This window comes from Phacochoerus africanus, chromosome 2 (genome assembly GCF_016906955.1).
Source record: "Phacochoerus africanus isolate WHEZ1 chromosome 2, ROS_Pafr_v1, whole genome shotgun sequence".
NCBI lineage: Eukaryota > Metazoa > Chordata > Mammalia > Artiodactyla > Suidae > Phacochoerus > Phacochoerus africanus.
In genome coordinates, this window is record NC_062545.1 from 160,425,123 (window position 1) to 160,478,251 (window position 53,129).

The following is a 53,129-nucleotide window of genomic DNA, read 5'->3' on the forward strand; positions in this document are numbered from 1 at the left end:
AAAGCAGATGCTCAACCAAGGAGTTCCCACTGTGGGCTCAGTGGTAATGAACCTGAATAGTATCCATGAGGACACAGGTTCGATCCCTTGCCTCTCTCAGTGGGTTAAGGATCCAGCACTGCCATGAGCTGCAGTATAGCTCACAGACATGACTCAGATCTGGTGTTGCTGTGGCTGTGGTGCAGGCCTGCAGCTGTGGCTCTGATTCAATCTCTAGCCTGAGAATTTCCATAAGATGTGGGTGCAGCTCTAAAAAAAAAAAAAAATGAAAGAAGAAGAAGTTCAATCAAGAATTGCCAAGTGAGACATCATTGGTGGTATAGTGGTAAGCATAGCTGCCTTCCAAGTGAAATGAGTTATGACCCGAGCTGGGAAGGAGACCATGATGAGAAGCCCTTCATCCCTAATGACATCAGGAAACTTCTGGAAAGAATTGTATAGAGCACTGATTCTCCAACTTGGACACACATTAAAGTCTCCTGGAAACTTGAAAAGAAAAACCTATGCCTATGCCCTACTGTAGACAACTGAGTCAATATTTCTGGGTTGGGAACAGGGCATCAGGAATTTTATCACCTCAGGTGACTGTGACGTGCAGCCAAAGTCAGGAACCAGTGGTTTATAGCCTGGGTGAAGATCTGGATTAATGCATACTTTACTCACCACAGATGTGCAGAACCGTGTCCTGACATGTCTAGCCTCCACCATAAAGTTAAACTTGCAGTTGCATTATTCGAGGATGTCAAATGCAAAGGAAAAAAAGTAAGCAAGTTATCTTTCCAAAGAAGGATATGAGAAAGTAGTGAGAAAAGTTTGGGCAGGCAGCTAAATAGACACACACCACTCTTATGCTCAAGAATTCTGTCCATTTATTGTGAAATTTCTCAATTTTAACTCATTTACATTTGTTGGGAGTGTACTGTGTACCAGACACTGGGCTAAGTGCCAATAACTCATAAACATCCAACAAGCTTACTAGTTTCAGGAAAACATGCTATTAAAAAAAACAAACAAGCAAACAAACAAAAAACACCTCATTAGGGAAATTACATCTCCAAATTTCAGTTTTTCCTGCCTACCCTGGGACATTCCTACTGGCGAGTAGGAATTAAAAGTCCCTTAAAGAACTTTAAATTAAAAGAAACAGAGTTCATTAAAAGAAACAGAGCTTAGATTAGTCTCAGTTTTGGTCTTTGGTAAAGGGTGTGAAAATTTGTCACTGTTGCTAGGCAGCAAATCCTAGAAGGTCATTTTAGCTCTTCCCTCATACCTGACTGTCTAAAGAAGCAGCTTAATGAAGCAACTGCTAAGGGTATGGGTAATATATGTACCAATCTCAATATTCGCCATTTCCTTTTTGTTGCTGTTTTTTGTTTTTTTAATATTTTGAATACAGCTCTTTAAGCAAACTCAAAGCAGGATTTGATTAATTTGCTTTCAATTGTCGCTGAGAAATGTGCAAATCGAGTTTGGTTTGGAAAGAATCAGCACTTAGTTATGGAGTTAACCCAGGATGCCAATGAAACAAAAATGTAATTTTTTTAAAGTATGAAATCTTTGAGTTGGCAATAATGCTCTATGTTGTATCTCCATCAGTTTATGTCTTCCAATTCCTTTCTTGTGACCTTAGACTCTGTATTCTATTGCCCAGCTAATTCATAAGCCCTCTGCTTTTTCTTAAAGCATTTTCTCTACCACCCCGCTTTCACAGGGAAACCTGGCTTTTTCCTGAAGACCACCACACCCCACAAAGTCTTCACCTGGGGACCTCTCCCATCCTGGGATCAGGAAGCAAGGTCCCCATTCCTTTTCTCCCTCCTCTTGCTTCTCTCAGGCTTTCATCCTTGAATCATCTTCAATGTTTCCTTTGGAGATGACCCCATCTTGCTGTGTCACCCTTTTCCCAACCAGAGGCCCCCCTGGTATTGTCACATGGTCTTCCTGATGACCCTAACTGCCACCGCCCCTCTCTGTGTCTTCACAACCATGTCAGTGGCATCTCTCACTCCCTGACCCTCACTTTTCCTCTCCACTCAGAGCCCAAGCACAGGGGTCATGCTTTGGGTGTTAATCATCACCAGAAACTGCTCCTGCAGTAAACGACTGAACTCTGTAATCCTGCCCTTTGGGTACAGATCTCATTCCTCTTCCCTCTAAACCTAATTTTCAATGTCATCACAACCTCCAATCATTAGACGTTTCTATTGGTCTCTTCACTTCCAGTATCAAAACTATCCTAAAGGTAGAAAATAGGATGATAGTTTCCATGCTTATGAGTGAGAAGAGGAAAGCTGCAGGCCTAGACCATAGCCATGGCAACACCAGATCTGAGCCACATCTGCAGCCTGAGCCACAGCTGTGACAACACTCGGTCCTTAACCCACTGAGCCTCCAGGGAGCTCCTTTTTTACTTTTGATAAATGGAATATTTTATCAAAGTGAAACATTTACCTTTGTTCCCATTACTGTTTTAGAATTTGATTATGTTTTTATTTAATATTGTTATTCTCACTTCCTTCCTGCTAATATTTATCTGGTATATCTTTTACTCTAATATTTTAATATTTCTATTCTTATTATTGTCTCCTATAATAGTCTATAAATAATCTTTGTATTTTTAATTCAGTCTGTCTTTGTTCAATTTACTCACACGTTTTGGGACTAGTCATATTTGGACTTATTTAATTTACCATGTTGTTTTATGTTTTGCCATCCATTCTTATTTTTTCCTCTTTTTCACATTTCTTGGAATTAATTAGTTTTCATTCTTTTTCCCCCTTCATTCTTTTGGTAGTTATGTAGCCTATCTCAGTTCTTCAACTGGTGATCTCAGCTTACCACTAATATTGAACATAATTTTCTATTATTGCATAGAGACGATATATTCTTCCCCACCATTCCCTGAAGTTTAACAAAAAGTTGTATTTCTATCCCTCTAGTTCCCTTCCCACCCCTCATCCCACAATTGCCCATCTCTTATGTTGAGATCATCCAAATCTTAACTTTTTAATTCTAATTCAGGCTTAAATTATGTTTTACTCCTTTTTTCCCCCTCTCTCTCTTTTTTTTTTTTTTTTTTACATCATGCCTCATAATCCCCACTTTCTTCTCTAATTCATCTTTCAATTTTTGGGAGGAGTAGAACAGATATTCTTTCAGTTTAAGATTTGCAGGTAGTAAACTTAAGATCCTTAGTCATGATTTGCCATCATATTTGAAAAACAGTTTGTCTGGGTGTATGTTTCAGATTACCAAATGTTTGAAGGAAATACCTGACTGAAAGAAAGAAATCAACCTCAACAGAGTTAATAGGTCAGACAAGAGACATGAAAAATATAAAATAAGAACAGGGAATTATTAAAATATTCATTTAGAGTTCCTGGGAATAAACATAGTTATTACAAAAGGTCAGTAAATTAAATGAGTAGTAGGAAGAACACAGCTGAAAAGTCAGCCAGACGATCTGAACCATGGAATTCTACAAAACTATACAGTAAAAAAACAAAGAGAGAGAAATACTTAAAAATGTTAAGAGCGGTGCAGAGTAGTTTATGTTCCATTCATCAACGAGCCTTTTAGGAACAGAAAGCTGAGGGGAGAATGTCCTTGGGATAATCAGAAAAGAAAATGTGCAGAATTTTTAGAAAGTCTTGCACATGGGAAAGGCCCATTGTGAATGTACACTTCCACACTGCAGCAGAATTGCAGAGGATCAAGGGGGAAACTACGTGTTCTAGAAGCATTGTGATTTAGAAGAAATATAATTTTATTTCTTTTTTCTTTTTTTTTTTTTTTTTTTTTTGTCTTTTTAGGGCATATGGACGTTCCCAGGCTAGGGTTTAAATTGGAGCTGTAGCCGCCAGCCTATGCCACAGCCACAGCAATGCGGGATCCGAGCTGCATCTGAGAACTACACAATAGCGCACCGCAGCACAGGATCCTTAACCCACTGAGCGAGGCCAGGGATCAAACACACATCCTCCTGGATACTAGTTGGGCTCATTACTGCTGAGCCACAACACAACTCCTAGAAATATAATTCATAAAATGGAATAAGAACCAGATTAGTTTAGCTTTCTCTTTGACTCTGCAAGAAGACAGACCAATATTCTGAAGTTCTGGGAGAAAAAAAAATATATGAAGCTAAAATGTATGCCCGTCGTAAGTTTTCATTTTGTGTATGCCTCCACAGGTAATAGTTGATGTAATTTTCTCTCAGATCCACGTTGTCTCCTTTGTTCTACCTGCCAGCATTGCTGGGTGGAGGAAACCTTGAACTAGAAGCGGAGGCGCTCACCCCCCTGATTTGCATGCTCTGGCTGGTTTTCTAGCCTCTTAGCAGCCCACTGATTGACAGGCTCTCTCTGCCTCTGGCTGTGTATTGAAGGGTCAGTCTCACTGGTGTGAGAAGCATCAAGAATCACAGGCTCCTAATTTTGAGCCTAATTCTCGATGTCTCAAAGGCTTCCATCCAGCGTAGTCCTGTTGAACCGAGTCAGAATCCTCTTCTGTATGGATGGCCTGACTTTCTGACACTCTAAGCAGAGAGAGCAGATGGAATATACAAATCCAAGAACACTGTCACCAGGGCGCTTTCTGCCCTTGTCCCACCAAAAAGGACTTTGCTTGTAGTGACTAAACTGCCTGGTGTGGAAAGTGCCAATGCCTGTCTTCTCCTTCCTGAGTCCTACTGGGGGGAGGGGGGATCATTCAGCCTTTCAGTAGCAGCAGAAATAAAACAGATTGCTAAGAAAGACAGCAGCAAGTACCCAGTACAGAGATGGGTGTCCAAGTATTTAGATGGACAGAGATCTTGTGTTTCTGGACTCAAGGGAAGACAGTGGTGAGTGGAAAACAAGGGAGCATGAGAAGGTCACCCCTCAGCCATGCTTCTCCATCCAGCCCCATCAACTTGCAGTCAGCAGAAATGTTTTATTTATTCTGTTGGCTATCATGCTTAGATTTCAGAACTGTTGTGAGTTTTCACTTTTTTGTATGCCTTCATAGGGTAGAAAGTTGGGAAAAATTATTACCGGCCCAAGATATATTATTCCCACATAATTGAGAATTGTTAGCTTTATAGGGAGTATGTATTTCTACCTTTTTGGATGAAAAACTTTATTTTGTTTTTTGGTTTTGGGGTTTTTTGGTGTCTTTTTGTCTTTTCCAGGGCCACACCCACGGCACATGGAGGTTCCCAGGCTAGGGGTCTAATAGAAACTACAGCTGCCAGCCTACACCACAGCCACAGCAATGCCAGATCCAAGCTGTGTCTATGACCTACATCACAGCTCATGGCAACACCAGATCCTTAACCCACTGAGCAAGGCCAGGGACCGAACCTGAAACCCCATGGTTCCTAGTTGGATTCATTAACCACTGGGACACTACAGGAACTCCTGTGGATAAAAAACTTTAAAATTAGATTTATGTCACTAAAAAAATCTGTTGGTAACACGGCATAGATATTTTAACTAATGACAAAAATGCTTTATTCACTAGGAAACATTTTAATCAATCAAAGATCAGTAAAGAATGTAAGACTTACAAAAAGATTAAAGAATCACAGTGCTTCTCATTATTGCAAATAGATATATTTTCCCCTTATGATTAAAATACTGAAAAATCCCAATACAAATAAGAAAAGGTGCTTATCAAGGGGAAAGAATAGGAAGAAGAGCAATGCCAGACAATGAAGACCATGGTTACTCTCTCAGCATTCAGCTGTGATGCCAAGGTCAGCATGGAATCAGCCCTGAAAATGTTAACCCCAGAAGGGACTGAAGGAGAGACTAGGCATTTAATTATCTGAGATAAATTTGACTGGTGGGACTTGCATTCTAGGTGAAGGACTTGGAAGAACAGCCACGTTCCCAATGAGAATTTTTTTTTAAACCAAGAACAAGTTTCGACAGTGAGAAGCCTGTATGCAGACATGGCCCTTGACTCTCACAGAACAAGATCACAGAAGGAGGAAAGTGGGGGGGAAGCACATGAAGTTAACCTACCTTCTCCCCCTAAACTGCCACAGCCACACTTAACCAATACAGTGGCAACTGGGAGGAGGACAGTCATAGGGCAGGGAAACGAAGCCACAACCCAGACCAGAAATTCATCTTTATGGAAGAGAGGCTGACCCTTTCTTTGAGTTAGACGTGTCAGCAGTGGTTCCAGAGCATGCAGCTAAGGCAGAGCTCAAGAACTCAGACCAAAAATTTCCCCTTGTGGCTTAGCTGGTTAAGTAAGAACCCTACATTGTTTCCATAAGGGTGAGGGTTCGATCCCTCGCCTCACTCGGTGGGATAAGGATGTTGCTGTGGCTGTGGTGAAGGCTCTCAGCTGCAGTTACAAAATGACCCCTAGCCTGGAAACTTACATATGCCACAGATGTGGCCAAAAAAAAAAAAAAAGAAAGAAAGGAAGAAAGAATGAGAAAAAGAAAGAAAGAAAGAAAAGAAAGAAAGAAAGAAAGAAAGAAAAGAAAGAAAAGAAAGAAAGAAGAAGAAAGAAACTAAAAGAAAGAAAGAAAGAAAGAAAGAAAGAAAGAAGAAAGAAAAAGAAAGAACGAAGAAAGAAAGAAGAAAGAGAAGCAAGAGAAAAAGAAAGGAAGTAATGAAGAAGGAGAAGGGAGAAAGAATGAAAGGGGGAAAGAGAGAAAAAGAGAGCAAAGGAAAAGAAAAAGAAAAAAGACATAAAAAAAGAATTCAGAACAACACATCAGAAAACAAATGTATTGGAGTGTCGAACCCTCTGGTGCCAGGCTTTCAGTGGACCCCAGCTTGAGAGGACACCAACAGCCTCCCTGACAAGGGTTTCCACCTGATTCTGCCCAGGCCCGGGCCTACTCTCACCAGGCCTCTGGGAGAACAAGTCAGTCCACGTGACCAGAGCGCAGACAGAGGGGAATGTAGAGCCCAGCAGCTCACAGTGAGGGCAGCCCTCCTCACCAGCCCTCCATATGCAGAGAATTCTCTGAGGACTGGGGTGAGGAAGAGATGAGGCGGGGGGAGCACTTCCTGATGGCAGTCTTGGAGACTCAGTAAGGAACACAACTGAGACTCATCCCCTTTAAATCTACCTGCCTCTCTGCTGAGTCGATGTCACATTCACAAGGCAAATACCATTCCCCTGCTCTGTGCAAAGTGCACCTTGGGAGGTAGAGCAGGGGTCATACATCCTGGAGCTCTCACTGAAACCCCCCCAGCCCTACTTTCTCCCAAGTGACACATATCTCACAGGGCACCTTCCATGCAGCAGAAAATGGAAGAGGAGGGGTGGGGCATCTTGCCCAGCGAAGCAGCATGATTTTAACTGTCTGGTGAATGGAGCTGAGTTTCCAAAACACTTTCCATTTAAACGTTTTCTCTTACCACTCATGGTAAAGTGTTTCTGAGCTTCCTAGAAGTGGTCTAATGATTTGAACTCTCAGGATTCCTTCACAAGGAGGCAGGTGACTTAGAATCAATAGCATCCTCAATTATGTTAAACTTCAGGTCACAGAGGGTAAATTTATTTGCTCGAATTTATATCCTTAGTTTAGGATATAGAGAGCAGGGGCCCTTCGATACTAGTGGACTTGGATGAAAATCTGCTACAGGATGAGAGAAAGGTCAGAAAAGCCTGGGCCAACAGCTGGAGGAAGGGAGCATGGAGTTGTGATGGAATTCGGTCTCAGCTTTAGAGTTTAGCAAAAATGCAAATGACCGTGTTATACTGGGGGAAGACTGTGTGCCCATTTTCCTCCAGCTCCCATGTACTAGACAGTAAGCTCCTTTCAAGGAGAGCAGACCCTGCCATAGAAGAGCATGGTTTGGGTTTTGTTATGTCTGATGAAAAAGAGAAAAGGGTGATTAGCATTAAAGGTCTCCCAGGAGGGTGAGGACATTTCCAGGCCGACAGCCCCACTGGCGGCGACTGCCTGGGTGCCATTTTCATCCACTTCCACAAAGGTTTTGTGGACCACTTTAGACAGGTACAAATTGGGACTTGGAGAGATTCCTGTAAGGTCAGCCTTTGTTTCATCAAAGACATCCGTGATGCCCATGTCCTGTAAGATAGGATTGAGGTCGTAGCTGTCTTCCAGGGTAAACTGGGGGAAGGAGACAGCTACTCTTTTTTCTGACATATTTTCTGAACTGCTCCAGGCCATGATTTTTTCATAGGTGATATTCCTTTCAAGCTGCAAGAGGAAGAAAATAATGTTCAGGATCAGATAATGAGCCTGCAAAGGATGCCCCCAGTACTTCCAAGGGCCTGGGTTTATTTCCATAGTTAGTAACAAGCCTCAAGATCTTTCCCTGAGCCTCAAAATTCTCTGGTTTCCTTTAAAACTCCTCCAAGCTTGATAGGACACTGTAAACCAGCTATAATGGAAAAAAATAAAAATCATTTTTAAAAATGCATCAACTTAAAAAAAAGGTTATACACTAAAAAAATAAATAAATGAATAAATAAAATAAAACTCCTCCAAGAAAATCTCTCTTTCCCCTTTAAAAATCACAGGATAATTTGGGTTCTAGTTTTCTTTAGTGTCTGACAGGCTAGTGTTCAAAGCCCAGCAAAGCTCGTTTGATTAAGCTGGGTGAGCACGACCAAGCCTTCATAATCCGAAGTTAAACCCCCTGTTCTATAAATGAGAGATAATACCATCAGGGTTTTTCAAAGATTAAACAAAATAATAAATGTAAATAAATTATCACAGCCTTGGGTATATTAACTATACTTCAGGAGTTCCTGTCATGGCTCAGTGGTAGGTAACAAACCCAATTAGTATCCATGAGGACATGGGTTCGATCCCTGGCCTCATTCAGTGGGTTAGGGATTCAGCATTGCCATGAGTTATGGTGTAGGTCACAGACACTGCTCAGATCCCACCATGATGTGGCTGTGGTGTAGCCCAGCAGCTACAGCTCAAATCGACCCCTAGCCTGGGAACTTCCATATGCCACAAGTATGGTCCTTAAAAAAAAAAAAAAAAAAAAAAGATTAAAAAAACTACACTGCAATAAAACTTAAAATAAAACAAAGGTATCACAAAAAAATAACGTATGCAAAGTACTTAACACAGTGCTGGCACTTTGAATAATGGTTATGATTCTAATTGTTATACCTGTTCTTGCATCTCCCTGTATTTCTCTCGTTTCCTCCCCAGGACAAAAGGCAGCTAAGCATCCCCCGCCTTTATTAATTCCTATCTCACAAACAACCTGCTTCAGTATCAGCATCTCCACTTCTGTCAAGGCACATGCATCAAAAAAGAAGATTCTGCTAAAGGCCCTTTAACTGAGTCACAGCAAAATAGTGTAAGAGGCCAGAGGTCAGGGAGTTCCCGTCATGACTCAGTGTTTAATGAATCTGATTAGGAACCATGAGGTTGCAGCTTCGATCCCTGGCCTTGCTCAATTGGTTAAGGATCTAGCATTGGCATGAGCTGTGGTGTAGGTCACAGATGCACTCGGATCTGACGTTGCTGTGGCTGAGGCATATGCCGGCAGCTGCAACTCCCATTGGACCCCTAGCCTGGGAACCTCCATGTGCCGCAGGTGTGGCCCTAAAAAAATCAATAAATTTAAAAATTAAAAAAAAAAAAAGAGGCCAGAGGCTGGGATATTCAGGAAAAGGGAAAATTCTTTTCATTTGTAGCAATTCTCAAGTTACTCAGCATCCAGCTTCCCTGGTCTAGAAAAACAACTGCAAAGAACTATGACATGAGAGAAGAAAGTCCCCTGCAGTATTTTTGGCATTTGTTCATTAGTTAACAAAGGAGAAATAAACATCTCATCCAATTCATTTTGGGGTTTTTTTGTTTTCTTTTTATTGTTTTTGTTTTGTTTTGTTTTGTTTTTTGTTTTTTAGGTCTGCACCTAGCCAGATTCGTTTCTGCTGAGGCACGACGGGAACTCCCCTGGTTCATATATATTCTTTGCCTCTCTGATTGCTCAGGTGCCATCCTTCCTCAAGATGGTAGATGGTTGATAGTGCTACTCTCACCAAATCTACAATAAAATGTTTTGTAGAGACAGGGAAATGGAGACTTACCTCTTCTAGGCCCTTCAAGTTATCTGTAGAGCAAGATGGCAGCAGCACAAACATGCTGAGTGTTCCCTTGGTGTACCTCAGCTCAAGGATCTGTGCCCTCAGCTCCTCTATGAAGCCGATTCTAAATAGACCCTTTCGATTCATCATCTTCACATTCTTCTGTTCATTCTGTAGTGGACAAGATAGAAAGTCACAGGACTGCCTTGAAAAGCTCACAAACTCACATGGTCCCCAATTTCCCTGAAAACAGGGGTCCATTAAGATGAGAAGGAGCTTCACCAGAAATTCTGAGCTACATCAGTGATCCACCCTAAAAAGTCCTCTGTCCACTGGTCCGGTGGCCCTTACTTTGCCAATTCTCAATCTTCCCAAGATTTTAATAGGTTCTTCAGCTCCCAAGGCCACTTATTGTAAGCTGTCCATCCAGATGTCTACCCACAGCCTGGCCAGTGGAAACAAGCCCTGCCAGCTCTATCTTCCAGTCTCTTAGCCTCATATGACCCCCTACCCCTACTGGCCTGGACGACCCCACTGTAACATCAATGGGAGCCTTGGTTAAATGATAAGCTTCTACATACAACTCCTGTTCCATGGGCTTCTGTCAGAGGAAAGGGCACCTCCCCAGGCATCTTAAACCTCATAGGATGTGGGGGGTTATCAAACTGCAGATGAGCATGCAGCACTTGAGAGAATAATAGAGTGAAAGTGATGGGCTGAGGTCTGACCCCAACCCCCTTTCTACAGCCCACTGGCTTAGAACATGGGTTGTTGTTTTTTTCCCACAAGCAATATTTATCACTGTGGAAGCAGTACATGTGCACGGTGGAAAGTTAGGAAACAAAAAAATGAGAAAATGTCAACAATGGAGTTCCCGTAGTGGTGAGGCAGAAATGAATCTGACTAGTATCCATCAGGATGCGGGTTTGATCCTTGGTCTCACTAAGTGGGTCAGGGATCCAGTGTTGCCGTGAGCTGTGATGTAGGTCGCAGATGCGGCTCTGCTGTTGCTGTGGCTGTGGTGTAGGCCAGCAGCTACAGCTCTGATTCCACCCCTAGCCTGGGAACCTCCATATGCTGTGGGCGCAGCCCTAAAAAAGCAAAAAAAAAAAAAAAAAAGATAAAGAAAGAAAAGAAAATGTCAACACCATATCTCTCTCCTTATTACCTATGTTAATAGATAATGTATATTCCCTGTTGGCTCTCTTTCTATACATGTGTAATATACATACATAGTTATAAATCACATACAAGACACAGAATATAATATGTATAATCCATATTTGCCTTTTTGTAAGAAAAAATGTGGATTTCTAAGGAAAAAATTCACCGATGTGAATCCTGATGAATTTGGCTAAATAACTTACCCTTTGTGTTTGTTTTTTTCCCCCCTTCTCAACTTCTAGATGGTACTGATAATAACACCAATTTTCATGTTATTTGGGGGAAGAAAGGAAATGTGAAGAGAAAATGCTCCGTGCAGTGCCTGGCATGAAAAGCTTCACAAACTTTAGATACTGGTTTTTATTAGTAACAAAATGCTCTTATTTTAAATGTCACCCAGAGAGCAAAATCTTAGATTTGATATACATACTGCCAATCACACTTAGTGGAAATTGTGGGTGGATTATCTAGAAAACTGTGTGCTCTGATATAGTACCTCACTTAGAGAGAAAGGTGCATCAACTGTGTTTTCATTGTCAAAATATTCTTCCCACTTGGCCTTGAAGTAAACGGCATTGACCAGCACCAGCACAGTGGCATTGTTGATAGTGTCCTTGCTGAAGAGTTCCTTGATTTTACCTTTGAAAAAAAGAGGTTCGTGGGGTTAATAGATGTAAACTATTGCATTTGGAGTGGATAAGCAATGAGATCCTGCTGTATAGCACAGGGAACTATATCCAGTTACTTGCGATGGAACCTGATGGAGGATAATGTGAGAAAAAGAAGGTGTGTGTGTGTGTGTGTGTGTGTGTATGAATGGGTCACTTTTGACAGAACACTGTAAATCAACTATAATGGAAAAAATTAAAATTATAAAGTAAAAAAAATAAAAATAATTTTAAAAAATTAAAAAAGAGGTTCCAGAGAATATCCTGAATATGAATTGTAGCAAAATCACTCACGAAGACAGAGTTTTTTAAATTCAGTTTAAAATCCCCAAGGCTAGAGCATGTCTGGTTCAGGAACTAATCCAAGAAAATTCAACCACTAATAATCCTGAGGGGGTGGAAGTGGCGGTAAGGGGAGGGATGACGGGGGAGGGGAATCCAATTCGGAGCTTTGTAACTGAGAGAACCTCCCAAGTATCTATATCACTGTGATTGGAACTTGCCATCTGTCACTTTATCCCATGGTTGAGTCTTTCAAAGTATAGATGCTGCCACCTAATTATGCTATAACCTCCTTAGAAAAAGAAGTTCTGTGTACATTTCCTATCTCAAGCACTCATCGCAGCAGAATACATACGCTTAATATAAATAAAAATGCATATGCTAGGCCTGTGCCCTCTCTCATTCCATCCTAATCCATCATGAGAAGTGGATTACTATTATCTCTCCTTCATAGAAAAATAAACTACGGCCCATGAAATGTGAGTACCCACAGCCAAAAAGCAGCAAGTGGCTGAGATCCATCCAGCATCCTTTCCATTCTTGGTCCAGCTCTGGACTCCCATCACAAACACACAGCCCTACAGCAGACTGGAAAAGCCTATGCTATCAGGCAATGCTCCATTTTCTGTATGCATCCTTTTCCACTTTAAAATTCTAAATTATCAGTTACTTGAATGCATGCCTAGGCCTTAAGATGAGAAGCCTCCCCACCTCAAGAAGGTTTCTATTAAATCCCATAGTAATAGATGACATTACTGCACTTGTTAACTAACTGGGTTAAGTAAGGAGTAAGTAGATATTCATGCCTTGGTACGATTTTTTTTTTTTTTTTTTTTTTTAGTGAAGCAGTTTTCCTCTTGGCAACTGAATGGAACCTTGAAGGAATAGGAATATTTGTGGATTGTGGAGGAAGGAAGGAGAAATAATTTTGCAGTTTGGATGCTTCCTCCAAGAAAAGATCAGTCAGGGCAGTTTCATATGAAAAATTATTCCTGGGAGTTCCCATAGTGGCGCAACAGAAACAAATCCTACTAGGGACAATGAGGTTTCAGGTTCGATCCCTGGCCTCGCTCAGTGGGTTAAGGATCCGGCATTGCTGTGAGCTGTGGTGTAGGTTGCAGACGTGGCTCAGATCCCACGTTGCTGTGGCTGTGGCATAGGCCAGCGGCTATAGCTCTGATTCCTCCCCTAGCCTGGGAACCTCCACATGCCACAGGAGCGGCCCTTAAAAAAATAAATTAAAAATAAAAATTATTCCATTTATAACAATGGAATTCTCATTAACTGACGGAGAGTATAAATTGGTACCACCAGTCAGGAGATGTAATTACCCTCCTAGTTACTTACACGGTAGGATACACGTATTCATCCACATATGCATTGTGCATACTGACGAAAAGATACATACCAAAAAAATTTCGTTCTTATCAAAATCTAAATGTTCATCTACAGTAAAATGGATACATAAGTTTAGTATACTTTTATAATGAAATACTACACATTAATGAGAATGCACAAAAGACAGCCATATGCAATAATATGACTCAAAAACTCTGCTGAATAAAATGTCAGACAGTAAAGAATACATGTGGTATGGTTCCACTTACACAAAGTTCCAAAACAGGCAAAACTAATGTTTAATGTTAGAAGTGAGGAAAATGGCTATCCTTGGGAGAGGAATGACAAAGAAAGCAGGAGTGGGTTTCTGGTAGTGTTCTTTTTCTTTCCTCCATTCTTTAAAAAAAAAAAAAAAAAAAAACTTGGTGGTGGTTATAAAGATGTGTTCCCTTGGTGAAAATTCACTGAGCCACACTCAAGGTCTCCTGTTATAGTGTTATATTGTTATAATATAACTGATATATTGTTATATTCAGAAAGGGGTAAATAAGGATGAATAAAGTCCTGCTTGGTTACAAAAAAATTATTCCATTTATGTTGAACTCAAATTGTCACCACTTAACACCATTACCCCTTCACTCAGAAAACACCTTTAAATCTACCAAGAAATTGATAAGAATTAGGATTTTATTGTTTCCATTTCTCTCTGAATAACCTTATCCTCTTCACAATCTTTTTACTGATCCTTTAAGATATGGAAATAATTGATATCCTAGTGACATTTTACTTGGTTGAAGTATTTCATCTTCATGATGAAGCAAAGAACCAACGATAAATGCATCTAAGCATTTTAATGGTTTTTCACCTTCAAAACAAGCTCTGGACCCAATCCATACATGTAAGACTCTGGTCCTGACAGACTAGCAATGAAAAAGCTGGGCTGACTTTTTTCTTTTGAATAGAAAAGAAAACCACCTCTAATATGTTGGGTCTTTCTTACCTTGGGATTGAGAGTCAACCCAGAAGTTAATCTCTTGTCTGGATTTTTCAGCGTCATTCCGAAAATCAACACTTTCAATCGTCGTGTGGTAAAACTGAATCACACCTTCTAAGTATTCCTAATAAATTGGAATGAATGGAAATAATACAATAAACTATATAATTATGCTAATAGGAGTGAAGCAGTCATGAGGAGCCTAATGAGAAACTGTGCCTAGTTATTTAAATCAGATGCCTGTGGTCTCTACCTATGCCAGGTCTTAATTAGCAAGAAACATCTGTGGCTACAGTGACAACTTAGGGTATAGAATGCTTATTCATGGAGCTGTCCATAGTTACGAGGACACAAGTTTTCCTACCAGATTTAGACATTTGATTTGTGGAGACATCACAAGACAAATAGCAAGTAACTTTAGAAACCTTGCTGTGAAATGCTTCTATTTTTTAAGAATAAGAAACCTGATGAATGATTCCAAAGTTTCTATTTAGGGTGATGAAAAAGTTCTAGAAACAGGGTGATCATTACACAACATTGTGAATGTAATTAATACTACTGAATTGTATACTTAGAAATGACTACAATGGAAGTTTTTGTGTTTTAGAAATTTTACTACAATTTTGAAAAATATTTAATGTAATATACAAAATCATTGCAGTGTACATTTTTAATAAATGAATTGTATATTATATAAATTTATATTTCAATAGTCTTAGTTTATAAAAAAAGCATACAAAATTTCACTTACAGGAGTTTGATGGTGTCTTGTCTTATATTCACGTCTTTCAACCATTTGATTTATTTTCGTGCATGGTATGAGGGTATGTTCTAGTTTCATCGATATGCATGCAGCTGTCCAGCTTTTCCCAGCAATACTTATTGAAAGATGTCTTTTTCCCATTTTATGTTCTTGCCTCCTTTGTCAAAGATTAATTGACCAAAAGTGTCTGGGTTTATTCCTAGTTTCTCTATTCTGTTCCATTGGTCTGTCTGTCTGTCTGTTTTGGTACCACATTGACTTGATTACTGTTACTTTGTAATATTGCCTGACGTCTGGGAGAGTTATGCCTCTTGCTTGGGGTTTTTGTTCCTCAGAATTGCTTTGGCAATTCTGGGTCCTGTGTGGTTCCATATAAATTTTTGGATTGTTTGTTCTAGTTCTGTGAAAAATGTCATGGGTAATTGGATAGGGATTGCATTGAATCTGTAGATTGCTTTGGGTAGTATGGCCATTGTTACACCATCAATTTTTCCAACCCAGGAGCATGGAATATCTTTCCACTTCTTTACATCTTCTTTAATTTCCTTGATTAATACCATTGACAGATGATTGGATTAGGAAGATCCAATATATATATTGGATACACACACACACACACACACACACACACTCACAATGGAATACTACTCAGCCATTAAAAATAATAATAATGCCATTTGCAGCAACATGGATGGAACTAGAGACTCTCATACTGAGTGAAGTAAGTCAGAGAGAGAAAGACAAATACCATATGATATCACTTATATCTGGAACCTAATATATGGCACAGCTGAACCTTTCCACAGAAAAGAAAATCATGGACTTGGAGAACAGACTTGTGGTTGCCAAGGGGTGGGGGAGTGGGATGGATTGGGTGCTTGCGGTAAACAGATGCAGACTATTGCCTTTGGAATGGATAAGCAATGAGATCTTGCTGTGTAGCACTGGGAACTATGTCTAGTCACTTATGGTGGAGCATGGTAATGTGACAAAAAAGAATGTGTACATGTTTGTATAACTGGGCCACCATGCTGTACAGCAGAAAAAAAAATAATGTATTGGGGAAATAAAACAAAAGAAAATAGCAAAAAATAAAAAATAAATAAAACATTTTAAAAGAAAGAAAAAAATAAAATTTCATTTTCATTGTAAGAGAACGTACTAATTTTGGTCAAAGTAGGATACCGCCTCCTACTGGGCCAGCCCTAACCCTTTGTACACCACCTTTACAATAGGTCTCACCCCTTGTGTTTTTTGCTAAGTATGTGGCTCCTTCTAGAGGCAAGAGAGAAAACAGAAGCCCAGATTCACAGGCATCCTGGTCTAAGTACAAAGCTGTTTAGCCACAGAGACAAGCCTTGAACTTTTTGGCTCCAAGTCCTTTGGCTACACCTCACTGTTTCTTAAGTGAGTACCATTTCATAGGGAGGTGATCATGGCATAAAAGGTGATTTTAGAGAAGTGCCTTTTTGGGGGAGGAGGGACCAATAGGAACAGTGGCTACCAAGTGCATCTACCAGACACCTTGATTGGGAAAGAGGGTCATGGGAGAGAACATTACCAAATCCACACATGCTCCGTAGGCTGGTGGTCACATGACCCTCTTTCCACCTCTAAATTGCTCATTTTTTAAAACTGGGAGGAAGGCAACAGGTGTGGGGGAGAAAGGGGTGGGTCCTGGACATCCCTGTCAGGTGTTTGTGTCCTAGACAGCAGGTGAGTAATCCAGCCACTTGCTGATTTTTAACTAGTCAGTGATACAGTAGCTTTAATCACCAGTCATCCCTGACTCACCGGACAGACTGGGAATTCCTGCTCCCCGTAAAGCCTGTTGGCAATACTCAGGGTGTAATCAACTTTAATCCTGTCTAATCTGCAGAGAAGCTGCCCGAAGTAGCAGCTGAGCAGTTCACTCGCATCGCTTGAAGACTTGGCCTAACAAAAGAAAAGACAAAATGTGATCTTATGGGAAGTGTTAAAACATCACTAATGCAAGTTGTCATTTCACTTTGTTTACATGTAAGCGAGCAGAGAAGAATGGAATGGAGGGTGAGAAGTGGCCCCAGTCTTGGCTCCCAGGCTGGTGTCAAGATCACCCAGGAAACATATATCTGGGGACTCCGCAGTGCACACCGTATCTCAGACCAGCGTGCCTTGTTTTACTCCGTATTCAAAAAGATTCAAGAAAGAGGTCATCTTCTCTTTGCCCTCCTCTTAAACTATTTAACACAGGGGGATACAGAACCAGGAGAATATCTTTACTCCTCCTATTATAAGACAACAAATAAAAGTCTTGTGTGTCAGTACAGACTTCAGCAGGAAATAGAACAGGCAAAAGTGGAAAGAGAAAGGGAGGAGTAGCTGCTTCCTCCCCCTGCTGTCTACTGACTTCATCCTCAACCACACTCCATCCTGGAGATCTGGCGCCAGTAAACATAGATCTGAACTGGGGCTATGATCTAAGGTCCTTTATCTCGAGCAGAAGATGCTAGATCCTACTCTTTAGGAAGCTAGCTTACTGCCAAGGACCTATAAGATGTATAAGAAAGAAGTTGTGAGTCATCTGGGGTTGTTGCTATGGACACTACTGTTGATGACAGTCAGGACCTAGGCCTTGGGGATAAGCAACCACGGCCAAATATAGGACATTCAGAATGAACAGTTTGTGAGGAAAAGGGGCAGGAGTGGATGGCAGCTCACCTGCAGAGTCAGGGACCCTGTCGTATCCTTCTGCCCTTCCACAGAGCTGTCAGCATGCACTTTGTGTTTTTCTCTTTTCAGACAGGGATCAGGTTCTTTGCTTTCATTCTGGGAAAATTCGTCGAAGTGTAGCACCTGTGTGATGATGGAATGGGGTCTTTCAGACAGTACAGACAGCAGGAAATGTGAATCGCTTCAGAAACATTTTTATAATGTGGCAGTGACAGTGATCACATTGTCCAACCAAACAATCAACAATGGTTTAAGGAAAGTGGATTTTTTCGGACTAGGACTGTGAGGTGGAATGGAGGGGAAGTAAACTACATGCTACTCCCTGGGACTTCATTTAAGAATGAATGTAACTAAACTAAAAGAACATCAAGGCATCCACAAGCCACTTGTGTCTATTGAGTCGGCCTGAACTGAGAGTGAGTGTAAAATACACACCATATTTTGAAGACTTAGTATGAAAAAGAAAAGAGTGTAAAATATTTCATTTAAATGTTTTAACTAATTGCATGTTGATATGATAATATGGTGGATGTACTGGGTTAAATAATATATATTGTTAAAATTAGTCTCACCTATCTCTTACTATTTTAGTATGGCTCCTAAAAACTTTTAAATACATATGTTGCTTAAATGATATTTATATTAAACTGCACTGATCTAGAGCTTCATGTCAATCAAGCAAAAGATAGGTTATCCAGAGCTTTGCATAAAGATGAGAAACAAAGGGGCTTCTGGCACCACTCAGATCAGTTCTGCTGGCAGGTGACGCCCAGTGCCTGGAGAAGGAACATGTGAAACCCAGCTTGGAGGACACCAAACACACTTGACATAAGTTTGGCTAGTGGAATAATACTCCAAATAAGAATAAATGAATAAAGTAGTGTGATGCTAAAAACATTCTCCTTCAATCTAATAAGTCACTCCTCCATGTCAGGAACAGTGGCTGTGTTCATACTTAACCCCTGTGCTCTGGGCCAAGTCCTGGGAAGTATAAGACCTGGTCTCAGGAGTCTGTAGTTTACTGGGGGAGTTGTTCCTATCACTTCCATTTATTCACCCTACAAATTTGCATTGGGTGCCTACTACAAGCCAAGCTCTGTTCTAGGACAAAGATTCCTGCCCTCTGGGAGATTACATTCTAAAGGGAGAGGCATAGAAAAAAATAATACCCATCATAATTAATTACTGTAGACAGTATATTAGAAAACAGAAAATGCCACATGAGGGGAGGGAGCTGGAATAAGAAGGAAGCTTAGGGTGCTGGGGTCCAGAATGCAGTGTTAGATTGCAGATCAAGATAAACCTCATTGAGAAGGTAAACTCTCATCAAAGTCCTGGAGAAGAAAGTAAGCTACAGATGAGTTTCCTGGGAAGAATCATCATCAGGCAAAGGGTATGGAGCAAGGGACCTAAGGCAGCAGTGGGTATGGAATTCCCAAGGACAGGGTGCAGTGTGGCTGGTGTGAGGGGTGCTGGTAGAAGGGGGGATGGAGTCACCAGGTTATCTGGACTCAGATCCCCAGACCCTCATGGGTCTGAAAGGGCTCGGGCTTCTATCATTAGTGAAATGCGAAGTCTGGGTTTTGAGCCAATGAGAAACAGGATCTGACTCTGGCTTTAAAAGGATCTTTGAGACACCTGGGTTGAGAACACTGTCTGTGGAAGCAGAGCTGTACCCAGGAAGAAAGGGCAGAGCTCAGGAAGGGCAGAAAGCACCTGGGTCCTAGATCTCTTTCACAGGAAAAGCCAGCAGGCATTTCTGACAAAGTTGATGTGAAGTGAGAGAGAAAGAAAGAAGTCAAAGAGGACACCAGGATCTATAGCCACTAGATACATAACTGGTGCTTGATAGATGTTTATTCAGTGGAATGAGTGAGAGAGAAAAACCTGTGCACACACTAAAAATTCCTGGCAATATTGGTATCGATAATTACAGAGAGAAAGAGCGTGGGACATGCAGACAGCGACAGAGAAGGTGATGAGAACAGCTATCAGACAGGTGAGATTGGGGAGGCATAGTAAGCAGTTGGAGGCTTAACTGAGCCTTGTTGGATGGACAAGAAAGCAAGGAACAAGGCGGGGACACTGAGGGAGGTCCTGGCTCCTGTGATCCCAGGGCAGTGTGGACAGCTAGGCTTTTGCCAAACGGGGATTAGGGACTGACTCTGAGCCCTGGATCTGCACCTTGTCGATCTGATGTGCACTGTCATTTCTGGCCCCCAGGCGGACCATGCCAAGGGCAGCTGAGATGCTCAGAGGACAGAAGAAGATGTTCTTTTGATAATCATCTTTGCTTATCTTTTGGAAAAGATCAAAGCAAAATTTGCTGTTTGCTGTAATCAGTGAGTCCATCGTGAATCTGATGACAGCCTAAAATCAAACCAAACCAAACAAAACAAGAGGAAATGATGATTAATTAGAGCACAGTTCTCATTTTTCAATACCTGAGATAAAATCATATGCATTTAGTCAATACATCATTAAAAACTGGGAAACTAAGGTCACCAGCCTCCTGGTATGTAGATGCTAATGTTGATACAGACAGAGATCTATTTTCACTCAGTGGTGTGCATTAGTTTCCAAGGGTTGCCACGACAGATTACACCAACTGGTGACTTAAACAGCAAAAATGGATTTTCTCACAGTTCTGGCCAGAAATCCAAAATCAAGGTGTTGGCAGAATTTGTTCTTTCTGGAAGCTCTCAGGGAAATCTCTTTCATGCATTTCTCCTAGCAGTTTTTGGCAGCAATTCTTGGCTGGTAGAGGCCTCTCTCTAATATCTGCCTCCACCTTCACATGGTCTTCTTCCCTGTGTCATTGCGGTTGTGTGTGTGTGTGTCCATCCAAATTTCTTTTTCCTTATAAGGACACTAGCCAGCCCCAACATGGTATGACCTCCCTACATCGGCCAAAACCCTACTTCCAAATCAGCTCATGTTCACAGGTACTAGGGATTAGGATTTAAACATATCTTTTGGGAAGCGTGATTCTACGCACTTTGTTGTAGAACTTCATTATTCAGGTAAGCAAAGCCATGGTCAAGTTATCCATCAAGGAAATATCATTCCACCTCCTCGTTCACCGGCACTACCAGGTTCTGCCTAAGTCTTTTGCCTGTAATCTCGCTCCCCTCCATGTCCTATGACTTCAGATATGCCCAGCCAGTTGTCCTGGGCTGTGCCCTTTGCAACATTCTCACCTCCTTTTGGCTCATTCCATATACAACCTGCAGGATGTGAGGCACTGCCGTCAGTCATTAATATTAATCAAGAGATAACAGACCTTGAAAGATGTGGGGGGGTTAGAAGTCCTTTGGTTTAACACCTAGTCTTAACAGTGTAGAACCACAGGTAGCAGTGAACCAAAGCAAGAAAGTGACTCATTTGGGACAGAGTCCTTGCCCCCCACCAATAATCTATTCCAGAAGTATCAAGGGAATCCTATGTAGATCTCACCTGGGACTTATCCCTCTCAAATGCAATGTCTTTTCTTGCATCTTTTGTCCTAAGGATATTGTGACTTTCCAAGATGGAAACGAAAGCCCCTTTATTTTGTGTTTTTATCACCAGACACAAGGTACATAGTAAGCATTAAGAAATAGTTACTGCATTGAATTAAATGGTGTACGCTGGTTTTAGCATCTTCCCATTTAAATATAGACCTTTTTAGTTTATAAAACTAATTCAAGGAGTTCCCATTGTGGCACAGCAGAAACGAATCCGACTAGGAACCATGAGGTTGCAGGTTTGATCCCTGGCCTTGCTCAACAGGTTAGGGATCCAGTGTTGCCATGAGCTGTGATGTAGGTCACAGATGCAGCTTCTATCTGGCGTTGCTGTGGCTGTGGTGTAGGCCAGCAGCTACAGCTCCAATTAGACCCCTCTCCTGGGAACCTCCATATGCTGCCAGTGCGGCCCTAAACAGACAAAAGACCAAAAAAAGAAACCTAATGCAAAAATATGACAACTTCTTTAAAGCATACCAGACGTGTGTTTTATATATATTAGCTTTAATCCTCCTTTGCAAGGGAGATATTATCACCCCCTTGTTATGGATGAGAAAACTGAGGAATCAAATCCCACCTGTACTTTGCTCAAATTAAGTGCTCTTTCTACCACATCTACTATTTCTACTAAGTTGCCCTTCAGTGTAGAATAGGCTGGGCAGTCACATGCCTGCTTCATGTTGATACTTTCCTCCCTTTTTCAGCTTGTGGCTTTTTTTTTTTTTTTCAACTTTTTAGGATGTATGGAAGTTCCCAGGTGAGGGGTCAAATCAGAGCTGTAGCTGCCAGCCTGCAACACGGGATCTGAGCCATGTCTGCAACTTACACCACAGCTCACAGCAATGCCAGATCCCCCACCCACTGAATGAGGCCAGGGATCGAAGCCATGTCCTTGTGGACCAGTCGGGTTTGTTACCGCTGAGCCACAGTGGGAACTCCAAATGGTTTATTTTTAATCTCACACTTTTTTCTGCCAAATTTGTACATAAGCATATTCCTCATTCTGTGCTATTAGAGCAAAGTTCAAATAGGTGTTTTCCAAGAAACATATGTCCTGGGTGTGTCTGGAAATTCAATAATGCCTCACACCTCAGAAAGTTACACTTGCATGTGTTGAAAAATAACTTCATCTCTAACACAATGTTTCTGTAATAACAGCTCATTTTAAACATGTAGTAAACAAGTCTACTAAGGAAGTAGAGAAATCAAATAAATTAAAAAATATCTGAACAGAGGGGATTTCACAGGCTTTTGTTAAGTCATAAAATTTTGGGTGACAGGTAGTCTAATATTTTTTTAAGGCCTTGGCTATACAACAAAGGTTGATATTTGATCATAGTCTTTGGCATCAAAGGAAGAGAAGGCAATGTTCATTCTGGCTATTTGTTCACTGCTGTTTAAAAAAAGACTAGGTGGAGGCTCAGTGGATTAAGGACACGATGAAGTCTGCATGAAGATGTGGGTTTGATACCTGACCTCACTCAGTGGGTTAAGGATCCAGTGTTGCCACAAGCTGCAGTGTAGGTCACAGAAGTGGCTCAGATCCAGTGTCGCCATGGCTGTGGCATGGCTGTTGCCTCAGCTGCAGCTCCAATTAGATCCCTGGCCCAGGAACTTCATATGCTACAGGTTTGGCCATAAAAAGAAAAGAAGACTAGAGACAAACAATATTGAAGAAGAAAAAGGGTTTGGATTAAAAGACTGAATGATCCCACCCTGGACCTTTGTACCCAGCTATTTGCTCAGAGTCACCCCTTGTACCCCAGTGCAGATGTGCCCCTGGCTTCAGAGTGGAAGGGTGTTTCTTCTTGGCAGGACAATGCACAGACTTGAACAATAAGCATCTTACCTGCTTTAAAGGAATAAATATTGCTCACTGCAGCCAACTCCCTTCCTCCCAAGGTTAAAAAAAAAAAAAAAAAAAACTGAGGCCAGCAGAAGTGAGGTGACTTGTACACAATCACATGCTGGCAAAGAGAAAAGCAGGGCTAAGATCTTCCCATGCCCGTGCCTGGTCTCTGATGGAAGATGCTTCTTTTTAACACTCCTTTCTAATTCGGGGACTACCCTTACTCACTCGGTGAGCTGCAAAGCACCTTCCCCTCCAGACTCTCTCTCTCTGTGCCCATTTATGCATAAAGAACACAGAATCTGCACTAAAGTTGGTAAACTTTTCACAAGTTCCTTAACCTGGCTTCAACTCCTATTATGTTCTCATCTAGAAACAGTTCCCTTTCCTGAGTGTGCACCTGATTATATCCCATAGGCTGGCTTCCATGACAGACTAGGTAACTTCACATTGCCTGCCTTTCCAAGGGAGAGGTGAGAATGGCAGGAACAGAAAAATGGCCCAAGAGCTGCAGTGAATATTATAGGACTCAGTGTAAGCTTCTGTAATAGGGAAATCCTTCCTGGCTTTTTATAAAACTCTAAAATATGGACAACAGGAATGGCTTAATTAAATGTCATCTGGCAATCATCTTCTGAGGGTTTTGGGGGTTTGTTTGTTTGTTTGTTTGTTTTTTGAGTTTTGAAATTAGAAACTGGCCAAATCTGACAACAACCTACTTCATCAATAAACCAACATTTATGAAGTATTCCCACTGGGTTAGTCACTGCATATGAGAAAAACTGAACAAGACATAGTCTCTGCCTTTGGGAAATCCATGCTCTATTAGCACAACAGATATTACAATATAAGCAGCTATAGCAGAGAGTCTAAGGAACACAGAGGAACAAGATATTAATTCATAAAATGAAGTAGAAAAGGCAAAGGAGTGTTACACAGGAAGATTTTTTTAAAACAGCTTTCATTAAAAGGTAAGCCTTCTAATATTGCAGATTTAAGTTGGCAATTAAAAACATAACACTTTTTAACATTTAATGCTTCTTAACTGTTTTCATTTGTTAAAGATAGGCTTTGATGGTCAATAAAAGTCATGTGATGATGTGTTGTTACAAAAAATCAAATCAAATCAAGAAATTTGAGCTCACTTTTCTTGTCTTTATCAAAAATCCCTTTACATCTCTACTAATTTGAATACTGTAATATCTAAACCACTGTTTCCAAATCCATTAGACTTACAAATAGGACCAATTTAGCAATCAATGGAAAAGGTGGAGATCTAACCCTCAGAATACTAAAATGTAACTGTAAGAGCTATTTTTCAGAGGTATAGAGCAAAATAACCTTCAGATTTTAAAACCTTTTGTGTACAAATATATTTATAGCATTGCTTTCATAATAGCCAAAATTTAGAAATAACATAGAGGCCCATCAGTGGAATAAATAAATAACTTGTTGTTCAGCCATGTGATGGGATATATAACCAAAGAGGCTGACTAACTGGGATCTCTCAGGAATCATGTTTAGTGAAAACGGGTGACGCTAACCTGCAGTTTTAGAAGTCAGGAGAGTGGTCACCGTGTGGGTGGATGGGGAGGAACCATGGTTAGCAACAGGTGGGGACAGTGGTGGGTTAGACTGATTCTCTAAAAAGCAAAAAAAAAAAAAAAAAATCCATTATCTGAAATATTTGCCAATTTCCATGGTATAAATAGCCCCACCGTGGTCAATTTCAAACTACCAACAAGCCTCCTGAGAGCGGGAAGAGGAAAAGCAGAATTTGCTCTTCTTAACTGATGGCAGCAGCTTTAGGACTCATGGGGCCAGGCATGAGAGGCTTCTGGGGAGCTGGAAATGTTAAATTTCTTGATCTGGGCGTTGGTTGAACATTAAACTTACACCTTTTTTTTTTAGTTTTTTTTCAATGAATTTTATATTTATAGTTATATAACCATCATCACAACTAATGCACTTATGCACTTTTATATATGTTTTATAATATTTTGTTTTATAACTATATATACATACATATATGTATATTTTAAAATTATATATAACTTTTTATATATAACTTTTTAAAGTTATATATTATTTTATTTTTTGTTTATTTCACCACCTCTATTTTTTATTCTTTTCTTTCTTTTTTAAAAAAAATTTTTTTATCTTTTTAGGGCTGCACTCATGGCATATGGAAGTTCCCAGGGTAGGGATCTAATCAGAGCTGTAGCTGCCACCCTACACCAGAGCCACAGCAATACCAGATCCAAACCATGTCTGCAACCCACACCACAGCCTAAGGCAACACCAGATCCTTAATCCACTGATGGGGGCCAGAACCCGTGTCCTCAAGGATTCTAGTCAGGTTCATTACCACTGAGCCACGGTGGGAACTCTTTTTTTTTTAACTCAATGAGTTTTATTATATTTAGAGTTGTACAACTATCATCACAACTTAATACACTTGTTTCTTATGTACTTTTATATGCTTTATAGCTATATATATACATACACATATATTTTAAAGTTATATAACTTTTTAAAGTTATATATATAATTTTAAAATGTACTGTAGATGTATTACTAAACATGGCAGATAGTTTTAAGCCATTGGAATTTTATTTGCGTTTTAACACAAAAACTAGGAGTATATTGAAAATTCAAGAGTAAATTCTCACAATGAAATTTGGCTCCAGCTACAATTAGGACATGTTCCCCAAGCATTAACAGAAGTTACTTTATGTCTACTCTGGAAAGGATCCACCACACAAAGAAATTACTGTTTGGCTAAGTCTAAACCTGAAGGCTGATTGCTGGTGTAGGCTGCCTCCTAATAAGCTACAACTTGAAAAACTTGTACATAATTAACTTCGGTCCTGATTATTTTAAGATTTGAAATAACTTTCTAAGAGAGAAAGGTCCCTCAAAACTCTATTCATCTCAAAGAATTAGTAATACCCTCGCCCACAATGACTCTGTAGTAACAGCTAGCACTTCATTTGAGCCTGCAATGTACCTGGCATTTCACAAATATTGTCTCTAGTTCTCAAAAAATCTCATAAGTTATAAATTATCTTCATTTTACATCTCATCATTAAATGATGCAGCTGATGTGCAAACAGGTCAATTTAGCCCAATCTCAAAGCCACTCTCCTCCCTCCTGCACCTGCTGCCATCCAGAGCAGATAACACTACTACTACACAATGCTATTCCCTGAGTGACCCACCACACAATTTTATGGCAGAAGGATGCTTCCAGCAGGTATGTGTCTTATCTATGTCTCTGGGCTGTAGAAAGGATCCTGGGCTGTAGAAAGGATCTCCCAGGGTGGCATGTCCATCAGGGCTTTCCTGAATTTCCTCTGCCCATGGGCAACTCGGGCACCAGTTTGCCTGCCCTTCCAAGACGCCTGAGATCTATCAGGATCCTCTATATCGAATATTTACTAGAAAATCATTTTCACATTGCATTGAAATCTACACAAATGCATTATAAATATAGATTGAGGAGTTCCCATCATGGTGCAGTGGAAACAAATTCAACTAGGAACCATAAGGTTGCAGGTTCGATCTCTAGCCTCACTCAGTGGGTTAAGGATCCAGCATTGCCATAAACTGTGGTGTAGGTCACAGGCGCAGCTCGGATCTGGCATTGCTGTGACTGTGGCTGTGGCCAGCAACTGCAGCTCCAATTAGACCGCTAGCCTGGGAACCTCCATACGCCGTGAGTGCAGCCCTGAAAAAGCAAAACATATGGATAGAGAGAGAGATTGAAATTGCAAGACTCCAAATGCCTTATCCCAAAGCAGGACTGGCTTGCATTATTTCATCCTTACCTCCTGCCAGCCATAGCTATATAGGGAGGAGCTGATGGGCAATTTTCATTCAGAAAAAAAAAGAAAAAAGTCACTTTCATATTCATATCAGTAAAAATATTATATTTCGCCTGTAATACTTCACAAGTAAGCAATTTGTTATTTACCCTCTAATGAAGTAAAAGAAGAAATTTGTTTCCAAATTCAAATTTATTGTACAGATGACAGAATATTAGTTATGAGGTTCTGCCATCTATACAATAAATTTGGGGTTTCATTGTTTATTTCTGTCCTTTGTTATTTACAATGATGTGTTAGTTTCAGGTGTATAGCAAAGTGATTCAGTTATACATACATACATACATCTGTTCTTCTATAGATTCTTTTCCATTATAGGTTATTACAAGATATTGAATGTACTTGCCTGTGTTATACAAGTACGACAAATTTATTTACTTATTTATTTATTGTTATCTTTATGGCCAGATCCTTTAATCCATTGTGCAGGACTGGGGATCAAAGCCGCGCCTCCACAGCCACCGGAACTGCCGCAGTCAGATTCATAACCAACTGCACCAGGGTTGGAAGGCCTACAAGTACAATAAATTTGAATTTTCTCTCATAATACCGACAAATCAATTGCCTTTATTTTTCCATGTCCTTTCTAATCTTGTAATCGTATGTTTATATGAAACATATAACATTTATATATGTTTATATATATAAAGAACACATGTTTGTATATCTATTTCCCTTATAACTTTATCTGCTTTTGATATTTCTATCTTTATTTTCAGAGAATAGTTCTCTTGAGAGTAGGTTCCATGTTTTTTATCCATCTTCGTATCCCATCAATAGAGAAAACAAATGATGCTATCTACAGGCAATTGATAAGTACTTATGGATTTGCTATCATTTGTTTTTTTTATTGTAAGTAATTCTACTGTTTGAAATATTAGATAATTCAGTATTTCATATTAACTCTATACATTCTGCAGGCAGCTGGAATCAATAGAGGTATTATATAGTAGAATCAATTTTGATTAATTTTCTACTTTATTATAAATTGTTCAACATTAAAATATGGTTTATTTTAAAGAAAAAAAAAATGTGCAAGTTTAGACTAGATAGATTTTCTAACAACCCAAGATATTCTGAGTGAAATTATGCTGTATACTTACCTACATAGTATAGAAAGAAAAAAGTACATCCCAAAAGTATTTCATGTCTTACAATTTCCATAATTTTCACAAAGCTATTAAAACCCAAGAATGAAATTCCAGGTTCACAAAGGTATATGGAATAAATATAAAACCTGGTTATAATGAACTAAATGATAAACAATATCTATAAACAAAGAAATACCAGTAAAAGATGCAATCAAAAGCATTTCCAATGTATATTGAAAAAGAGAAATCTAAACTCATATTTACAGGTATTCTAAGTATTTTACCATTTTGTATTTCAGAGATAATAAAAAGATGAAATACATTCTGTCAAGTATGTAAAGACACAAAAATTATTGACATCCACATTTTTAAAAAATCCATCAGATACATTAAACATCTACCCAGGTGTTTTGGGACTGAGGGCAGTGACAAGTGTTGCTAGTATCTCCTAGCAGGTACTGCCACATTTAACAAAAATTCAAACATCATAAAACAAATTGCTCTTTTTTTAAAGACATTTGCCTTAATAAAAATGAATAAAAATAGCATCCATCATGTAAAATAAAATCCCAGGGCAATGTTCATTGCTAAAAATGATATTAGATAATGCTAGCATTTACCTTCTTGCCTTCAGAGTTGATGCTAACAGCTGGCCAGGTAAGTTTCAATCCACACCCTGTCAGGAATGGAAATATATGAACTCTGCCCCTCCCACAAGTACATTTTTTCATGTGCTATTTTGGAATCCAAGGTAAAATTGTCATTGATTGATTTAAGGAACAAATAGAAAAGGAATGCATGTCATACATTTTTAAACAAATTCTCATGCTCTGTGCCTTCAACTGAACTACATATTTAACTTACTGTTTATGTTTTCTTTGCTATTTCCAATTGGGTCTCTTTATAGAGGCCTTGGAGTAATATTTGACACATACCCCTTCATACACACATCCTTATAATAGCTAGTGATGCAAAGAACCATTTTACTTCATATACCCATTGTTATGGACATTCTCTTATACTTGAATTTCTATAGTTTAAACTTCTTTTGATTTATTACATAGGACTTGCAAAATGTATTTTAAGCTATTTTCAATTTTTTTTTCCTATAGCAGCCTTGGGTTGGGGGTGGGATTGCTATTTAATCCATGTACTAGAATAGCCAGATAACAACAAGAGGATAGAAATTATCAAGACCTACTGACAGAAAGACTGGGGAGGCGGGGGTACTTTCTAGAAAGCAACTAATTTGCTAAGAACCAAAGGGCTGATTGATTTTGTACCAACATCTCCAGAAAAAATCTGTCCAATTTCCCTTTGTGCACTCTGTGACCTGCTCATCTATTCATTTTATTTATTTCCCCAAAGGATTTTAGAGCCCCAGACACTCCCACTTTCTTCCTTTTCTTCTTTCTTTCCTCCCTTCCTTCTTTCCTTCCTTTCTTTCTTTATTATCAGCCTCCTGATAAAGCTTTCATGAGACAAATGTATGTCACGACTGAAAAAATAGGTTTTAAAACTGAGCCAAATAACTTCTGATGTTGTTCTAGTTCTAACATTCTATGATCCGATTTGTTTATGACGATGCACATTATGAACATAAGGCTCAGCGAATAGAGCAAAAGTTGTAACTGGAAGAGTTAGGAAGAGTAAGAATTTTGCAATCAACATGGTTTAGGGACAAAATAAAGACTCCTCTATGGCTCGGTTCCTTGTTTATCAGCTTCGCTGAAATGAAAATACTGGCTTTAAGGAGAATGAAAGCTGTTATACATACTGTGTATGTAAACTTATATGGACGATAGAAGCTACTTAAGCAAGTGGTCTATAAAGGAAACAAGTGAAAAACCTTTTTAGAAGGTAAGATATCAACCAATGTAAATTAGTAGCTCAACATCCTAGAGAGACTCTCAAATCTCAATAGTAGATATAGAAAACAAATGCGCTGTTAATTTTCTTTGATTCATCCTTCGTAATAAGGATTGGTGAGAGAGAGGGAGATAAAAAGTTCAGTAAGCAATTCCATAAATCAAATAAGGTGAACCTACCTAGGTAATTTTCAGCACTTTAAGAATACTTTTTAATGTGAGGTGATGGTTATGTTAAGTAGCTTAATCAAGGTGATTGTTTCACAATGTGAGCAAATAACAAAATAATTGTATGCCTTAAATATATACAATTTTTATTTTTCAATTATACGTCAGCAAAGTCGGAGAGGAAAAGAATGCCTTTTAGATGAAAATATTGTACGACTTGTAGGTCAGATCTACCTAAATTCCCTTGGCTTTCCTTGGTTACTTGGGCTGTTAAATATCCTCATGTCACTTTTCCATTAGAAAAAGGCTTATAGTTCTTTTTCTGTAAATATTTCCACCAACTTCTAAAAACCATCATTTCTTCATTGAGTTTGGTGATTGGTTATGATTTATGAGGGGTTAGAAAATTCTAACCTGTGAGTTAATTAATGCTTCATGCCAGTTGACCAATAACTACTTCCTGAGATTGCCATCTAGCATGGCTGTGGGTACCATTGACACTGAGAACAGGATGGCTTTTTTTAACTGGGGCTCCTTGGATTTCTGGTCATCATGTTATTGTTGGCTGGTGACATTCACATGTGTCAGGCACTGAGGTGCCTGGGCAGATCCAGGGCTTGTTTGAATACCTTTAATCTAGGATTGCATCTGTTCATCCTTTCAAGTAATTCAACAAAGCTCTGATTACAGATGACTGTGCCCTACAAGCCTAAAATTTTGGCGTGGTGTGATTGTTCAATCAGGAATGATGCAATTCTCCACTGAATGTAGCTAAATATTAAGGGATTGTGATAAATCACTAGAGAGGGCATGTGAATTCACTGAGCACTCACCATGTGCCCCACACCCTTTAGAACTTTGCATGCACAATTTCACTTCTGTGACTGAAGAAGGTCAGTCTCTCTAATATCAGTGATTTAACACATTAGAGAAGTACACTACCATTTGAAGGAATTTTGGAGGTCAGTGTTATCCCGGGCAAGCTAAAGCTTTTCTGTGTCAAGAAGGCTGTAAAAATAGGGCTTCATCAAGTGTCAAGCTGAGTTTCATGACTCCACCCAGACATGTTAGGATTCATCATGAGTTATGAGCCAATCATTTAACTGTTTAGTACCTCCTCTTTTTCTGCCTGGAATTTCAAATTCAGGGCTGCCAGAATGATTCACTCATCAAAGCCTTTGCCAACTTGTGCCAGCAAAATAGTATGTTTAAAATTCCCTTGTGTGGCAAAGGCAGTATTTTTGAAATACTGTAAAGAGATGCTTTTTCATCTGATTTTACATCACAATGATGAGGGAACAAAAATGCATTTATGGGGAGTTCCCGTCGCGGCGCAGTGGTTAACAAATCCGACTAGGAACCATGAGGTTATGGGTTCCATCCCTGGCCTTGCTCAGTGGGTTAAGGATCCAGCGTTGCTGTGAGATGTGGTGTAGGTTGCAGATGCGGCTCAGATCCCGCGTTGCTGTGGCTCTGGTGTAGGCTGGAGACTACAGCTCTGATTCGACCCCTAGCCTGGAAACCTCCATATGCCGCGGGAAGCAGCCAAAAGACAAAAAAAAAAATGCATTTATGGGGGAAATATCATTATAGAGACCGTCGATCTAATGAAAATGTATCTTTTATCTAAAGTAAATGGTTGACCCCAAGGTCATCATTTTATCCTCCAAACCTAAAAGCCTAGGTAACTATGTATACAATCCAAAAAAGAAAAAAATTCCATTAAAATGACCAAAAGCAATAATAACAAAGGCAAAACACAATAGACATTTTAAAACTTGCAATCACCCTTAAGATATAATTACCCTTTTCATAAAAGATTTCAGTTCTCTCTGATCAAGAACTGAAGCCTCCAAGCTTGAAAGCAATGCCAAATGCCCAATGGGACAGAAACACTGGGACCAAAGACAGTCACAGCCATGAGATGGCACAGAACACATAACGGAGAGAGAGTACATTTGCAGAGGATCCAGAACCTGGTCTGAATCTTACTAGCCCGAGGCCTGGAACAAATACCTCCTGACATTCAATTTTCTCACCTATAAAAATAAAACCTGGGAATAATAATATGGATTTCCTTGCTCTACTGTGTTATACAAATGTTGTTATTGTTATTATTGCTATTCTTATTTTAATAGATTTAGTACTACATAAACTTTTGAACTTTCTTATCCAAATCTATAATACACGTATCTATTACTTCTATAATAATAAATCAAGGCTTTCACCCTTTGAATCGGGACTCCCAAATTACAGCCTGAAGGTCAAATCTGGCCCATTGTCTGTTTTTATAAACAAAGTTTTATTGATACACAGCTATGCCCATTCATTTACTGCTGTCTATGGCTGCTTTCAAGCTACCACGGCAGATTTGCGTAGTTGTGAAGTAACCACATGGTCTGCAAAACCAAAAATACATACTATCTGGTCCTTTACTGCAAATTTGCTAATCCTTGCTTTAAATGATAGCACATTATAAGTTTTGAAGTCTATGAAAATTTATAATCTTTAGATACATTACCTCTCCTTACATAGAACAAATGTAATAAAAATATGCATCTTAGTTTGACCTTAACCCCAGGCAAAACTCTAAGCCCCTTGAGTATGGTGATAAAATAATAACGCAGAGATTTATTTCATGAATAACTATGTATTGAGTGCCTACTACATGTCACACTGTGTGTACAATGAACATGAGTGTGCTTGTCCATGCACTCCTGAGGCCTAGTGCAGCAGGAGCTTACAACCCAGACTGTAATACCCGCATCCAGGTACAGTAAACACTCGCGGAGGGCCTAAGATGTAGCTGGCCCTTCCATGCCTGTTATCTCATTCAGTCCTTCCAATAAGTCAGGGAGGGAGTCATTGCTATCCCAGTATGGCAAATGAGGAAACTAGGACTCAGACAAGTTGTCACAGTCATGATGCTGGAAGGTAGCAGGATGGTAACCTCCCTGTCTCTCTGATTCCAGGAATAAAGATCGGCAACACATAGAGCAACTAGCCCCCGAAAGGCACCTCCACTAGCAGCAGCTGGTCCGTCTTCTAGCACATACTTGGAAGACAGTGAGGACTGTCCAGCTAAAGCCTGTGCTCTGATGAAGTCAATTCAAGATCACGCAGAGGACAGAACAGCAAATCCCACAGCCGGTGGAAATTGGTAAGGATAGGTGTTGAGCAAGTAATTCTATGTCTTTTAAATAGTGATCATGAATCAGAATAAGCTGGGGGTGTGGGGGGAGACAACTGCTGAGGTCATTAGCTCAATGAATTCATTTATTTATTTATTTATTTATTTATTTATTGTCTTTTTGCCTTTTCTAGGGCCACACCTGCGGCATATGGAGGTTCCCAGGCTAGGGATCTAATTGGAGCTGTAGCCACTGGCCTACCAGAGCCACAGCAACCCGGGATCCGAGCCTCATCTGCAACCTACACCACAGCTCACGGCAACGCCGGATTCTTAACCCTCTGAGCAAGGCCAGGCATGGAACCCGCAACCTCATGGTTCCTAGTCGGATTCGTGAACCACTGCGCCACGACGGGAACTCCAATGAATTTTAAATTAATGACCTCAAAGTCTGTACTATTACTCCTGTAGAATAGAGCATCCCCCTAACCCAGCCTCTCTTTACCAGCTTTCCCACAGCCTGCCATTTCCTGGAAACCACACGTTACAGAGGAAGCCTTTATAGAGGACTTTCTCTGCTCCTTACTCTCCCTAAATATAACATACCTTCCAGAGCCCCTGAAGCTCTGTGAAACATGTGAGTTCATAGTTTGTGAATGGAATATACAAAACCCAGGAGGAACAGTTTTCATAGCTTGTCCAAATCCACACTCCGCAAACAGATTGAGCAGTGACGGAACTCTACGTCTCAACTAAGTGTGAAGCAAAGTGAAGCTGAGAGAGAAGTCAGGTGTTGCCTATTATTTTCCCTTGTGCCTCTACGGACCTACTCAGTTATGGCTGCACCTCCCCAGCTGCCTCAGCACCCTCACCGGTGCTTATTTTTTCCTTCTGGCATCCAAGACAAAGCCTAACAAGTGAACAAATTCTCTCTCCTCTTCCTTTATCCCCCTGGATCCCTCCCTTTTCTCTGTTTTCCTCATCTATTCTTTCCCTATCCCTGAGTCCCACCCAAACCGTCTCTCTATTGGCCACCCCACCCCTACCCCCACCCCCTTTCTCTGAGTTAGGCTGTTTCAGAGGAATGAATTCATGTGCACCACCCACCAGATTGTACCTATCATCATGTGGCAACATTGGCCCTTTTTCAAAATATGGTTCATATTTTAAGGAAAATAACACATCCTTGGAGGATTTCTGAGCTATTTAGAGGTCATATATTGTATTTTGCAGTGTTACAGCAAAGCTATGTCACTAAATTTCCATAGAAAAGTTCTTCCTTTTTATGGAATTTCAGAACACTACACTCGGTGCTCTATAAAAACCCATCCCTAGGCCGTGACTGTGTGGGAATCATAATTTGAGGAGGAAGTACTGTCAGTATTATATCAAAAGTGAAGGCCTTATCCTACTACGGAAGAAAACAGTCCTGTGGAAAATTCAAGCAGTGAACTCTTACCTATAAACCAGAGAATCAGAGACTCCAAAGGAACTTACATTAGCTTATAACCTGCAAATATGAAACTGGGTTCCCGTAAGTCAGACTTAACCCACAGAATGAATAATAATATAATTAAGAATATAACTAAAAGCATTAAAAGATTTGAATTAAGGAGATGGTCAGAAATTTGGGGTAGTAGACAATAAATTTTTTTGTTGTTGTTGTTGTTTTGGTTTTTTATGACTTTTCTAGGAAAACTTTTTCTTTTTTTTTCAACTTTCATTTGCAACTAATTTCAAGTTTGCAGAAAGTTGTAAGAATGTTACAAATAATAACTACATACCCTTATTCAGATTTACTAATCACTAATATTTTGTTTCATTTGCTTTTTATTTTTTTGTCTTTTTTTAGGGCCACACCCACGGCATATGTGGTTCCCAGGCTAGGAGTTCAACTGGAGCTGTAGCCACTGGCCTACCCCACAACCACAATAACACCACATCCAAGCCCTGTCTGCGACTTATACCATGGCTCATGGCAACACCAGATCCTTAACCCACTGAGTAAGGCCAGGGATTGAACCTGCAACCTCATGGAATCAGATGGGAACTCCTGTTTCATTCACTTTATAATTCCATCTCTACCACACCCTCTCTATCCTATACACACACACACAAACACACGCACACACGCATATATACACACCATATATTCAGAAGTCTGATAAATAAGCTGTGTGCATCATGCTCCTTTATCTCTACATATTTTATCATGCTTCCTAAGAAAAATGGCACTCTCTAACATAACTATGGTACAGTCAATGAACTCTGCAAATATAGCATTGATATTGACACAAAAGTTAATATAAAGTTTGTATTCCATTCTCCCTAATTGTCCCACAAATGTCTTTTATAGCAATTATTCCCAGTTCAGGATCCAATCCAGTGTTACATGGTTACACTTGGCAGTCATACATTTTTTGTCTTCTAATCTGAAACAGTTCCTCAGCCTTTCTTTGATCTCCTTGGAATTGATATTTTGTAGAACACAGACCAATTATTTGGTAAAATATCCCTCAGTTTGTTATTATTAAAATTTCCTCATGATTAGGAAGTTGTGGATTGGGGCAGGAATAAGCAATATTATGTCCTTCTTATGGCATCATGTTGAAGCACATTATGTGCATTTGTCCATTACTAGTGATTTTAACTTTGATCATTTGGTTGCGTGGTGTTCTCTGGGTTTCTTCATTATAAAGTCGCCATTGTCCTTTTTATGTTATAAAATAAGGAGATATTTTGAGATATACATATCCTTGTCTTCATCAAACATTTTCAGATTTCAGCACCCATTAATGATCCTTGCTTGAATCAATTACTACTATAATTGTTTCAACACAGTGGTTTTCTAATCAGTGTTCCTTCTGTATTTATATTACTATTTTCGGAAGCCATTCTTAAAACCAGTAAACCATTACCCAAAAAAACCCAATCAGTCCTAGCTTGTCTATATCTTGCTTTAAACCTTCCATTCAAATTTTTTTAAGAAAAAGATTGTCATTTTTTGAGACATTGGTTAAGCATATAGAAACTAAGCTTGTCCCACATGATTATATGACTCTGGTCTGTGCTAGTTTGGTGGTCATGATGTAATTTGAACGAATCCATGTTTTGTGGTTTCAATTTCTAAATAAGTTTCATTATAGGCACCTTATTCAACAAACCAGTCATTATGCCAGGAGAAGACAATAGTCCAAATTGCTCTTGCAACACCTCGCTCCTGGAAAAGCAACTCAAAAGACAAGCACTAATGACTAACGTACAGAGACACCATATTAGAATATGAATGGGTACAAATTACTGGGGATTTTGCTTGGCTAGGTTTCTCTTAAACATCTATTCTTTCCACTGGAAAAAAAAAAGGAGAAAAAAACAACTTGTGAATTCCAAGTTCTTTCCTATTCCTGTAGGTTTAATCCTTAGAACTTGAGTGTACAATCAAAATCAGCAAAGTCTAGTGCTTCTGCACTGACCAATACCAGGCTTTTTCATTAAAGTTCACAGAACAAAACAATTCTGTGAATAGTAGATAAAGTGGAAAGATCTGGTCTTTTTGTGTCATCGATGATTCAATAAGGAGGGAAAGACATAGTATGAAAAAGTCTGGGCCCTCTCACTTTAAGTGCTTACAGCCCTCATGGAGAGCTTTGCTTTTTAATGAGTTATCTACTTTAAAAATAGATTGTCAATTACTATTGATTTTATTGTTGCTTTTGAAGACACACACACGAAAAAAACATGAGCTCCTACAAATCAGTTCATCTTCCTACCAAAATTATGTTCAATCAAATAGATCTTAGGATTAGAGTGTCTTTCTTCCAGAGTGAATTCCTCAGTTCATATCAGAATTTAGGGGCTTTCCCTTCGTGGCTCAGTAGTAACAAATCCTACCAGCATCCACAAGGACGAAGGTTCAATCCCTGGCCTTCCTCAATGGGTTAGGGATCACTGCCATGAGCTGTAGTGTAGGTTGCAGACACAGCTGGATCCAGTGTTGCTGCGGCTGTGGCATAGGTAGCAGTTGCAGCTCTGATTCAACCCCTAGCCTGGGAACTTCCATGTGTGACCTTAAAAAAAAAAAAAAAAAAAAAAAGAATATAGGTGAGTGGTTTTATTTGATTGATTGTCTTTTTTTTTTTTTTTTCCCATTTCTTGGGCCACTCCCTCAGCATATGGAGGTTCCCCGGCTAGGGTTCATATCAGACCTGTAGCCACCAGCCTACGCCAGAGCCACAGCAATGCAGGATCCGAGCCTCACCTGCAACCTACACCACAGCTCATGGCAATGTCGGATCCTCAAACCACTGAGCAAGGCCAGGGATGGAACTCGAAACCTCATGGATCCTAGTAGGATTTGTTAATCACTGAGCCATGACGGGAAAATTACAGGTGAGTGGTTTTAAAGCAAAAACTTGATCTAAATCATAAGCTTTAAACAAATTAAAACACAGGAACCCAAAAGGACAAAAAACTGATCAGTATTTGTGGCTCATATATTGAAATATCTGGGGTTTCCCACTGTGAACTTGACAACGAAGCTATTGAGAGGGAAGCAAAGTAGTAAATCTGAAACTGCTCTCAGAAGGCTTATTTTAAAAAATAAGTTTTTATTATATAGATGCAAATAAACCAGAATCTTGGTCTTTCTTCTTAGGGGGGAGGGGGCAGGTGGAAACCTGTTTTAAGGTGCTTGAATGTACCTTAAAAGGCATAAACCGCCAGTCTTTCAAAAACATTTAAAATTCGGTCATCACATTTAGAATTTTTGTAATTAAGATGAGTCTTAGCTAGAAAAAAAATGCAATACAAAATACTATCGAATAAGCAGCAAAAGACTACTCTGAAATTCCTTGAATGTCAGTTTCAAAATCAATTGGAAGGTGAAACACATATAATAGAAAAAATTGTGATAAGTTGGAGCTGAAGATATGGTCAGATCCACCCAAGGATCAAAAAGGAGCTGGGAAAGTATTTTCATTAAAAAATACATTTTAATGTGCTCAATAAATAAGCAATGGATTTAGTGGCTAAGGCAAACTCAGTTTTTTAACTTACAGCATGATGGAGCATAATTGGGCTATTTTATTGGATATTGTTCTTCATGTAGATACTGAGAATGTGGATGAAGACATTATTTGAAAGTACTGGTGGAATAGTTCCTGTTGTGGCTTAGCATGTTAAGAATTCAACTAGCATTGGAGTTCCTGCCGTGGCACAGCGGAACCAAATCTGACTAGAAACCATGAGGTTGTGGATTCGATCCCTGGCCTTGGTCAGTGGGTTAAGGATCCTCCATTGCAGAGAGCTGTGGTGTAGGCCACAGACACAGCTCGGATCTGGCGTTGCTGTGGCTGTGGCGTAGGCTGGCAAAAACAGCTCTGATTAGACCCCTAGCCTGGGAACCTCCATGTGCTGTGGGTGTGGCCCTAAAAAGACAAAAGACGGGAAAAAAATGAACTCAACTAGTATTCATGAGGATGCAGGTTCAATTCCTGGCCTCGATCAGTGGGTTAAGGATCCCACATATGCCGCGAGCTGCGGCTTAGGTCACAGATGCAGCTGGGATCTGGCATTACTGTGGCTCTGGTATAGGCTGGCAGCTGCAGCTCCAATTTGACCCCTAGCCCTGGAACTTCCATATGCCTCAGGTGTGGCCATAAAAAGAATTAAAAAAAAAAAAGTACTAGTGAAGAATTTTTCAAGAAGGCATGTGAGTTTAATGAGTAGGATATCAACTCAAAATGTCATGCAATAAAACAAAAATGGAACTGAATCCATGACAAACAAAACTGGAAGTAATAGCCTGCATTAATATAATTCCGAACTCTCAACACAGCATTCTCTATGAATCCCTCTACCACCTCACCTCTGGAGGTGATATATAGGAGAGAAACTGAAGATTTCAACCCATTCTCATTCAGGCACTATTCTCTTTATCTAAGCCTATTGCATATCCCCCCCAATTTCTTTTTCAAAGGACCATAAAAGTTTAGACCTAGAAAAATATTAGGGAGGAAAAATATCCCCCTTCCTCCAAATACAAATATTTCCCTATAGGTTTCTATAATTCTACCCTTGTATATTATCCAAGGAATAATCCAGGGAAATCCAAGAGTTGGGAGGGTTCTCTAGAAAAGGAGGTGGGAGGCTGTCCAGGTTACAAATACTCCAGGATAGATGGAATTATGCAAACTAATCTCGAAAACCTCAGCTCTGGGTTAATGAGGATAAACACCCATTCATTATAGCCATGAGGGAATCTGGATTAATGTGTTTTCAAAGGATTAAAACTATGCCTCTCTTTCATTGTCTGTAAAATTAAGGGGTTGGACAAAAGGAACTCTCAGTGCTGACATTCTGTAATTTCAGACTTGGTGTGAGCTATAATAAGGTGCCATATTTGTCCACTCCAGAATTGACTGGAAGGGCAACTGGAATGACTGGTGATCCCAGTTTGAAAGACCTCATTAAATGGCATATTCATGATTCAACCCTCTTACACACCCCAACCAGGAGGACTTAACTTTTGCTTCATTCATTTAATAGACAAGTTATGAGTGCTTACTCTATACAAAGGAGTTATTTATAAGGAGTTTCCGTCACTTCCAAGGTCAACTTTTTCAGGCTGGGAAAGGTTTAGGGACACACTGCTAACAAATCCCAGGTTCTAAAAAGCAAGAATGACAACAAAAGACCCAGAATCGCCAAAGCAATCCTGAGAAACAAAAACCAAGCAGGAGGCATAACTCTCCCAGACTTCAAGAAATACTACAAAGCCACAGTCATCAAAACAATGTGGTACTGGTATCAAAACAGACAGACAGACCAATGGAACAGAATAGAGAATCCGGAAAGAAACCCTGACATCTATGGTCAATTAATCTTTGACAAGGGAGGCAAGAACATCAAATGGGAAAAAGAAAGTCTATTCAGCAAGCATTGCTGGGAAACCTGGACAGCTGCATGCAAAGCAATGAAACGAGAACACACCCTCACACCATGCACAAAAATAAACTCCAAATGGCTGAAAGACTTAAATATATGACAGGACACCATCAAACTCCTAGAAGAAAACATAGGCAAAACACTCTCTGACATCAACATCGTGAATATTTTCTCAGGTCAGTCTCCCAAAGCAATAGAAATCAGAGCAAAAATAAACCCATGGGACCTCATCAAACTGAAAAGCTTTTGCACAGCAAAGGAAACCCAAAAGAAAACAAAAAGACAACTTACAGAATGGGAGAAAATAGTTTCAAATGATGCAACCGACAAGGGCTTAATCTCTAGAATATATAAACAACTTATACAACCCAGCAGCAAAAAAGCCAATCACCCAATGGAAAAATGGGCAAAAGACCTGAATAGACATTTCTCCAAAGAAGATATACAGATGGCCAACAAACACATGAAAAAATGCTCAACATCACTGCTTATAAGAGAAATGCAAATCAAAACTACCATGAGATATCACCTCACACCAGTCAGAATGGCCATCATTCATAAATCCACAAATAACAAGTGCTGGAGGGGCTGTGGAGAAAAGGGAACCCTCCTACACTGTTGGTGGGAATGTAAACTGGTACAGCCACTATGGAGAACAGTTTGGAGATCCCTTAGAAATCTATCCATAGAACTTCCATATGACCCCGCAATCCCACTCTTGGGCATCTATCCGGACAAAACTCTACTTAAAAGAGACACGTGCACCCTCATGTTCATTGCAGCACTACTCACAATAGCCAAGACATGGAAACAACCCAAATGTCCATCGACAGATGACTGGATTCGGAAGACATGGTATATATACACAATGGAATACTACTCAGCCATCAAAAAGAATGACATAATGCCATTTGCAGCAACATGGATGGAGCTAGAGACTCTCATCCTGAGTGAAATGAGCCAGAAAGACAAAGACAAATACCATATGATATCACATAACTGGAATCTAATATCCAGCACAAATGAACATCTCCTCAGAAAAGAAAATCATGGACTTGGAGAAGAGACTTGTGGCTGCCTGATGGGAGGGGGAGGGGGAGGGAGTGGGAGGCATCGGGAGCTTGGGTTTATCAGACACAATTTAGAATAGATTTACAAGGAGATCCTGCTGAATAGCATTGAGAACTTTGTCTAGATACTCATGTTGCAACAGAAGAAAGGGTGGGGGAAAAATGTAATTTTAATGTATACATGTAAGGATAACCTGACCCCCTTGCTGTACAGTGGGAAAATAAAAAATAAAATAAAATAAATTAAATTAAAAAAAATAAAAAGCAAGAATGGCAATGGGGTTTGCCATTGCCACTGAATTGTTGTTGTTGCCATTGTTCTCTTTACTTTTTTTTTTTTTTTCCCACTGTACAGCAAGGGGGTCAGGTTATCCTTATATGTATACATCTCCTTACTTTTCAATCATCCTTATTTTCAAACATCTCCCAGAAGCCAGAATTTGCTCCATCTGATCTGTAGACATACCCTTGAAGGAAGCACAGCATTGTTCATAACAGCAATTCTTTTTTTTTTTTTTCCTCTCTCTCTCCCTCCCCTGGCCCCAAAACCATGGCATGTGGAAGCTCCTGGGCCAGGAATTGAACCTGTGCCACTTATGGCAACTCTGGATCCTTAACCTGCTGCAGCACACAGGAATTTCACACAGTAGCAATTCTTTAGCAAACTCTCCATACTGGGCTTCAAGAATCATTTGCATCCATCATGGAGACAAACAACCCCAATTTGCAGATAAGAACAGGGAGGGGTGAAAGACAAAACTGTAGAGCAGGCAAACTTCCTCCAAGTCTTTCATCTCCACCTACAAAATCTCCATTGCTCCTAGGACACCGAACCCAGGACTCTGCCAGGTAATCCCCATGCCCTTAATCAGCATTCTCTTGTCACATCACCCTCAACATCAGGATCCAACCTTTCCATCATTCTCTTGGAAGTGGGGCATGTGTCAACTAGTTGATCTGATAAACTAGTGCTAAGTGGATGCTTTCCTTGTCATCTGCGCAGCCTTCTCTGGACATCCTTGGCCTTGAAGGACAACCATTAATGTATCGATGGGGAGTATTTTCAAACCTGTGAAAAAGAGAATCTCAGGGCTTTGTAAACTTGTAAGTGAAAGCTAGAGATAAGCAGACCCTGAGTCTCTTGAACTAAAATAATTAATGTTGGGTGTCCAACCTCGAAATGATGTCTTTAGTTTTACCCAGTAGGATGTAAGGAATAAGGTGGCAAAAGTGTGAGTTTTGAGGCCCTGATGGCCTTGAGGACCATGTGATGGGTTTGTATTAGTTACAAGAATACTATTCCCAAGATATCAGAAGTAACCCTTTAAATCAATGGGAATCATGTGATTACCATTCCTAAATCACATTGGCTGGAGCTTCTCAAGCTGTGCCCTCTAATGTCCTGGATGCTACAATTTGAATCAAGATATTTCTCAATGACAATAAAATAACATTTCCCTAGTTCACAGAAATGAAATATTAATACACATATTGTTTCAATTTAAATAATGTCTTAAACCTTTGGTGTTTTTTGCAAGTTGTTTTTATTAGAAATAGGTGTAAGATGGTATTGAATTTAGGAGAACAGAAAAAGCAGAAGTCACAAATATTTTTTGAATGTTTACTATCACCAGGTGCAAACTTGGCATTTTATTTATTTTTTATTTTTTGAGCTTTATGTGTTCTTTTATTTTTTTATAAACTTGGCATTTTATTGATTAATCTTATTTAACCCTCCATAGGAGACTGGGGCCATTTTCTCTGTGTCACCGAATAGGAAATGGAAACTCAGAGAGGTTAAGTGAGTTGCCCAAGTTCACCGAATTCTAAATAGTGTGATTCAAAGCTATGTCTTCCTTACTCTGACATCGATGCTGCCTCCAAAACTATGCCTGTGTTTTGCATCTGAAAACAATGTTATTTGAGTTTAATAGTGAAAATTGCAAGGTGGCTCGTCCCAGAACAATTTTGAAAACTACAGACTCAGCTCATATCTTTAACAGGTTTTCCTCCCTTCTTGAGAAGTCTGAACAAAGTACTAAGCCATAGTTCACTAGAATCTAAGAAAGCCTCAGATGTATCAAACTTAAAAGATCCCAGGATTGGTAAGGTGAGAAAAAAATTCAAGACCCAAGGGAATGTTCTTAACCTATTGGTGTGCATGGATTTATTATTATCAGCAAACATAGACTAAACTCTCCCAAGTATTGGAGTGGGGGTTCCATCCCTGGAAGCCCCCTGCACATCTGGGTAAGCATGCTATGCCCTTTAGGTGATAAATTTTGTGAGGAGAGATGGAGGTCTGTAGTGCTTTGAGGAATGTTATAGATTTTAAAGAATTACCGTTTCTCCCTGGACAGTGTGTGCTTGAGTATGACTCTTATTTCTTACAACAAAATAATGTATGTGGAAATGTCTGGCACTTGGTAGCTGACCAGGAAATGTTTACTAAATATAATCTGAGTTTCTGAGCTGTTCAGAGACTACTGCCTCCTAAGGCTTTCCCAATTCATTCTCCTCCCTCCCCCCTCCAAGCCCTTTAAAGATGCTGCTCTAATTATTGCCCTTCTGTGTACATCCTCCACTTAATTACACACTTGCCACCTGAGGGCCTGAGTGTTACACAATCTGTGGGGGCCCCATAAGAACTTGCTGACTGATGTAACTTGATATCGGCCACTGAGTGCAACACTCTGAAGGGAAGCCATTTTGAAGGCAGCCTTGTGAGCGCAATTTCTGATTCTGGCCAATATTGCTTTGATTGACGTCTAACAAGTAGAGTAGAGGAATGGGACCAATAAAAAAAATTTTTTTTAATACAAAAATTTTTTAATAATAAAAGAAAAGAAAGAAATGGGACCAAGCCCTGAATCCAAGGCAAGGAGGGTCATCCTCTGCTTCAAAAGCTGAGACTTGGAGAAAAGAGTAGGTCTGGAACTGGCTATCCTGTGGCATCCCTGAGAAAAATGACTGTGTGTATACACTAGCAAACAGCAGCCACAAAACGGCAGAGTCACTGAACAGAGTCCAGAACCTGTGGTGGAGTGGTCTTCACAACGGAGAAGAAGAACGAGGACAAAAACGCATCCCACTCTACCCTCCAACACTGTCACACCAGCCATGGGAACTGCAGCCTTGGGTCACCAAGGACAGTAGCAGTAGGGAAGTGGGTGAATTAGAAAGATATGAGTGAAAGGTTGTGTGGGGTGCAGGAGGGAGACTATCGAAGAGAATGAGATGAGGCCAGTTTGGACCTCTGGGTGGACAGTGTGGCCACATACAAAAGAAAGGGAGCAGGAAAAGAGAAGGTGAATTCAGCATGGGTCCTTATCTCTGGTGTGTCTCTGTCATGTGCAGGTGTCCACGAGGCAGCTGGACACCCAGCAGGGGAGCCGTCGACATAGAGCCAGTAACTGAAGCCAAGGAATTTTAAGGAATGGTAACACTTAAGGGACAGGCAGAGGGAAAGCTGCAGCGTTGTGTCTTGAAAACAAGGGGAAACAAGCTCTTCAAGAACATTCCCAGAGAAACAGGGGCAGAAGGTCTAAGGCACAGCCTGAGTTAATACGTCTTAAGGATAAGCTGTTAGAATTTTGAGGACCCGAGCCCCACTTTTGTAGTGTGGTGAGCAGCGCCATCTAGTGGGAGATAAGAGGAAAAGACGAAGGAAGACATTTTCAAATTTTTTTTAGTTTTATTGAAGTATAATTGATTTACAATGTGATCATTTCTGCTGTACAACAATGATTCAGTTATACATATAGGATTTTTTTTGATTGTTGGTAATCATCGTGTTGGAGTTGGAGGGAATTTTAGAAACAGTATTTTACCGATCAAATATAGGCCACAAGGACTAAGTTTTATTTCTCCGCATCGTATGCCTCCTCGCCAGTGAGAGATCGATGACTACTAGTCCATGGCTTTACAAACCCTAAGGCAGTAGCCTCATTACGCTAAACTGCCTCCAAGGGGATTTCAGCGTATAGAAAGTGCTTGAACCCAGACTAAACGTGACCAAAGTATCCTGAGGTCTCCCTGCTCCTTGAGACCTGCAGGAGTTTTGGATCAAATCCCCATTCCCTGCCCTATGGATGTCCAGTGCCTTCCCAAAGTGTGTATGAATTCTCAGGTAGTTCTGGTTCCAGAATCTTCGTCCAGTGAATTCCTATCCTCAACTCTACCTCATAGGATTGATTGTTCCTTTAGCTCAGCATTGTCATCAACCCAGGCATGGAAACAAACCCTTTCCATGATGCCATGGTTGAGATAACAACCCAAAACAGAGAGCCTCACTCAGCAAAAATGAAAAACACCTCACCCAAGGCCAACGTGGAGATGAAGACCTGGGCATCAGAAAGTCCTTTTCTTGACAGTATTTTCACTATTCCATCATATTACATGGGTTTCCCTTATCTTTTCTGTCTTCCCTGACAGTTTCAGAAAAAAAGTTTGTTCATATTGTCTTTTAAGAGAGTGTGAGCATACAGTTAATCTTCCAAATCAGGACACTTTTGAAAGTGGAAAGAGCATCAAAAGTGATTAAAATACAGATGGACATATACACGTATAAAACCTTTACTTGACGGACAAACTGGTTTTATGTTATCGGTGAACTTTTAAGAGTTCTTCACAAAAATTACTTTCAAAAATTAAATTTTATTTTAAGATAACGTGTATCTGTGCACACAAGTAAAATATGAGAAAGGAAAAAACTCTCTTGAATAAATTATTTGAGTTTGAGCATTAAAAAATACATAAACATAAGCAAAATCATTACTGTCATGTAGTTTAAGCAGTGTTTTAAATATACTGGTCTCTGAATCTGTCACTAGTATTTCTCTGAAGAATGAAGTTTTTCAATACAATTTTTTGTTTTTAACTCTTTCATAAAATTTCCAGAAGCCGGAGTTCCCGTCATGGCGCAGTGGTTAACGAATCCGACTAGGAACCATGAGGTTGTGGGTTCCATCCCTGCCCTTGCTCAGTGGGTTAACGATCCGGCGTTGCCGTGAGCTGTGGTGTAGGTCACAGACTCGGCTCGGATCCTGCGTTGCTGTGGCTCTGGTGTAGGCCGGTGGCTACAGCTCCGATTCGACCCCTAGCCTGGGAACCTCCATATGCCGCGGGAGCGGCCCAAGAAATGGCAAAAAGACCAAAAAAAAAAAAAAAAATTGCCAGAAGCCATCTTCAAAGTTGCACTTGAAGATTAATTAAATTTAAATTATTGAAAAAATAGTCTCTTTCCAGGTGCTGAAGTAGCTGGCAAGCTCAAAATAAATTCTGCTTCAGGAGAAATATTCTCAATTCAGACTTTCTCTATTCCAATGCTTAAATAATTGTCACAGAGGTAGTCTCTATGTCTCTACTCAAAGAACAGTTATTTAACTGGCTAAAACTTGTCAGATGAGTTATCTAAATTTATGATTCTTTTGAACATTTCATCAAATTTAGATTAAGCAAAACTGAGAGCCTTAGTTTTATTCTATTGGATAAGAAATATAAATATGCACAATTTTAAAAGTTCCATCAAAAGATATTTTCCGCAAGTGCAATTATAGAATTTCGAAATTAATCTTGTACACAATTGAGCAACTCTTGTTCTTAAATTTGTTCAGTTTCCCCTTTCTTTTTCAGTAATTAATTTAAATATCTTCATGTCTACAAGTTTTGTTTTCAATAATTGCAATTAGCTAAAAACACCAAAAGTTGAGGTGGGGGGTGGAGGGTTCTGTTCCTTATATACTTTGATTAGGGACTTCCCCCAAGAAAAAATGTGCAACCAACAGGTAAAGGATTCATTTTCCAAAAACAAGAACAGAATCTTCAGACTTTTGTAGTACAGAAGTTGGCTTGCAACTAAGCTCTTCAAATAGTCAAGTATTTCTAAAATCCAACTCACAAAAATTCTGTAGTTTCTCTGTGTGTACATGTAGAAGTTTATACATTTTACCACCGAATCTTCTATTTTGGTAGATTAACACAGCATATCTGGACACAACTATGAATTTTGTGAGGACCACAACCAATTCCAGCGCTATCGCTCTTTCAGGTTTTTTTTTTTTTAATTTAGAAAAGAAAATTACTGTTATTATAACATTGAGGTCACCAAAGTTTCCATTTGCTATCACTAGAAAAGTAAATAATTTTATCTCTAAGTTCGAAACTTTTAAACTAAATTTACTACTGAATTCTTTATACTATCAGATGTTTTTCATTTGATAGACTGAAATTCCAAAAGCCTTATGACCCAGACAGAAGACAAAGTGAGCCATTACTGAACTTACCATAAATGATTTTCTATTTGAAACAGTGTATGACACAGATATGAAGCTGATGTCATTTCACTGTCTCAGGCATTCTTCTTTTAACGAAACCAACCCATTTGCAGTTATTTCTTCCTTGGCCTCTGTGTATAAAACACCTTGGAAGTGGAAATGAGTTTGCTAATTTGGAAGAATTATGACTGAACATAAAAGTCCCTTCTCAATGTGGTGTATATGTACAAAGGAATATTATTCAGCCATAGAAAGGAGGAAATCTTGGAGTTCACATTGTGTCTCCATGTGTTAAGAACATGATTAGTATCCATGAGGATTTGGTTTGATCCCCGGCCTTATTCATTGGGTTAAGGATCCAGCGTTGTTGCAAGTTGCTGCATAGGTCACAGATGCGGCTTGGATCCAGCGTTGCTGGGGCTTTTGTGTAGGCCAGCAGTTGCAGCTCAAATTCAACCCCTTGCCTGGGAATTTCCATATGCCACAGGTATGGCCCTAAGTAAGAAGAAGAAGGAAGGGGAAGAAGGAGGAGAGGAAGAGGAAGAAAAGAAAGGAAGCAAAGAAGGAAGGAAGGATAGAAAGAAGGGAGAAATCCTGCCTTTCGTGACATGGATGGACCCAAGAGCATTTTGCTAAGTGAAATAAGAAACTTCCATTCTCACGTGAGTCCTTCACAAACTTTCCGCCCAACAACCAGGCCTGAGCCGGTGCCAACCTGCTTTACATATGCTGTTCTCTCTCTTGTCCTTGCCGTAATGCCTGAGCATCCTCAGAGACTCAGCTCAGATCCTGGAGGATCCCTCAGACCAAGCTGGGCGCTCTTCCTCTGTGCTCTTGGGCACTATAATCCCCCCATCGTGGCTGATTGTCCATTTTCTGTATGTCTGTGGTCTCTGTATCTTACCCCTGCTTTTTATCCCCACACATTTTTGCCGTTGTCTAATACAAAATATGTTTATCCAATGAATCAATGAATGATGGCATTGATGAAAATTTTCTTGATAACTTTGTGGACCGGATGGAAATAGGAAGTGACAGTCTAGTGAGGTAGTTTCCCAGTTAGGTGGGCAAGCAGCTTTGCCTATTAGATGCTCAGGACAATTTTATTTAGTGAAGAGATGAAGCTCATTATTGGGTCTGATGTGCTTAAAATGATAGAAAAAAAATGTAGTTTTTCATTTGATGCCTATTGAAATTCCATTATTGGTGCCCATGTTCCCACTGGGATAAATTTTATGGCAAAGAAAACGACATTCAGCAAGGTCTCACATCTACCAACTCAGACAAGCTGACTCTCCTGCCAGCAACTTTGCAATGATGCCTTTCCGAGGATGGGAAAACCAGTTCTCTACCTGGAAAGCCATTGACCTCATTAGCCTATTCATTCAATGCCTGCTTCCCCCTAACTCAGCAAAGAAGAAGAATTGAGGGCAGGAGAGACAGCCCATAAATGCTGCCCATAACCTGCCTTCAGTGTTGAATCAAACTTACCTGTTGGCTCCAGGCTCTCAAAATAGGAAAGCTTATTTGGGTGCAGGACACCACACACCAACTCCCACGGTGTCTAAGCTTTCGTCCTCAGGCAGAAAAATCCCCTTATTCACGTGACTCCCTAAGAGGCAATTAAACTCAGCAGTTCAGGGGTCCGGTAAATTTAAGAAACCAGGCCCCACACCCCAGAAAAATCACAAAGCACATTGACTGACTTCTCAAAAACTTTAAAAGTACTTTGTTCAGCACAAGCTTTCCAACACTTTCTAACCACAGACTTCTATTTTCATAACAGCTTCTCATCCCCAGAGAACGACTGTTCCTCCGGACTTATTTCAGGAATATTGAGTGATTTTTCTTTTTTTCCTAATGTCTTCCCCCACAGATATGGAAGTTCCCAGGCCAGGGATCAAATCCAAGCTGCAGCTGCAGCAACCCAGATCCTTTAACCCTCTCTGCCAGGGATCGTTCCTGCATCCCTGCAGCAACCTGAGCCACAGCAGTGGGAACGCCAAGTGATTTTTTTTAAGTCAGCAATGAAGGCTTTTTTAGAACTAACAGACAGCCCTGACAACTCAAACACACGGATCATCTGCCCAAGTACATGTTTTTTTCCCATCAATCAAAATTATGTATTGCTATTTATCATGGGTGGGAGGCATAGAAGGGCCTGCAGTGGAGACAAGGAGGGCTCAGTCCATGAGTTCAGGCTACGTGGGTCTGGCCAGACTCTGGGAAGGTGCTGACAAGCTCCAGGGACACATCTGGATCTATCCCATCTCTGAGGAGAATAATGCCACCTACTTTTTCTGTTGTAGAACTCAGGCCAGGAAGTCACTTACTGTTAGTAAAAGCACTTCCATCCCCTCCCTTGAAAGCCCTCACGAACTGGAGCTGCTATTATTTATTGTCGGGGTGGAGGATTGTGACAGGGAGAGAGGCCATTGAACAGGGGAACACCCATCTCCTAAATCTTCCCAGGAAGGTGGGAAGGGTTGAAGGCAAGAATGTTGTAGAAGCGGTTTGGGATCTAAGACCTCAAACTTAAAAAGGTAAGCCTTTGAAATCTGGTGTGAACAGCAAATGGCATACTGTTGACTGAATATGACCCTGGAGCAAAAAGCACAGTATTTTCAAAAGATGTATTCGCTAGCCAGAAATGTTTGAAAAGTAAACATTCCTAGAAGCTTTGCTTATTATATAAATATTTAGCTAAGGTTTCTCTTTATCTATATTCACTTGTCTTATATTTAACATATGATTTTTTTAATATAAACAGAAGAAAATAGGCCCTTGATGGTAAAGGGTTTAATTCACCCAGAGAAAATTGTTTAATGTCACTCAGTGCATAGAAATTATAAGCTTGGGCTCCAGAGTCAGCTGAGGTTGAAATCACACAACTTGCTAGATTGTAATTTTCCTCATGTCTTAGTTCCTTTCACCTCAAGCAGATCCTCAGAAGATGGTTGTAGAAGCTGAATTATGACATATGTCATGGTTAGCAGAGGGCCTGGCACATGATTACTCCAAGAATGGCAGTGGGATTGATAAGAGTCACAGTGGAAAAAGTAATCATTAACAATAATGATGGAATAATAATAGTAATAATAATAAGAGGTACCAGTAGAACCACATTGGAAAACTGTCTGGCATTATCTCCCAAAACTGAATGTTTGCAGAATTGATGGCTCAGTAATTCCAACTCCAGGGATATGTGTGTCTGTGCATATGTAAGTACATGGATGACATATATACATTTTTTTTTTTTTTGCTTTTAAGGGCAGCACCTGTGGCACAAGGAAGTTCTTAGGCTGGGGGGGTTGAATTTGAGCCAGAGCTGTTGGCCTAGGCCACAGCCATAGCAATTCCAGATCCAAGTCAACTCGTTGCAACTTGTAGCAACTCCGGATCCTTAACCCACTGGTGAGGCCAGGGATCGAACCCATATCCTCACAGAGACAGCATTGGATCTTTAACCTGCTGAGCCACAGTGGGAACTCCAGATGCTATATTTTTATATACGCCTATCACAAGGCACCTTGGCGTCCACACTGCAGCCCCGGGCACCACTGTCATTAAGCCATCAGGATGCCAGTGCCCAGGCAGAGTCATGGTTTCAATCCAGACTCCTGCTTTTCCTCTCAGGTTCCACAGCCATGCTGAGTTCTCCCACGAACCACCCCACTTTTTTCGCATAAGCAATGGGCACACACATCTCCTTCATGAGACCCCTGTCCCCTCTCTGTGTTTCCATATCTGGCCTGAGGCTCCGGGCCCTTCCAAAATCCCACCTCCTTCTTAATGCTTTCTGGTCTCAACACTCTCAGCAGAATGCCCCCAGTGAACACCAGGTATCCTGAGCACACCCACAGGGCGGGAAAGAGGTCTTGCTGCCTCCATGTCCCTGTAGGGACAAGGGGCCAGAGGTCCCATGTGACACACCAATCACAGCAAAGCCCTCCAGAGGGAGCCTGTCCAAAGGCCTTAAGTCACAGTGAAAGGAGTGTGGGCTGGAGTCAGACAGACCTGCAGCCAAACCTTGCTATTTTCCAGTTTGGAGACTTTACCCTATTCCTTCGAGCCCACATTTCCTTGTGAAATAGACTGACATAGCCTTGAACTCTGTGGTTATTGTGAGAATAAGCAAGTGAAATAACATCCATAACCACCTTCACATATAATACCAGGCCATGAAAGATGCTCCATAATTGGACCAGTCACATCGAGGGATGTTTTGGTTGACAAGAAAGGACTGCCAGGCTAAGACAAATATTTGGGTACTCCAAGATGGAGATGGTTAGAGAGGAGAGAGGCATTCTTCCAGCTGCATCTGGTGGCAATTTGTCAAGGGTTGGTACCGGCTGGAAGAGGGTGGCATCGAGTACATATGTCAGGTGCCCTCTCTCTGGTCTCAGACTGAATGAGTTTGAATCTAGCCATCGGCTTCCATTAAGTCTGTGAACTTGAGCCTATTATACATCCAGGCTGTGTCTCCCCATATCCTCATTTACAAGATGGGATTGTGGTTTCCACCTCCTCTGTCTGTTTCAATGCGTAAATGAGATAAGATACCTGTAACAGATTTATTAGTGAACTGGACCAGACAGATGCTAAGAAGATGCAGCTTAATGCTTCCTTTCCAATACCCTATTGAGACCACCTTGCAGCCTCTTCCTCCCCAGCTAGACCAAATCCCCTAAGCTAAATGCCCCAGACTCAAACTTTCATTTTCATGAAAATGTCTTTATTAATGAAAAAGCCCAGAATTCTTCTAAATCAGAACTCCAGTCTCTCTCTTGAATGAAAGTGCCTCCCTCATGGAGGAGAAGAAGCAGAGGTGGGCTTCTCTACTATTACCTGCCTTGCTCTTCTGTTCCTCCCTATAGCACCTGACTTGGGGGGGAGGTGTGGCAACAGAAGGAAGGAGAGGTAAGGAAGTAGGGATCTTACCTGATGGGTGCCTTTGTAACCCTGTATCTCATATGAGATCTGTCAAATATTAACTCTTTCTCACAGGGTGCGCTCATGGGCTCCATTGAAGACGCCCACACCTACCCTAGACAGATCTCCTGAACAAAGGCTCAAAGTAATCAAGCCTGGCCACGTCCACATCTCACAGTAGCTGACAGAAAGCAGGCACCCTCCCCTCCACTCTCTCTGGAGACCTTTCCCCAAGTCCTGGCTTAGGACCCCTCCGGGCGGCATGTGGGCTTTAGGTAGAGTTCCAGTTTTTTGTTTTGTTTTGTTTTGTTTTGTTTGTTTTGCTTTTTAGGGCTGCACCCATGGCATATGGAGGTTCCCAAGCTAGGGGTCAAAATCAGAGCTACAGCTGCCTATCCTGCAAGAAGGATCCAAGCCCCGAATGCAACACAGCTCATGGCAACTCCGCATCC

General features: G+C 40.3%; 1 protein-coding gene across 2 annotated transcripts; it reads right to left on the reverse strand.

Moving 5' to 3' along the window:
* Nucleotides 1-6,703: 6,703 nt before the first annotated feature.
* Nucleotides 6,704-28,957, reverse strand: SERPINB12 (serpin family B member 12). 2 transcript variants are annotated; one of them, XM_047769488.1, is made up of 9 exons: nucleotides 28,910-28,950; nucleotides 24,856-24,954; nucleotides 20,141-20,326; nucleotides 17,945-18,079; nucleotides 17,039-17,179; nucleotides 14,488-14,605; nucleotides 11,696-11,838; nucleotides 10,039-10,206; nucleotides 6,704-8,179 (listed from the first exon to the last, which is right to left on the reverse strand). In XM_047769488.1, the coding sequence occupies exons 3-9, from the start codon at nucleotides 20,306-20,308 to the stop codon at nucleotides 7,775-7,777; spliced, it is 1,278 nt and encodes a 425-aa protein (XP_047625444.1). In that variant the 5' UTR covers nucleotides 20,309-20,326; nucleotides 24,856-24,954; nucleotides 28,910-28,950; the 3' UTR covers nucleotides 6,704-7,774. The 2 variants fall into 2 exon arrangements, with proteins under 2 accessions (XP_047625444.1, XP_047625443.1); XM_047769487.1 differs by lacking the exon at nucleotides 24,856-24,954 and having other exon boundaries at nucleotides 28,910-28,957.
* Nucleotides 28,958-53,129: the final 24,172 nt, after the last annotated feature.

What these genes read in the sequence shown, in the direction of transcription:
- SERPINB12 (XM_047769487.1), bottom strand. Translation starts at nt 20,308, where the DNA reads ATGGACTCACTGATTACAGCAAACAGCAAATTTTGCTTTGATCTTTTC. An exon ending in CAGGGTCCCTGACTCTGCAG is followed by an intron (nt 17,180 to 17,944) that starts GTGAGCTGCCAT and finishes TTCTTTTGTTAG; the next exon opens with GCCAAGTCTTCAAGCGATGC. An exon ending in ACTTGAAGGGCCTAGAAGAG is followed by an intron (nt 8,180 to 10,038) that starts GTAAGTCTCCAT and finishes TTCCTCTTGCAG; the next exon opens with CTTGAAAGGAATATCACCTA.